Raw genomic sequence first — 60,948 nt, 5'->3', positions numbered from 1 at the left:
AGGGAACTATATTCAATATCTTGTAATAATGGAAAAGAATCTGAAAAAATATATACATATATATGTATAACTGAGTCACTTTCCTGTGTACCTGAGACTAACACAACACGGTAAATCAACTCTACTTCAATTCAAAAAAGAAGAAAAATCACTGACTCTCATGATTGTTTAATAGAACAGAATAAAAGAATAATTGTACCAGCGATAAATCTATCAGCCATTTATTGATGATGGAATCACACTGGGAAACAATCACAACAAGAACCACCCTGAACAGAATGGTTTTCCAAGTGAAACATTCCTTTGAAACATAACATGTAAGAGACTCAAATACGTCATCAGGGAAGCCCTTGGTTTATATGTAGACATCTCAGCTGCGACTGTCACAAAGTTCCACTCCACAGCACATTCAGGAATTGTGTGTGTGTGTGTGTGTAATACCTGTACCTCGGGATGAGGAACCATATTTTTGCCAGGCTTCTTGGAATAGACCTGCTCACGTTGAGATGCAGGAAAGAAAAGTTATTTTTGGTCGATGGGTGAGCACTTATCCTTAGCTATCAACGAAGGTGATTAACAGTTTAGCTTCTGAATACAGAATGGTCTGTTCAGTACCATGTCTTTTCGGTAAAGTTTCTTTCTGGTCCTTGGTGGTGCCTTAATTTCTTCCCTCTGATTTTCAGGAAAAGACAGAGGTGTAGGTGAAACTGGTGTAGGAGACTTTAGTGGCAGACATCTGGTTGAGACCATTTTAACCAGCACCCGAGCTGTCTCGGCAGGAGCAGGCTTGGCTGAGTTCTCGGCACGGGTTTAAAATGGAGACCTTGGGGTTCTTAAAGTCGTCGTAAGCTGCAATCACCTGTTTTGTGGTGGGTGAGGTTTTCAGAGCTGGTCTAGAATTCCACTTGTACTTCCCAGCACGGCTGCAATTCCACTTGGAAGCATTGTATTCAAGCTTGCAAGAACCAGAATTGGTTTTCCTTTCCTCGTGACTTTTCTCTACACAAGTTGTCTGAAGACCCACGGAGTCGGAAGGTTTGGGCTGTCTCATTCTAGGTATGGTTTTGGAGGAAGAGGGCTGTTCGGTGGCTAAGGGAGCACGGAAGGAGGTCTGCAGTCTCGGCCGTTCTCTTTGAATAGTCATGCGCTGCAATCTCTTTAAGTCCCGTAAACGAGCTGCCAAATGTTCCAGAGAGCTGTCTAGAGGCTCCGTTGTCATTTTCCAATTTTCAGATTTTGAGATGGCTAATTTGTGCAAGTCCAGGGTATTGAAAGGAGGGGGAAGAAAATCAGGATATGGAAATACTTCACTTGGTTCTTCTGTGAAAGAGTCTTCAACATTTTCTATTGTTTCTGGCTTTAGGTTCAGGTCCATCTTTTTAAAATAGCTGAGTAAAGTATCATTTGCTTTTTCATTTTCTGATAGATCACTTTCATCTGTTAAATTTTCTTCCACACTGCTGTTTCCATACTTCAGATTCCAATTTGGCGCAGTTAAAAGTTCGCCACTGTTGTTTCCTAGAGTTGAGCATAAATTAATATGAGGCTCATTTCTGTCCTTAAAAAAGTCTCCATCAGCATAAGGCCAGCAGTGACTTAATGGCGTCTGCAGGGCAGGGTAGGAGCCAACTGGCTTGTCCACTGAAGCACTTGTTAGTGAGTGGTTCACAGCGAAGAGCCTTATGTGATTACTGGTCACATTACAGCCAGTTTCCACTGAAGGTTTTTTGAAATCCCTTAAAAAATGATTTATTTAATGAATGGTTGGTTGCCTAGAATTAAAATGCTATTAAAATGATGATGAATAAGAAACCCTATCGAAGACTAGCTAATGTTTGGTTCCCAATGGCATATGTGTATCTATCTGTAACAGAAACATGTTAATTTTCAAACATGCTCTAATTATATACAGCTATATATATTTTTTAAAGTACAGATTAAAACAGTAATTGGGCATCCCTTTGTACATGCACAGATGACTAGATCATTATACCTACAAATGGCTAACTGGCTATGAATGGCCACTAGGCTGAAAGTGTCTAATTACAGCTATTTGCCTATGATATATTGTACGTTCAACTACGATGCCTGAAAAGGAGGCTATCCAACTCAAATTGAAATTATAGTGAAATGCTTATTTACCCAGAATTAGATAAAAGGAAACTCTCAAAGAATGTAGTTAGGTTACTTAAGAAGGGCTTCTACTTTAGCCACTGTGGTTTTTTAAAACGTATTCTAACAACAAAGGAAGCAAAACAATGTCTATCAAACAAAAATTATCCCAGATAGAGTCTATTGTAATGTTGGTGCTCTTTTATTTTAGGATCAAATGAAAACTGCAAGAAAGCCCGGCCACAGAATACTGAGTTTACAGTTAGTGCTTACTAGAAATACTGCCACGGAAAGATCTGATGCGTTAATTGACATATTTATAGCCCCATTATCTTCCTGCTGCTTTTAAAGCCAATTTACACTAAAGACAACAAAGCAGTCTTGAAGGATTTTGAAAAGTACGGAAAATAATACAAAAATTTTTACTTAGCTAATAAATACTCCAGCTTTACTGACTTGCCTCTGAAAAATCACAGGAAAATCACCTTAAATCTATAACTGATAACAGACACAATCCATGTAGTACAGTTAAAAACAAAAAAAAGCATGGCATCTGGATGCGGAAGACCTAAGCTTGAACCGCTTTGCCACCAAGGGGCAAAATGGAAATTAGAATACCCACCCTGGAGGTGGTCTATTATATGAATGTACTTTGCAAATTGTTAAACACTAAATGAAAGCTATGGTGACTTTTATTCTTTCCTTGTTGACAGCATATTGAGGAGAAACATCTCAGTAGTAAAGTGTCTCACTGACCGCAAGCTTCCAACTCTGCACCATCACCAGGCCTCCCCAGTATCAATCACGAACACCCACCAAACGCGTGATTCTGTTTCGTCCTCACGACAGCCCCATGAGGTCGGCAGCTTCATTCTCTACCTTTGACAGATGAGGGAACTGAGGCCCAGACTGGCTGAGGTCGCTCATCTCATAGGTGGTGGAGCTGGGATTAAACCCTGGCATTGGGTCCCACGTTCACGTCTCCAACCCCTGCGCTCTGCCGACTCATTTACGTCCTCTCACGTCACTTGACCTCTTCCTTTGAGTTCCTTCTCTTAAAGCAGGCTTCCTCGCCCCATCACCTCCCGCATCCCCAGGACATGAGTCACTACAATCCCCTTCGCGCCTCTTGGTTCTCCCCTCAATGTTAGCGCTAGGTGAGCTGTGTCCCGAGCCACACAGGGGAGAATCCTCAGCCGAAAAGCCAGCGGCTGTCAAGGGACCCAACCACACAGTTGTTAAAACTGTGTCGACAAAAGAGAGGAACGCAACTCAGCATCCCCTTTAAATAATACGCTATGTAAAAGCAACACCCGGCGGTGCTCGATACATGTTAATTTCGGCGGTGCTCGATACATGTTAATTTCCCAATTACAGTAACCTTCATTTTGAAGAAGGCTTCTAGCTGGTTCTCACGCACACCAAAGTTTAAGAAGCAAAAAGTAAGAATTCAAATCCCAGGAAGGGACTGAAGCAGGGAAGGGGGTGTGAGAGCATGAACCAAGCCTTCACATTCTGGTTCAACCATCTGGTACCTGTCACCTGCTTCCATGTCCTCACCCGTAAAACAGGGACAATGACAACAGCACCTCCCTTGCAGGACTGTCCTGAGGGTTAAATGAGTTAATACGCGTAAGGAACGAAAATCATTCCTGGCACGTGAATTATTACTTTCCTATTACGGTTCCTTTTCACTCGAACGGGAAGTCCAAACTCTCTCCATCTAGACCCTCCCGGTAAAGGCCCAGTCACCTCTTCACCACATACTGTGCTGTCTGCCAGCCACGTCCTATCTTAGGGAGCGTCGCTATAACTTCCGCTATAACTACTTGCACACAATACTTTTTTTCTTCTGTTTGTTTTTTGGCCTCGTACTTCAGCTGAGCAGTTAACTCATCTGTACTTAGATTTATTTCAGTAATTTAGGGGTTTACAAACATAAATATTCTCTCACCTGTTCTCCGTGGCACTTCCTTTGTTGAGAGGATAACTCCATAACTGGAATACCCCTTGTTTACTATTCTAAGAACAGGAAAACCATGGACAACATTTTAGTCAGTAACTGCATGTCTTTTTTTAAAAAAATAATACTTTCAGAGTGTGATGAATAAAACCCTACCTGTGTTCTTTTGGGAGCAGGCTCTGACAAAGTAAGTTCCAGCATGAGTTGCTCTACTGGAATTTCCAAATGGTTCTATAAAGCAGCAGAAGACTTTTAAACACATGACATCTCTGTTCCCGACTCTTGTTCTAAGAATGTACAGTTCTTGTTCTAACCAAGCAATATATAGTAAAGTCCTATAATACTCCCTCATATCCTATAAACGGTTTTTACTGACCTCAGTAGGAATTAGTATAATCTGTTTATAAACATCAACTAAACAGTGTTAACTAATAAGCCTTGACTATCATTAAGATTGTCTTTATTTTATTAAGTTAACTGTTTCATTTTTTATCAAAAAAAGTAAATGAAAGATTCATTTTTTTTCACTACTTCAAAACAAAATATAACCATTTCGGCTGCTTCAAGATACCTTAAGGGCTGAGACCACTTCCCTTTTGGCAGTGACTGGAAAGCATTATCTTCACTACAATGTTAATTTCCATTTTTAACACTGTTATGTTGAAGAAAAGTAATATAGTAAGATATTTAATGCCCAATTTGCAGCCTTGTAAAATAGTAAATAAGGGCTTTGACTTGTTTGAAGAACTCTATAGAAATAAAATTTTAAAGTTTAACTTTGAGGAAAGAAATTTTATTTAAGGAGCATACATGGTAATGTTAAAATAATGTTTTGTGAATTACTTAAAACCAAATACCTATCCTTACCTTGTTCATTTTGTCTGAAAGAATGTGTATGAAAAAAAAGACAATAGGTACATAAAACTGGTGATATTCAAAACGAGCCCCCATTTAATATGAGTGGTTGTTCATATTATAAATTAGAATATAAATTTTCATATATTTATAAGTATAAATATAAATAGACACATCGAGGATTTCTTACCACCCGTGGCACCATCCCTTCCAGGTGGGAGGTTTTTATTTTCAGGAATGGGTACTTCTGTATCCAAATTCCAGTGAGATAAGTTCTAAAACAATATTTGTTTTAGGATAAACTTAATGTAAGAAAAATTTAAAAGCTCAAATACATAATTTTACAAGTCCCTTGGTTAAAATATAACAAAAGGCACAAAGTTCCATGACCGGCCCCCTCCCTCCTGTAAAGGACACTCAGCATTTGTGAGGAGTGGGCAATGTTCTCATCAAACTATCGTCAGCTGGATAACACCTCTTAGGAAATGAAAGGCTTTTATAAGAATTTATGATTTCATTCACATTTTGTTAAAATGACGGCACACCAGTTTTCAAAACTTGTGATTTAAAAAATATGTTAAAATGTCCAGTCCACAATGGCACAGTCACCAGATTCTATACATCTGAGTACCAGATCTGAAAGAGTATAAAAATCTTTCCGTCAACCGAACAAGATTCTCACATACTCAACACTGACCAGCCCACCTCTCATTCTAGACTCCAGATGCTGAGAGACACTTAGGAAATATTTTTTAAGGCAAAAAATGAATAAGGATAGGTACAATATCTATTGAGGGTTTATGTTCCAGACACTGTGCTGAGTGGTATGCGGGAGAAGCGTGGGGTGTGTGCAGGAGAGGGATGTGATCATTTATCCTGGAAAGGGAAACTGAAGAGGTGAGCAGTTAATTTTAAAAAGTGATCTTTGAGGGATGAACTCTTTTTTTTTAAATCTCAAATGAGAAAATCCTTTGCAAACCAAACTCCAAGCAGGTAGTACTAGGTATTATCTCTGCACTAAGGAGAAACAGGGACAAATAAGCTTAAGTACAGGATGAGGATTTAATTGATCCACAGGGAAGTTATCTCTCGACAGGAAGGAGGGTTGAACATGGGAATGTGGGCTGCAGATTATCTTTCTCTGGAGGTTTTCATGAAAAATAAAATTAATAAAATTCTCTGCTCTCTGAGATAACATGCATTGGATCTAGTCTCTGCATGAGAATCACCAGGGGAGCTCTTTAAAAATAATAGTTGAAGAAAATGGCACAGATTCTGATTCAGTAAGATGAGGCCAGATATTTGTATTTTTAAAGCCTCCTGACAGATTCTCAAGCTTCTCTCAGCTCTGTAATCCTGGTTCCCTAAGGTACAAAATAACCTGTGAGAGAAATAGCCTTACCTTAACACGATAAAGGGGAGGTGATGAAAACCATGCTGGTGAGGTCAAAGAATAAAAGTAACCAAATTCGTCAGCCAGTAAGGAAGGCTGTCAGTAGTCCATGAAGTCAGCCAGACTGCAAACTGCCTACAGGGTGGGCATTGGTTCTACTATTTGATATCCACCTGCCTTACCAATATTTTTCACAAAACACGTGTGAGAAAATTTAAAAGGTGAGCACTGCCCGACGGTTCAAGGTGGCATGTTTCACCAAATCCAACTGCAATTAGAAATGCTTGGAGGACTTCCCTGGTGGCGCAGTGATTAAGAATCCACCTGCCAATGCAGGGGACACGGGTTCGAGCCCTGGGCCGGGAAGATCCCACATGCCGCGGAGCAACTAAGCCCATGTGCCACAACTACTGAACCCGTATGCCACAACTACTGAGCCCGTGTGCCACAACTACTGAAGCCTGAGCGCCTAGAGCTCGTGCTCCGCAACAAGAGAAGCCACCGCAATGAGAAGCCCGCACACCGCAACGAAGAGCAGCCCCTGCTCGCCATAACTAGAGAAAGCCCGCGCGCAGCAACGAAGACCCAACGCAGCCAAAAATAAATAAATCAATCAATAAATTAATTTTTTTAAAAAAGAGAAATGTTTGGAGATTTACAAAGAAGCTGGTTAGCTTTTCCTTTGTTAAAAGACATAAAAATTTTCAGGGAACTCTACTCAACACTCAGTAATAACATAAATGGGAAAAGAATTTGAAAAAGAATAGATGTTTATGTATAACTGAATCACTTTGCTGAAACTAACCTGAAACGAACACAACATTGTTAACCAACTATACTCCAATATAGGATAAATTTTTAAAATAAAAATAAAAGAAAAATTTCCATTCGGTATCCCCCGACGCTGCTTCCTGGGCAGCTGCCGTACCTCTCGGGAGACGGACGCGCGCAGCCTGGGGCCGCTGTCCTCACCATTTCTTCCCCCCGTCCCGCTTCTCTGTTTCCTCACAATCTTGCACAGGTGTGGGACAGGCACGCTGAGGGTACTGCACGAGGCTGATTTCAAAGAGCGCGTGAACTTGGGCTCCGCATCCAAAGGAGCTCAGGAGAAAGCCTGAAACGCGGGAGAGAGGGCGTGGGGTGAAGCGGGGTAGCAACAGGAAATTAACTGGAAGCCAGAGGCGATCAGACAAAAACGGGGGCACAGAAAAAGCAAGGCGGGAGCTCTAAATGACGGAAGAGGAGGAAGTGAAGTTCTGAAGTGAGAAGGGAGATACTTTCAGACAGGACGATAAAACACAAATTAGCAAAAGTATGGTGAATTATCTGGAATTAAAACACAGGGTCATTAACTCTGCTTTTAATGATTTAAGCCAGGTGCTCCGTTTGAAAGCAGGATTAACCTTACACACGGGCACAGCCGACACTCCCATATGCCTCAGAGGTACCAAAAGGCCCGCTCCTGTTTAAGGCATCAGTCTCCGAGAACCACAGGGTCATAAAACAAGTGAAGCAATCTTTAAGGCGTTGCTTAAACGGATTAAGGCATTGCTTAGGGCATGGGTGTCTGCAAAAAGCCACAAACTGAAGCCACCGCAGTACTCAGTGTCTTTCCAGTCGCTTACAACTGTTTGTCCCCTAGAGGAAGGGTGGGTCCTGAAGACGCAGAGAACGCAGCTCAGGGATGCTTGCTCTGCATCAGTAAGAACCGATCCACCTGCGCCACGCCCGGGCGTAAGGACCGGGAGGGAGGCGCGCGCGGGCGCTGGAGATCCGGCGCCGCGGGGTGTGCGGGGTGAGTGCGCGGCCCGGCCTCTGTGACGGGGACCCGGGGCGGGGCCGGGGGGTGGGCGTCCGGCAGGTGCGGGCGGGGCCGCCTCTTACCGCTCGGCGCCGCTGGCCACCGGCTCGTCCCCGGCGGCGTCTCCGCGGGCGCTGCCGCCCCGAGGCCCCGGCCGCTCCGCGTGCACAGCCTCCGACTCGGCCCGCCTGCAGAGAGGACTGAGGGCAGCACACGGCCGGAACGGGCCGGCGGGGCCGCGACCCCGCCCCCTGACCCCCGACCTCGACCCCACCCACGGCCACGCCCCTAGCCCGTCCCCTGACCACCCGCCCCTGGCCCCGCCCCCTCCCCCTCGCCGTACCCGGACCCTAGACTCCGGCCCTGTCCCCGACCTTGAGCCCAACCTCGCCCCCGACCCCGGCCCTGACTACGCCGGGCCACGACCCTGATCCCGATTCCGCCCCCGCGCCACCAGGCCGGGCTGTGTGTCCAGTGCTGTCCACGCTGCCAACATGCAGTGTCCCCATAACTGACGTGAGAGCAGGAAGGTGTCCCAGCTGAGTGCAAGCCCGCCTCTGGGCGGGTCCTCATGAGTCCAGATTCGATTATACGACAAAGCACTGACATTTGAGCCAGAAATGGGGGTGGTACTAATGCATTCTGTGCGTGTAACACCCAGCTCTGGACTCAACCCCCTAAAGCCTCATTAAGCAGCTAAATGCACTGGTTCTTAATATCTGGGGGGAGGGATCCTTGGAGAAAAATGCAGAGGCACCAGATGCTCACCACCATTTCAAGGGTTTCTCAGATCTCTGACTCCCGCCTCCACCCCCAGCCCCTAAGTGTGTCCCCCATTTCCATTTTCCTCTCAGAAAAGCCTTCCCTGACTCCACTTTAAAGAAGCCCTTAAGCAGTGCTCTTCAAATTTATAAATATTTGAAATAAAATTATGTGGGTAAAACACACACACAAAAATAAAGAAGCCCTTCCCATGCACTTTACTGCATTTCAGAACCCCCATCTTTCTTTCTTCCCTGGACTCCTCACCATCTTGTTTGCTTCTTTGTTGTCTGTCTCTTCCCAGCAGAATATGACTCCATGAGGGCAGGGGCCCTGCGCGTCTAGTTCACTGCTGTATCCCCGTCACTTTAAAACTGTGCTGGGCTCTTTTCCATCTTGCAAGATGGCGGGTGAAAAGGCTGAGAAGCCAGACACTAAGGAGGAAAAACCTGCGGCCAAGAAAGCTGATGCTGGTGGCAAGGTTAAAAAGATGAAGCAGGGGGCTTCTCTGGTGGCCCAGTGGTTGCGAGTCCGCCTGCCGATGCAGGGGACGTGGGTTCGTGCCCCGGTCCGGAAGATCCCACATGCCGCGGAGCGGCTGGGCCCGTGAGCCATGGCCGCTGAGCCTGCGCGTCCGGAGCCTGTGCTCCTCAACGGGAGAGGCCACGATAGTGAGAGGCCCGTGTACCGCAAAAAAAAAAAAAAAAGAAAGTTGACATTAAAATATCTGTAAAACACACTACAGAGTTTTAATAAGCTGCAGAATAAGGAACAATGATTCCATTTTTGCCAAAAGAAGACTATGTATTTGTAAATGCAAATATGTATATAAATGCATAGAAAAGAGTTCCAGAAGGAGACACAGCAAATTCAGGGTGGTGCCTACCTCTGAGGAAGGATAGAGATGGGAGGGAGGAAGATGTTCCCTTTGCTGTTGACTTGAACCAAAAGGACCGCCTGGTATTTCTCCAGCAAAGACGGGTTTATTCAGGATCAGAAGAGAACCGCAATTTGGGGTCTGCAACCTTGGGGAACCACCGGCAAGTCTCCACATGGCATGGGAAGGATAACATCTTATAGAGAGGGAAAGAAGTTAGGAGGGCAACAAAAATAGTAAACAAAGAGTCTGTGGTTGAGTCCTAGCAGGAAAGAAGGGAATCTTTCTTCTTTCTGGTTGGGCTCAGCTCTGAATGCAGGGGTGAGAGCTCCCCCTGCTGGTCTCTCGGCTCTATTTAACTGAGGCTTCTGTTCATTCATTTTTTACACTATGTATATACTTCTTTAAGTTGTTTGATTTTATTTATTCCAGTGGAAATCTTTTCATGTGTCTTTAATTTTTGTAACTAAAATGCAATTTTAAAATCGGAAATACAGTGAGCGTTTATGTCAGGTTGGAGAATTGGGTTTTGATTTCCCAGTGATATTCCAGTTAAATGTTGATTTAGTTTGTTCTCTTAGCCTCCCAGTGTAGACACGAATATTGATACATCTTTAGCAGCTGGTAGTGTTCGTGCCGTGTAGACTGCTGTCCATTTCATTAGACGTGAAGTTCTGACAACCAAAGCAAACCCTATGCTCTTCCTGTTGTTCGGGCAAGCCTGTGGGAGCTGCTGGGCGGCCCAGCTGTGTGGTCACTGAGCCTTCACCCACTGGGCAGGAGCTCCATATTCCAGGCCTGCTCTTGACTCACTTGGAGTCGTTTTACTGGCCTCTAAGGATCAATCTATTCATCAAGTCATTAAACCATTTAGTCCGAATGCCAACCTATGGTCCCTTGAGCCAATTCTTTGTCCCTTAGGTCTCTGTCAATTATCCTACCTAGGAGGGACCTTCAGGGATTCAGCCTGAGAAATAATGGGGGCCGGACAAGCACTGATCTAATTCCTAATCCAATGCAGGGTCCCCCTGAGTCTCTCTGAGGCTCAGCTTCTCTTCCTACGGTAGGTGTGTAACAGCTTATTTTCTATGCACCCAAATGGCTTGCAGAGATGCTCATAGCACAGCCTGCAAACTGGCTTCCGCTTCTCAAATCGTCACCAGTTGGCAAAGAGATAACAAGCTTACACTACAAGATAACTCAGCTATGTCACTAAACACCCTGCGTGGTTCAACCGACTCCCCTTCTCCTTCCCTCCTTCCCTCCCTCCTTCCCTTCCTATCTCCTTCTCTCTGTCTCCCTCTTTCTCCTTCCCTCCCTTCCTTCCTTCTTTTTGGAGAAGATGGTTTTAATGAAGGAAGGAAGTAGAGTACTGGATTACATTCTGGCACAAGCTCTTTGGGTCACTACGGATGGGCGATTTGGTTAGGGGCCAACTGAGGTCAGTGTGAAGCAGTGGCAGAGTGTGGTTAATATCGCTGAAGATAAAAAACGTAGTCCAGTTACTTACCATTCGTTTGAGAATCATGCAGAGATTACACCAGTGACCTTCAGTCCCTGTGGTGGTGCGAGCACACCTGAGCACACCTGCTTTGTTCGTTCATTCACTCATTTCTTGCTGTGCGTCTATTAGACGTCTAGAACCAGGCTACGGTCTAAATGTTGCTCGCTGATATTTTTGGAATGAAGAAACGGCAGAGACCTCAATAGCAGTTAAGTGGCACAAACAGTCTTTCTCAAATTAATGGCGTCTTACTCTTGCTGTGCAAAGCTGGAAAGGAACACTGAATTGTATTAATGATTGTTCTACTAGTAGGTGAGAATTCTGAATTCTCTGGCTTAGAAAGGATCTTAGAAAGACATCGATTTCCCAGAGAGATTCATCTGACCCCCAAACCAAGCAGTATGCCCCTGTGGAGAAGAAAAGTCAACAACAATGCAAATCAGGGGTGGAAGAGATGCCATTTGTGGAATAAAAACACAAAGGAGCCTCCAGTGTCAACCATAGCTGTCAGGTAGGTGCCTGACTTTTGTCCTATGCAGGCATATTTAGAGATGGATAGGGTGACCACAAACCCTCTTTATGCCTTAAAAAGCTAAAAAGTGGGCTTCCCTGGTGGCGCAGTGGTTGAGAATCTGCCTGCGAATGCAGGGGACACGGGTTCGAGCCCTGGTCTGGGAAGATCCCGCATGCCGCGGAGCAACTGGGCCCGTGAGCCACAATTACTGAGCCTGCGCGTCTGGAGCCTGTGCTCCACAGAGAAGAGAGGCAACGATAGTGAGAGGCCCACGCACGGCGATGAAGAGTGGACCCTGCTTGCCACAACTAGAGAAAGCCCTCACACAGAAACGAAGACCCAACACAGCCATAAATTAATTAATTAATTAAAAAAAAAAATTAAAAAACACATTAAAAAAAAAAAAAAAAGCTAAAAAGTGACTTAATGTTGTCTTTGGCATATACGGTGAGTGAGAAAACAAGCATTGCTCCGTATAAAAGCACGTGAGTCCCGTTTGCACACCTCCCCGTGTCTGCAGGAGCCCTCATTGGGAGAAAACTCATGGAGACTGGAGCAGGTGCGTGGGTTCCCCACGGGCCATCGCATTCCAGGTCAGTGAGCAGAGACCTAGCAGGGCTGGAGAGGGATTCTTAGGGACCCAACCACCGAGCTGTAGGGCTTTTATGCTGCATGAGTTGGGAAGCACCAGCCCACCCCAAGCATGACCAGGACCTAGGATGATATCATATGAGTGGCAGAACTTCGGCTTTACACCTAGTCTACAAGATTTCTTCTTTTAGACGTAAGCACGTACAGCTATAAAATTTCCGCTTAGCACTGATTTGACTTTATCCCACAAGTTTTGGTATGTTGTGTTTTTATTTCATTTGTTTCACGATATATTCTAATTTCCCCTTTGACTCATTGGTGGTTTAAAGGTGTGTTGTTTAATTGCCGTATATTTGTGGATTTTCCAATTTTCCTTCTGCTGTTGATTTCTAGTTTAATTCCATTGTAATTAGAAAAAGATATATGATTTTACTCTTTTTAAATTTAGGGCTTCCCTGGTGGTGCAGTGGTTGAGAGTCCGCCTGCCGATGCGGGGGACACGGGTTCGTGTCCCGGTCCGGGAAGATCCCACGTGCCGCGGAGCGGCTGGTCCCGTGAGCCATGGCCGCTGAGCCTGCGCGTCCGGAGCCTGTGCTCCACAGCGGGAGAGGCCACAGCAGTGAGAGGCCCGCGTACCGCAAAAAAAAAAAAAAAAAAAATTAACACTTGTTCTGTGGCCAAACATATGATCTTTCCTGGTTAATGTTCCATGTGCACTTGAGAAAAATGTGTATTCTGTTGTAGTTGGGTGGAGTGTTCTGTACACATTGGTTAGGTCCAAGGGATCTATGGTGTTGTCCAAGTTCTCTATTTCCTTATTGATCTTCTGTCTGGTTTTCTATCCACTATTGAAAGTGGGGTATTGAAGTCTCCTACTATTATTGTAGGCTGTTTCTCCCTTCAATTCTGTCAGTTTCCTTATATATATTGGAGTTCTAATATTAGTGCGTAAATGTTTATAACTGTTATATCTTCTTGCTGTCTTGACCCTTTTATCATGGTATTATCGGTATCTTATAACAGCTTTTGAGTCTATTTTGTCTAAAATAAGATCCATCCTCCTCTCTTTTGGTTACTATTTGTATGGAATATCTTTTTTTCATCCTTTCACTTTTAACTTATGCATGTCGCTAGATCTAAAGTGAGACTCTTATAGGCAGCACACAGTTGAACCCTGATTTTTTAATCCTTTCTGTCAATCTGTGTTTTTTGATTGGAGGGTTTAATACATTTAATTATCAATAGGGCAGCACTTACTTTTGCCATCTTGTTTCCCGTATGTCTTACATCAGTTTTTTGTCCCTCATTTCCTCCATTACTACTTTCCTTTGAGCTGATATTTTTGTGTTGACACATTTTGCTGCCCTCCTCACTTCTTTTCGGGTGTTTTCTTTGTGGTCACCATGCGGGTCACAGATAACATCCGAAAATCATGATGATCTGTCTTAAACTTTTACCAACTTAACTGCGTACAAAAACTACTGATTTACAGCTCTGCATCTCCATTTGTTTTATTTTTTATTTTTGCGGTACGCGGGCCTCTCACTGTTGTGGTCTCTCCCGCTGCGGAGCACAGGCTCCGGACGCGCAGGCTCAGCGGCCATGGCTCAGGGGCCCAGCCGCTCCGCGGCATGTGGGATCTTCCCGGACCGGGGAACGAACCCGCGTCCCCTGCATCGGCAGGCGGACTCCCAACCACTGCGCCACCAGGGGAGCCCTCTCCATTTGTTATTGATGTCACAGATTACATCTTTATATATTATATACCCATTAACATAGATTTATATCTTAAGCATTTGTCTTTTAAATCCTGTAGAAAATAAAAAGTGAGGTTACAAAGCAAAATTACAATAATAGTTTTTCATTTGTGTGCATGTGTTTACCTTTGCTGGAGAACTTTATATTTTCATGTGGCTTTGACTGACTATCTAGCATCCTTTCATTTCAACTTGGACTCCCTTCAGCATTTCTTGCAGGGCACATCTAGTGGTAACGAACTCCCCCAGATTTTGCATAGGAATGTCTTAAATTTCTCCCTCATTTTTGAAGAACACTATTTGCCAGATGTAGAGTTAGCAGGTGACAATTGTTCTTGTTCTTTCAGCACTTTCAATATATCATCCCATTGCTTTCTGGCTGCTGAGAAATCTGCTCATCTCATTGGGGATCCCTTGTGTATGAAGAGTTGCTTTTCTCTTTCTGCTTTCAAGATTCATGCTTTGTCTTTGACAGGTTTGATTATAATGTGTCTCAGTGTAGGTCTCCTTGTGTTTATCCTGCTTATAGTTCATTGAGCTTTTTGCATTGTATATCAGGTCTTTCCTCAAACTGTGTTAAGTTTTTAGCCATTATTTCTTCAAATATATTGCTCTGTCCCACTGTCTCTCCTCCTCCTGGAATTCCCATTGTGTGCACACTGGTCACTTGATGGTGTCCCACAAGTCCCTTAGTCTCTGCTCACTTTTGTTCTTTCTTCTTTTTGCTCCTCAAACTCAATAATTTCAAATGGCTTTAAGTTTGCTGAGGCTTTCTTCTTCCTGTTTGAGTCTGCTGGTGAACCCCTCTAGTGAATTTTTCAATTCAGTTATTGTAATTTTCATCTTCAGAATTAATTAAAAAAATAATTTCCATCTTTGTTAATATTATGTCACACAGTGTTCTCCTGATTTCCTTTAGCTCTTTGCCCATGTTTTCCTTTAGCTCTTTTGAACATATTTGACAGTTGTTTTAAAGTCTTTTTCTAGTAAGTCTCATGCCCGTGTTTCTTCATGGACTATTTGTGGAGATCTTGTTCCTTTGAATGGGTCACATTTCCCTGTTTCTTTCCATGCCTTATGACCTTTTCTTGAAAACTGTGCATTTGAAAGAACAGCCACCTCTCCCAGTGCTTGCACACCTCTGTGCAAGGCCTTGAAATGGCGGGCCCACGAGTCTTGAGGCCAGCCCAGGCCTTTTCAGGTTTAACTGGGCATGACTCCTGTCTGAGCCTGTGTATAGGTTTAATTTTTGGTTTTGTTTTTTTTAATCCTGCCCTCCCACCCCCCAACTGCTTTTAAATGTCTTCCCAAAGAGTCTCAGTCCAGCTTCTTCTCAGGGTCTTAAATGCTGTAGTCTTCCTCTGCTTGTAATCTTTCTCTGCATCCACGGGTGTGCAATCAATTTGTACTTTTCACGTGTTTCAGTGCCTTCTGTGGCTTCTAGCCCGGGACCCAAACTATGCCAATGTTTCCATCGGAACTTTGAGTCAGGCAAGACAGCAACCAATCCCTCAGGCAACCCAGACAGGCCAGCATGTTGCAAACAAGTTCCAGTCTGTTCCTTCCATCCCAAGAGGAGGAGGTGGGAAGTAGACTAATTCCTTCCAACCACATCATGCAGTGGAGTAGGTGGGGCAAGAGTAAAAATGTCACAAAATCTCCTATCATTTTTAATGTAACTTATTTCTTGATTGGACATTCACTTGTTTGCTGTAGATGTCTGACGGGTCTCTGTAGTAATTTGATGTTTCTGTTGGGCGATGAGGACCTGAAACTTCCAACATCTTGCTGATGTCACTCTGATTATTTTTCCTAGTATTTTTTTCTCTCTGTACTTCACACTGCTTAGTTTCTGTTGATTTATCTTCTAGGTTCTTTGACTCCTTTGTCATCTACATTCCGCTAGAGTCCCTCCAGAGATTTTTTTTTTTTTCCCACATCATGCAGCTTGTGGGATCGAACCCAGGCCACCACAGTGGAAGTGCTGAACCCTAACCACTGGAATACCGTGGGATTCCCTAGAGAATTAGTTTTAAATTTCAGATTTTCAGTTCTAAATATTTTATTTGGTTCTTTTTTTTTTTTGTAGCTTGTTTCTCTGATGAGAATTCATGTAGTTTTAATCATTTCAAGTGTGTTTTTCTTTACCTTGTGGAGCACAGTTATGAGAACTGCTTTAAAGTCTTTGTGGGACAATTCCAACATCTAGGTCATCTCGGGATTGACATGTGTTGTCTTTTTTCACCTTAGTGTTCACACTTTCGTGGTCTTTTGTATGTTGATAATTTTGGATTGTGTCATGGACACTGTGAATATTATGTTGCCTGGACCCTGAGTTTTGTTGAATTATCTGGAGAATGTTGATTGTTTTGTTTTAGCAAGTAATCAACCTGCTTAGGTTGAGACTACAAGCTGTCTTGATCTTGTGTTAGTGGTGCTTAAATTCCCAGTTTACTTCCCAAAGCCTTTACCATGTTGGTTTGAGCCTGTCCCACTTGTGAACCTAAGCTGTGTAGGTTTACACCTAGAATTAGGGGAGCATCTCACTCCTTCTCTGCTCTGGGATTCTCCTCTCCAGCCCCAGGGAATCCTTTTCCTGGTTAGAGAGATGTTCTTCTTGGCCTCAAATTTTCTTTTGCCAGTCACACCATGGCAACCACTGCACCGCTGCACAGTTGGGCCTGCCTTTGGGGCATATGTCCCGTGCTCAGGACAGAGATCCCAGCAATTGTTTCCTAATGTCCCACAATCTCAGAAACTCATGGGCAGGTGCTTCTCCACATTTTGATGCCTTACCATAATCCATCTGCTTTTGTTTAATGTCAGCATCCTCAAGCCACTGTTTTTCACCTTTTTTCCAGAGATGTTAGTTGAAGTCAGTGGGAGGGATGGGTGGCTCATGGGGACACAGTGGGGCTGGGACTCTCTGACCCTTACTGGGACTCTGACTCTGGAAAAGCTACTTACATCTCCATGCCTTGGACTCCTTACTTGTGAATGGGCAGCAGCAACAGTTTACCTCATTTTAAATTCTGGGCATTGTTTTTTGAGGACAACATGTGCTTACGGGCATTAAGCACTGGAAGCACATAGTAAGTGCTCAGTAAACATGAATGGGTTATTACTATTAATGTATTTCCTGTAAGAGTGAACACTCTGGATTAGGATTACTGGAATAAAAAAATTGAGAATTAAGAGGTCCGGTGGGTTGGCTAACTAGCTGCTGATGCTTGAAGGAGGTTAAAAAGGAAGGAGGACATTTAGAAGAGCAAAATCTTCCACGCCAATCCTACAGCCACTGGAATTAAACTCGTCAAGTGATTGATATGGCAGCCATCGAAACAGAGAGTCACAAGGACAGTTAAGGCAGCTTTCAGGTGTGCTTTTTATAAAGGACCACATTAAACGAGAATGAAGGCTATACGATAAACGAGGAAATAATCACTGATACAGAACATCACTTTCCAATGAAACAATCCAATCCCTTCATCCCTTTTTATCAAATTATAGGGGGGGAGATGAAACTAAGATTCTAATTCATCCTCTAGTAATATTGCTCCCTGTTTGTTCCCCCTGCCAGACGGCTGAAAAAGAACACGCGACCCACCGAAGATCTTGACTCGGTCATCCAGAGACTGTCGGTGTTTGGGCCAATCAAGTCAGTGAGCCTGCGTGGACGGCAAAGTGCAGTAGTGGTTTTTGAACACACGGTCTCAGCCTGCAGCACTGTGAATGCCTTTCGGAGCAGGACGCCGGGCACAATGTTTCAGTGTGCCTGGCAACAGCGATTCATCGCGAAAGACGTAAGACTCCCCACTACCAAAAACCTACGTAAATTCTCAAAGCTGGTTTCACATCGTTTGTTTTTCATCAGGGCTCTAGTGAAGTATAATTATCATAACTGGTATTTTAGCACTGAAAAAAGGCACAGCGAGGTCTACTTAGTTCAGGAATTGGAAAGCAGAAATAGCAGCACATCCCTTCCTTGGAAACGTTTAGCTTTGATGTGATGGCCATCACAGCTTTGCTTTTTTGGACAGGAAGCTCACGACGGCGTTCATGCACTCATCTGACAGCCACCTCTCCCGCAGGATGTTGCTTTCTTCAGCATTAACCGCGTGCAACTTTTCTTTCTCCGTATTTCTGATGACCTGTTTTGAAATTCTCATGGCCTGAAAAAACAAAACCAACAGTGAGGTTAAGAGGAGTGAGATTATTCTAGAATTCTGATGCTTGTTTCTCTGTCGTTCATTTGATCCTGTGACACCTTAAGAAATATGTGTAGATAAGACACTGTTCCTCAAACGTTCGTGTGTGCACACATCCTCCCAGCAGGTGTGGGGCAGGGCTTGTGATCACACATTTCTAAGAAGCTGTAGATAGAAACCAAAGCTTCTGGCTCCAGGACATTTTGAGCAGTGAGAACATGAGAAAATCAGTCACCAGCTATCACATATAAAAACGAAGGTGCTGTGTGGTCAGAATCTCCTCAAAGTTAACCTGTCTGGCTGCTCACCTGGATTCAAGGATGAAAGTGCTGGCAAAGGTTGCCTATCAACCTCCTCAAAGTGGTGCCCAGAGAGAACCGCCCCTCGGTCTCCACAGCAATGGAATGCCTATTTGATAAGTTTCGTAAAAATCACTATTTCTAACGTTATTATGCTTGCTTTTAATCTCAGATTCAGATGTGCTCAGAGCCAGCTGTCTTGTTATTAAAATTGCTTATTCTCTTAAGGCAAACAGATGATTTCCATGGTTCTTACAAGCAAAACAAAACAAACAAGAAAACGAATACTAACATTTGGGGGGAGCTTTGAATATGCTTTCAGCCTGACCCAAACTTCTTTCTGAAAAGTGCTGTCGGGAAAAACTTCAGTAACAAGTCCTTGGGTACATGCTTCCCGGGCTGTTAACTTCTTCCCAAAAACGAGCATCTCTGTTGCCTGCACGAAAAGCGGGATTGAGACGTTAACGCAGTGAAACAAGGCTCAGCTAACCTCAGAATGAACTGCTTTCAGTAGACACAGGGACATCTCCTTCTGGCCTCTGAGGCTGCCAGTATTTCTCATTAAGGGAGAAACTGATGGCGCCACAGGCAATGGTTTGCCAACTTTGTGCTGAGACCATTGGGCTTTCTGGACCGTTTGTAGAGGTTGCTGCTTCTGTGTTTGTCTACGATGCGGAGCAAAACGAGCCGGGAGCCTGGGGCAGAAAGGCTGTGAGGTAGGTGTTGATTCTACGACACACAGCAGCAACGAGCTCCTGTTTTATACACTATAAACAATTATAAAACAAAAAGAAAAATCACCATCATAGGAAATGCCAACCAACATTCAGGCACACCAACTGTCCAAATTCCCTCCCCCGGGGACCTCCCTGGTGGTCCAGTGGGTAAGACTCCACGCTCCCAATGCAGGGGGTCTGGGTTTGATCCCTGGTTGGGGAACTAGATCCCGCCCGCCTCAATTAAGAGTCTGCGTGCTGCAGCTGAGGCGCGGCGCAGCCCAAATAAATAAATAAATATTTTTTAAAAATTCCTTTCCCTGGAAATTCACACAGTGGTCTGGCTCTGACAGTTTTCTTTACCTGCCCAGGTACTCCAATGAGCTCCACTTAACTGAAGGAAAGTGAGGGAGACTGATGTTCAGTTTCTAACAATACTGGGGGCACCAAGTGGGTATCCTTTCCCATGTTTGCAATTTCTCTTCCAGAAAAGGAAAGACGGTTTCAGAGTCAAATGTTCTAAGCCTTAGGGTTGGGTCTGCCCAAATTTTCAAAGTTCAAAGCTGTATAAGAATTCAGGGCACGTGACTGAAGAAAGAGACTTAAAAAGGGAATTCCTTGGTGGCCTAATGGTTAGGATTTCAGGCTCTCACTGCCGTGGCCGGGGTCGTTCAATCCCCAGTCGGGGAACTGAGATCCTGCAAGCCGCATGGCATGTCCAGAAACAAAAGAAAGGAGATTTTAAAAATATACATCTTTTTCAGAAATGAAATTGAGCTATTTGTAATGAGATGGATAGACCTAGAGTCTGTCATACAGAGTGAAGTAAGTCAGAAAGAGAGAGACAAATACCGTATGCTAACACATATATATGGAATTTAAGGGGAAAAAATGTCATGAAGAACCTAGGGATAAGACAGGAATAGAGGCGCAGACCTACTGGAGAACGGACTTGAGGATATGGGGAGGGGGAAGGGTGAGTTTTGACAGGGCGAGAGAGAGTCATGGACATATACACACTAACAAACGTAGTAAGGTAGATAGCTAGGGGGAAGCAGCCGCAAGGCACAGGGATATTAGCTCGGTGCTTTGTGACCGCCTGGAGGGGTGGGATGGGGAGAGTGGGAGGGAGGGAGACGCAAGAGGGAAGACATATGGGAACATATGTATATGTATAGCTGATTCACTTTGTTATAAAGCAGAAACTAACACACCATTGTAAAGCAATTATACCCCAATAAAGATGTTTAAAAAAAAAAAATATATACATCTTTTTCAATGAAAACCTAATAGCAACGAACAGAGGCTCAATTCCCACTCCCCCCCCTTTCAGATCCCGAAGGATGTTTGCTAAGCCTCTCCCTACCCCCGGCTCTCGGTCTTGTCATGATCCCCTTGGGGTCCTGCCCACCAAGGGTGGGCACCTAGGTTTCCGTAACTGCAGGGACAGACCTGAGCAGCCACTGGGCCCCTTGGAGCCTTGCTGCCCTGTGGGACAGTCTGGAGGAAAGGCTGTGGGGGCCGGGAACGGCGCTGGGAGCACGGGGCACCCAGCTGAGAGTCACCCCCAGTTTGCGGACAGAGCGTCTAAATTTCCCTGCGGACCAGACGCTTCCCACAGCCTGGTTCCTCTATGTTTAAAACTCTTGGAGTTGGGGAGCAAATAATTCGCTTCCGTCTGCTGCCTCTACTATAGAGGGAAAGAACAGAGAGTGTGGGGTTACTTCTGGAATGGAGATGACATGACGTTTCATTTTAAGGTTTCCAAAAATTACCTTGCTTGGGCCCATCATCTTCGGAAAAGTGTAAGAGGAGCACCCTTCTGGACTCTGGCCTAGGTGACTGAATGGAGTATGAAATGTTGCCTTTTTGAAGAGAGAGAAAAAAAAAAAAGAAAATCATCTTTTCACATGTGATTTCAAAAAAATCACTGCTTGTTTCTACCCTCCTTACAATACTTAACTGCAGAACTTTAAAATGATGGTTACTGTACTATTAGACAGGCAGCCCTCCTTTGATCGTGCTTTGCTTTATTGTGCTTCGCAGATACCACATTTTAATTTTTTTTTTACAAATGGAAGGTTTGGGGCAACCCTAAGTCGAGCAAGCCTGCTGGTGCCATTTTCCCAACAGCGTTATTTTTAAATTAAAGCTGTTTTAAAATGTCTGATTGTTTTCTTAGACATAATGCTATTGCATGTTTAACAGACTACAGTATAATGTAAACATAACGTTTACATGTACTGGGAAACCAAAAAAGTCCCGTGACTCACTTTATTGTGATATCTGCTTTACTGCGGTGGTCTGGAACCAAACCCACAATCTCTCTGAGGTCTGCCTGTATACAAAATCCACTCTTAACGTATGCGGTTTGATGAGTTTTAAACAAATGTATACAGTTATGTAGCCACTACCATGACCAAGATATAGAATAGTTCTATCACCACCCCCCACGCCAAAGTTTCCTCACGCCGCTTCTGCAGTCAGTCTGTCTCTCACCCTCAAGCAACCACTGATGTTTTGTTCCTACAGTTTTGCCCTTTCTAGAATGCATATAAATGGAATCATACGTTCTGTAGCCTCTTCTCCTTTCGTGGGCTTCTGTCCTTAGCAGCAGGATCTTGAGTCACCACGCTGTTACTGCACATATTAAGGTCTGTTCCTGCTTATTTCTGAGAAGTATTCCATTGTACGGATGTGTCATAATTCGCTTATCCATTCACCAGTTGGAGCCACTGTGGTATTTCCGGTATTCCGGATATTATGAATAAGGTTATGATGAAGGTGTATGTTCAACTCTCTTGGGTAAATGCCCAGGCACGCAATTGCTGGGCTGTGTGGTTCACGTGTGGTGTAACTTTCTGAGACGTTGCCAGACTATTTTCCGAGGTGCAGCAGGGAGTTCCAACCACTCCCCGTTCTCCTTAAACCTGTCGTTATCCTTAGTCTTTTCAATTTTACCCACTCTAGTAGGTGTGTTGTGGTGTCTCGGTGTGGGTTTTTTTTTTTTTTTTTTTTTTTTTTTGGGGTACGTGGGCCTCTCACTGTTGTGGCCTCTCCCGTTGCAGAGCACAGGCTCCGGACGTGCAGGCTCAGCGGCCATGGCTCACGGGCCCAGCCGCTCCGCGGCATGTGGGATCTTCCGGGACCGGGGCACGAACCCGTGTCCCCCGCATCGGCAGGTGGACTCTCAACCACTGTGCCACCAGGGAAGCCCTTGGTGTGGTTTTAATCTGCTGTTCCCTAATGACTAATGATGTTGAGCATCTTTTCATGTGTTTATTAGCCATTTGCATACCTTCTTTGGTGAAGTAGCTTGCAATACTTTGCCCACTATTTTTAAGTTGGATTGGTTGTCTATTTTTTAAAAATTAATTAATTTATGGCTGCATTGGGTCTTCATTGCTGCACATGGGCTTTCTCTAGTTGCAGCGAGCGGAGGTTACTCTTCTTTGCAATGTGCGGGCTTCTCATTGCCGTGGCTTCCCTTGTTGTGGAGCATGGGCTCTAGGCACACGGGCTTCAGTAGTTGTGGCATGAGGGCTCAGTAGTTGTGGCTCGCGGGCTCTAGAGCGCAGGCTCAGTAGTTGTGGCGCACGGGCTTAGTTGCTTCTCGGCATGTGGGATCTTCCCAGACCACGGCTTGAACCCGTGTCCCCTGCATCGGCAGGCAGATTCTTAACCCCTGCACCACCAGGGAAGTCCCTACAAGTCCTTTTCTTTTTGTTTTTTTTTTTTTTTTTGGTGGTACACGGACCTCTCACTCTTGTGTCCTCTTCCGTTGTGGAGCACAGGCTCCGGACACGCAGGCTCAGCGGCCACGGCTCACGGGCCCAGCCGCTCCGCGGCACGTGGGATCCTCCCGGACCGGGGCACGAACCCGCGTCCCCTGCATTGGCAGGTGGACTCCCAACCACTGCGCCACCAGGGAAGCCCCAAGTCCTTTTCTTAATGGTGTCTTTCTCACGTGGTTTTTAAGAGCCATTTATACTTTCTTTTCTGTGAGCTATTTATTCCTCTCTGTCGTGTATTTTTATATTAATTTGTTGATCCATCACTTTATAGACACATTTTAAAAAATATATTAGAAAGGTTAGCCTCTATTGTGAGTTGAAAAATTACTTCTTCAATCTGCCATTTGTCTTGATTTTGCCCCAGAGGTTTTTTGATTGGTTTTAAATACCAGAAACTACTTTAATATTGGTTATTTAGACTACAGAGTCATTTGTAGTTTTTTTCTAGATGTCAGAAATAGTTTTGTGTGTTTCTTGATGAATGAAAAGTTCTTATGAAAGGAAATTAACTTATACTCAACAATTCCGTAAACAGCATATTTAGACTTCATTTCCCATAATCAGGTATGGCGGGGGTTTTTTTTTAATGAATATTGCTAGAAGATATAAACATATAACGTACAAAGCATACAAATCAAAATAATAAAAGTAATAAAGTAAACAGTTATTAATGTCACCTGGCTTCTCTTTTCCCCCCTAAAAGAAAGCGTATTGGAGAAAATGTGCTGAGAAGTCACAGCCTAAGGAACATGACCAGAAAACTGAAAGAAGCAGCCGACCTTGGTAAGAGCCACAAACAGGTGCGTGGAAAGCTGATAATAAGCAGCATTTAATTCACTTATAAACATTATTATAAGCAATGGAGCAGCAGATGTAGTTAAGGGTTAGATGCTGGCGTCAGGCTGCCTGGTGACCCTGGAGCTTCTTAACTTCTCTGTGCCACGGTTTTCTCATCTGTAAAATGGGATGAGAGCACCTGCCTCGCAGGGCAGTTAACATGGGCATTTACTGAACACATAAAACGTGCATCAGCAGAGTGCCTCCTAGATACTGAGCGCTCAAAGATCTATTACTGTTATGGTTTCTGCCTTTTTATTAACTCGAAGAGGAAATGTACTGTTTGCTGACAGAGAAGCTAATAGGCAGAGGCACTACTTATTGCCCATAATAAAGAATAACTTGGTTATATGGGTTAAATGTTAACCCACATTTAATATGGTATCTATTCATGAAGCCAGGAATGAGAAACCCTGTAAAACGAATTCCTCTCCACAGCTTCTTTCTTCTGTGTCTTTGCCTGATTTTAAATTGAACCTTGGTTTAATTCAGTTGGGTGAACTCTTAGCAGTGGTCACTATTTGTCAAATATTTTACTTTGGGCCCAATCTTTTAGCACACATAATATATACGCATTTCCCTCTGATTTCAATTTTAATTCAAATTGTATCGTAAGATGGGAGTCCTAGAAATCTTTAAAAAGATGATGCACATGACAATCATTTGGAATCCAGTGGGAGAATCGGGACAAGATTCAAATATGATGATACTGGCCTCCAAGTACTGAAGGATGAGACCCCCAAGTTCAGGTCAGGAACTCCTGATCCCACCCTGCTCAAAGCAGGTCAATTAATTGGTCATTTAACACACAGAATGTGACCGAAGACTGTTAATTTCTGCCTTTGAGCAGAGACTTCCACCTACAAAGGTTAGGTAGCCTAGCGTCTAGACTTCCATTTGCTATTTTTATGGGAAAATTATTAGTAAAAATTAGATCCGACAATATGCCCAACCTCATTGAAAGGAATCCAGTAAAAGGTGAGCCACAGAGTTAAGGACCCTCATATACGGCCCCATCAGTGGAGAAAACACCTCCAAACAAAGCCAGGAATCTCTTCAGCGGTAAAAACCAAGTGTTCCCGGCAAGGCTGTCTGTATATTAGCAAATTGTACTGCCACAAAAGCAAAAGTCACTCCAAGAATCTGATAACCCTAAGAGGTGGTTATTAGTTCTACAGTAAACGTTCTAAGACAAACATTCATCACATTTTTGTTTATAAGGATAAAAACTGGAAATATTCTAGGGTTCCAGTGTCAGGGACTGGTTAAATTAGATAAGTTAAATAACCCAAATGTTAGCACTGCTTATCTGAGTGGTGAGATAAGGAGTGACTTTTAAATTAACTCTTTTCTTTGTACTTCTCCATATTTTCCAAAATTTTATTTTCTACTATGACATATATTATGACCGTAGTAGGAAGAAAAATTAAAATCTATATAATTCAATGGTGAACACGACTTCTCTGAGCTTTGGTTTTCTTATCTGCAAAGGAGGGAGTGAAAGTAGAATAACGCCTGAAAGTTCTTCCTTATTCTGGATTTATAAATTCCAGGATTCATTTACTTGGGAAAACTGATCAAATAACTCACCTGCATAACCTCCAAAGCAGCTATTTTTTGCCCCCTGCTAACAAGCTTTGAAGGTTCCTGACTATTTTAGAGTAAAAATGAACAAGTGTTGTGTAACGGGATTAGAGCACAGAGCCAAAAGAGCTGGGGCAAAAATGCTCACAACAATATTCGTGTTTAGGAAAACCCAAGTTAATAGTAAAGGAAAAAAAAAAGCGTCATATTAGACTAATTCTTTGGGAAAAATTTAAATTCGGTCCATTCTACCATAAACCATATGTAATCTGTTTACTACTAGCAACAATAAAGGAGGATTCAGAGGATCTCTTTTTAACTTGTATAACTTCATACATTTCTGGGAGCTGACTTACCCTGTCGGTCGCATACACGATATCAAATAGCCCGAGAATGGTGACGGAGATTCCTACAGCTGGTCCATTTACCACTGCAACCAGAGGCTTCGGAAAATCTATAAAACAGTCGACAAAATCCCTACAGACGTGGAAATATAAAAGCATGTTTAAATATGCCAAAGTAGCATCACTGAAGTATGCAGGCGAGACAGGGTGAGTCTGGAACGTGCTTTTCTGGCCAGGCTGGTGAATTTCCCATCGCCCAGCAGTGCCTCCCTGCCCTGCCACCTCCCCGGCCTCTCGCACCAGGTTCCTCCCATCTGAACGGCACTTGAGGGAAACTCGCAGAGTCCCACAGGTCAGCCTTGGTTCAAATCTTGTGTTCTAGGCATTCGGTCAGGGACGGAAGCCAGCTGTAGACTCAGAGGCGAGGGTGGCTGCCAGCACGTGCTGCAGTATCACAGCTCAGTGGGCACCAGAGACGCAGCAGGGACTAACGAGGCGGGAGGAGACGCCTTCACGCCCTCTGTGTCTTCCCAGACCATTTCAAGTCTCCTATGAGCAGCGATCATGGCAGTCACGCCTTCCTCTGGCCAGAGGAGAAGTTGCTAAACTCCTCTGCCTCAATATGGGAGAACTTAATTGGTAGCGGTAGTTGACTTGTATGCTTTCCAATCAAATGTGGTGTAGGGAGGCCAGGAGAACGGGTAACAGAAGTTACAGTGATGGAGCAAATGCCCCCTGCTGATAGAAGCTTGGAGAAATATGCTTGCCTAAAGTCACAGCCGATTACACGGAACCTAAGAAGTATTTATTTTACTTTGGCGCAGCTGAAGACCCCACACCGATAAGGATAAGCCCCCCGGGATGAGACAGACGTGCTCTCACCTCAGTAAAACGGCCCCGCTTCTGGCTTTCTCCTCCACTCCACCAGGGGGAATATCCGTGAAGTTGGTCAGATCATTCCCACTACAATAATGGTCCCCATTGCCTGTCAACAAAATCCATGGATCCAGCACTCACTCACTCTGCAGTAGTCACTGGGCATCTTGTATGTGCCAGGCTCTGTACCAAGCTCTGGAAATACACTGGTGGACCAGCTGGGGTCCTGCCCTAATTGACAGACCAGGGAGTCAGCTGGACCTTGATTTAAAGACACATGAATAACTAGGCAATGCAACTATGATGATGCAAACGGACACGAGGACAGGAGAGCAGGCAATGGGGCTCTGCTCTCACCTGGGGGTTCAGGGAGGGACTTTGCTAAGGCGGGAATGACTGGACTGAGATCTGAAGGACACGGGCAGGGGTAGATGGAAAGAGGGTGGGGGGAATACTCTCCAGCGGTGACAACATGTGCAAAGGCTCTGGGGGGGGGGAACCCAGCGTAGCGTGGGCTGAGAGAAACAGATGCCTTTAATTTTCTTTTTTCAGTTCAGACAGATAAATTAGAAAACAGAATTTAGGAAATCTATATAACATGAATTAGAGAGGCAAGTCTAATTGATATAATTGTAACTCTATACCTTAAAAATCAAGAATGAACTTTTAATTAAAAAAAATTTTTTTTATTTAAAATATTTTTTCATTACTATTATTTTTTTGGCTGCACCGTGTGGCATGTGGGATCTTAGTTCCCCGACCAGGGATCGAACCGGTGCCCCCTGCACTGGGGACACGGAATCTTAGCCACTGGACCACCAGGGAAGTCCCTGAACTTACTTTTTAAGTGTTCCTGGATGATATAAAATATTGGCCATTTTTGATTCTTAATCTTCAAGGCAGAGATTTCAATACATAGCTAATATACACGAAATTTTAATAGATTCTAAAAAAAGTAAAACCAATCATTTCTGATTATAATACAATAAACTAGGAATTGATAACAGAAATGGAAAACCCCCAAAAAAAAAAATCCTTTCTGGAAATGAAAGGACCTACTATTACAACGTTTAGATCAAACAGGAACTAGAAAACGAACGTGAAGGATATACAGAAAATCACTACAGGAAAAGTGCTATTTATCAAAACCTAACCTTTCGGTTTCCTCCCCTGTAAGATACGAGTGATAATAGGGCCTAATCTCACGGGGTTGTTGCAAGAAAGCTTAGAAAAGTGAAGAATCAAAATGCTATCAGATGAATTAAAACGCTTAGATCCGTGTCAGCAAACAGGAAGTACGATAAAAACGTTAGCCGTTATTACCATCATTAAGAAACCCAGCAACTTCACTTCTAAGAATATAGCCTTTGGATTTTGCACATTCACTGCAAGACGTATGTCCAAGGATACCCTTGCAGCATGATTTTAATAGCAAAAGACTAAGTACGGTCTACCCATTCGTCAATACAGGAATGATGAAATAAATGATGGAATCCCAAAACTTTCGGACTTTGTAGTCCTGCAGAGAAGAACTTAGATGTATACGTGCTGACAGAGAACCATTTTTCGGGATATGCTGTTAGGAGAAGGTGGGTACAGTATGTATGTACTATATGCTTCCTTTTCTGTTTACAAGAGGCGGAGTACACACACGTAGGCAGTTTCTGGAAGTCTCAAGAAAAGCTGAGTTTTTCTAGGAAGCAAGACTGGGGTTCCAAGGAGAGTGAGATTCAGTTTTGTTATATGCCATTTCACAATCTTTGGATTTTCTAAAAAACCATGTGCCTGTATTATACTTTTAGTTAAAAATTTTTTTATGTATATGTATAGCTGATTGACTTCGTTATAGAACAGAAACGAACACACCATTGTAAAGCAATTATACTCCAATAAAGATGTTAAAAAATTTTTTTTAATTAAAAAACCAGAAAACATTCTTCTCCTGTATCAAGCCAACGCCACCTCTAGACTGATTTTGTTGCCTCCGTTCTCCGAGGTGTATTTGTGAAATACAAGGGCCATGCTCAACTCTTCCCTTTCCTTCACCCCCCCTCATCAGCTGTTAGGTATCTCTCTTTCTCCTCATCTCCCTTTTTTTTACTGAAAGATCTCTGATATCTCTATATAATATTATATATTTTACAAATTTTAATGAAAATTAAAAGAAAATAAAATCACTCTGGGAATTCCCTGGTGGTCTAGTGGTTAGGACTCCGCACTTTCACTGCCAAGGGTGCAGGTTCAATCCCTAGTTGGGGAACTAAGATCCCGCAAGCTGCATGGCGTGGCCAAAAAAGAAAATAAATAAAATAAAATAAAATCAGTCCTGCTTCCACTGCGTCAACAAACGGTAACAGCTCCCGTCTCCCAAGTACCTGCTGTGAGCCTTGCCCTGCACTGTCTCGTGCCACCACCTCGACCATTCTGTGGGGTTAGGAAGATACTGTCTTCTCCATTCAGGAAGCAGAGGTCACCCACAGGTAGTGAGGAATGAAGCCCGGATTTAAACACCAGTTGATCCGAGTCCTGACCCTCAGCTTGTACCACTACACGCAGTGCCCCTTCCAGGTTCCGTGACTTCCATTCTCTGAGTTCTCATCAGCCCAGGCCCAGAAGCATCCATCATATTTTCCACTTATTATCACAGTGTTGATATAATTGCTAATGCTTTTTATTATATCTTAAACATTTGCTATACTGTCGGTTTCTAGAGTTGTAATTTTTAATACTTGTACAGTATATAGTCTACTGGATGTTCTATAATGTGCTTTATTATTCTGTCACGCAGAATATTTACAATGTTTTAACATCTTCACAATTATAAGTAATGCTGCAAAGATTATCTTTCTTGCGTGAGACCTTTCCTTTTTCTTGGATAATTTCCCTAAAATAAATTCCCATAAGTGGGATCCCTGTATCAAAGTATATGAACATTTTACATACTGTCAAATGCCCTTTCCTTAGCTACTTACACTTTTTATAGCCATCACGCTGCTGTCGGCAAGGGAGTAGAGGCATTTATTCTACCATAACCTTGTCAAAATTGGGTATAACATGAAATTTTGCTAATTCAGGTAAGTATAAAGTGGTATCTCATCATTTTGATTTCTGTTTATTAACCTGGTTGCATTTTCCTTGTTTCTTTTATGCCTGTACTTTCTCACATAAACTATCTGTTCATTTTACTCACCTGTTTATCTAATAGGTCTTAGCACTTTTCTTACCAATTTGTATCTGCTTTTTATGTGATAAAGATATCAATCCTGTGTCTATCGTATTTTTTATGTATTTAAGAATTAGAGTATCTTAGCACTAGGAAATATATTAGAGCCTATTTACTCAATTTCCTACTTAGATGAAAATCCCCCCAAATAGAAATTTAACTAGAAATCTCAGAAAATGTCTCACCTGTTAAAACAGTTATGGCTGAATCATCCTTGCCTGCGGCCTCAAGTGCAAGCATGATGTCGTGATACATCTGTGTGCAAGGGGGAAGACGAGGAAAAGAAAAAACTCTGAAAATGGTAACCATCCCCCAGGGGCTTCACTAAACATCAGTCTGCAAAGCCCACCCTCTGCAAAGTGCCAAACACTTACGCTGGCTGTATTTATAGAGCCAGAACGAAAGACTGAAAAGGACTTCCATTCCTTCTACGATTACGTGGTGCGTATTCTGTACCAAGTGCTATGTAGAAGATGCTGGGGAACATATCCACGTTTTTCCCCCAAAATGAACAAGTAAGACACAGTCCTTGAGCTTTTGGAATTAATAGACGGGGAGGGACAGCTCTAAAATGGGTGGAAAGTACAAAGCAGCAGAAAGCTCAGAGGAGCTGCCGGTTCTTTTCTAGGGTGGGTAGGACGGGGCGGAGAGCAGAGAAAGATTTCCAGGAAGCAGTTTTTTATTTGGGACGTCAAGACAGCATGAGTGTGGCAGGCAGCCTGGGAGTGTTATGGAGGGTGAAAGGCTGGACTCCGTCAAGAACAGTGGGCCCAATATTTCAAATCAGCAATGTCTCTGAATCTTGGACGTGTAGCTGTCATAGCTTTCAAGGCATTTAAAACAGGTGCAGTTTCTACCTTAGATGAGGGAGAGAATGGTGAAGAGCGCTGACGTTTACAGATACACATCCTTTACTGAAAAAACAGACGCGTGGACTTTACATAATGTATGAATGGAGGTGAAATCATTTCTACTGAGGGAGGGAATGAGGAAGTAGTTCCATTATGACTACCGGGATGATGATGAAGCATGACAGGGTATCTGGGAAGAGCCAGGCTTAAGGGATGGATAGATCATGGCTTCAACTTAGATCTTCCTGGTTATTAGTCATGTGAGTTGGAGCAAATAAGTACTTAACCTAATTATTTTATTGTTAGGTAGCAATAGTGGTCGGCTCCTTGTGGGAATTAAACCTCTGTGTGGAAAGTACTGATACACACGCGCCACTCTGTAAAGAGTAGTTATTACTATTACTATCATGGATATATAAAAATGAGTCAGTGGGCTTCCGTGGTGGCGCAGTGGTTGAGAGTCCACCTGCCGATGCAGGGGACACGGGTTCGTGCCCCGGTCCGGGAAGATCCCACATGCCGCGGAGCGGCTGGGCCCGTGATCCATGGCCGCTGAGCCTGCGCGTCCGGAGCCTGTGCTCCGCAACGGGAGAGGCCACAACAGTGAGAGGCCCGCGTACCGCAAAAAAAAAAAAAAAAAAAGGAGTCAGGAGAAAAGGAAAATGTTTTGAGACTCGAATGCTTTGTTAACTGCATAGTGCATATCCAACTTCATGGAATCCTTATTTAAGGCTATTTTAAGGTAGTGTGCTTTTCCTACTACAATAGAGGTGATATGTCCAATGAAAAGGGGTTACAGCCCTTTTGAATTTTACTCCCAGTTCAGCACCAAGTATCCAATTAATTCTCTACTTTTTTTGTCAAGGGGAAAGGGCTGAAGTGGCTATTTTTTCCTTAAACTTCGGTTTATTTTTTTTTTAAATGATACATATGTTTGTTTCGGGTGTATAACATAATGATTTAATATTTGTATACATTGTAAAATGACTGCAATCAGCCAATGTCCATCACCACACATTGTTACAATGTTTTTTCCTTGTGATAAGAAATTTTAAGATTTATTGTCTTAGCAACTTTTAGACATGGAAAACAGTATTATAGTCACTGTGCTGTACAGTATATCCCTGTGACATTTTCATTTTATAACTGGAAGTTTGTACATTTTGACCCCCTTCACCCCACACCTCTGACAACCACGAATCTGCTGTTCTCTGTATTTGTAAGTGAGATCATACGGTATTTGCCTTTCTCTAAGCTATTTCGCTTAGCATAATGCCCTCAAGGCCATCCACGTTGTCACAAATGGCAAGATTTCACAATTTTTTATGGCTGAACAGTATTCCACCGTGTATATGTACCATGTTTTCTTTGTCCATCATCCACTGATGGATGCTTAGGTTGCGGAAGGGGTTATTTCTATTATTCTAGTTCAAAGACCGATTCAAAGACTAACAGTGCCCTCGTGAAGCAGCTCATTTCAAGCAGAGCTGGGTTATGATCTATTTAAGTTCTTCTCTCCTTTTTCCCTCTACTTGTACAAAATAAAGCTCCATGCAAGTAGATTAGTACTCACTCTCAAGTCTAAGTGACATGAAGATATGTCCAGGGAGCGTCTATGCCAACCTTAGAGAAGCCCTCTGCATCTTCTCTTACTGTGACGTGTTTCATTTATATTCACATCATTTATCTGTGTTTCCATCATCAGAAAAGTTGCAGTGCCTTCTGGGCATGCATAATCTACCCGAAGCTCACAAATTCTAAATAACGAATGTCCCACTCTGCTGTATGAAGTAGCCACAATCATTAATCTTCTGTACAAATCAAACACGAGCTCTCACAGAAACAGAAAGGATGCTGACACACTATAGTTTTTGAGTGAAACAGACAGAGGAAGGAAAGAAAAGCAGGACGGACTCTTAGGGCAGGTCGTGTTACCTGAGTGGTGAGTGCATTTTTTTTGTCGGGCCGGTTCAATGTGATGGTTGTGATGCCATCTTGGGAGGTCACCACCAGGGCGTCACTCCCTGGTTGCTTCCTGTCTGCTGCAGGTGTCACCTGGATGGAGGACTCAGACGAAGCACTCAAACTGGCCACCAAGTCCACGTAGTTATGCCTGGCGGTTTCCTGAAGAGAGATGACAATTTCAGCCCACGGTCAGGGAACAAGCATTCTGAGAAACTTCCTGGCAATGAAGAAAGAACAGAGATTCTGGTTCGGTAGAGGGGTCTCAAGATCTAGAAGGCTCATCCGTAATGGCTTAATGATCAGAAGCAACCCCTTCCTTTAGGAGCACAGCAAATGGAATAAAAGCAGAATGATAAGTAAATGTACCTTGGGCAGACTGCCAAGAGCATTCCAAGCATCCCACTTGGCCTTATTGATAAAGTCAAGCACACCTGGTTTGGGCACATTACAAGGTCCTTCAGTGGCCTGTGAAAAGGAGAGGGGCAATTAGTGGTCAAACGCCCATGCAAACTGGAGCCTTAAATAGTTAAGACCCGTAAGATGCATGCCAGCGTGAACGCACCTTCCCCTCCCAAGGTACATACATTTACGTGAATTTTCTTCTCCCTTTGATGCTGTTGCTAAAAATGCACAGCAAGAGAAAAAAGACTGGAGGGACAAAATATGCCATTGGCTATCAGTCCCTAAAATAAGTTATAACTGCCTGCGCATGAAATTAACGCAAGATTAGGGTTTTGGGAAAGTATTGAATACTTTTAAGAAAATCATCTTCGTTCATTAGTTTGAGCGATGGTCACATGCTTCACACATGATCAAAATCTTCAAGCAAACAATCTTCAAAGGTAACTCGCCCACAAACATTTTGAACACACAGTGTATTCTGAACGCCCATTCAAAAGAAACACCCTCCCCAACCCAGTTCCAGGGCAGGTATCTGATAACTGAGCAACACAGCTGCAGCTGCGTACGAGGGGGCAGGGGTGGGGCCATCAGAGCCGCTGGCCCTTAGGACACTTAACTGAAGGACACGCAGCAGAAACCAAAAAGCAACTAAAGTTTACTTGTTTGAGGGGAGGCGCACTGAGTGTTTTGAGATGAAAAAAATACGCGCTCAGTTCTTTTCAGAGATGGCGATTTAAAACTCCATTTAATAACCATGCGTTTCAACTTCGTAATGTAACTAGCTGAAAGAGGAAAGAAGACAGAGGCTTTGAAAAACAAGGGCAGCAAAGGAGGCTAAGACTCTCCAAAGAAAGAGAGATAAGACTCACCTCGCAAGAGTTAGCCATCTGAAAAATTAGAGGCAACGCAGGCCGTAAGACTGCCCCCCTCCACTTCTGACACCAAGTGCGAGATTGGGGGGCTCCCGAAACCACGCTCGGGTTCAATAATCTGCTAGAATGACTCACAGAATGTACTGAAAGCTGCTGTACTCTTGGTTACCGGCTATTAGGGGGAAAGGATACGGATTAAGGTCAGCAAGGGAGGATGCAGAGGGTGGAATCTGGGGAAGGTGTGTGTGTGACACCCCAGGCCGCCGCCAACCGGCCACTGCGGAGTCAGGACAGCGTACTCCTCCAGTCCCAGACTAATGAGTGACAACACACAGAGTACTGCCCACGAGCGAAGCTCATTCAAGCCTCAGTGTTCAGAGTTTTCACTGGGGCTCCACCACCTCCGCATGGTTAAAGTGTAATCGCAGCCCCTACTCTAAATACCACTGTTAGACTCTACAGGCAAACAACGACACTTCTATCACGCTTGGCATTTCAAGGGCTTAGAAATTACCTCCCAGAAGCCAAGGGCGAAGGTCAGACCTCTTTGGGGGCAAAGTTAAGTTCTTTACTATACACACCAGTATGAAAGTAAGAGAGGCTCATATGCGTCACAGGAAGAGAAAAATAGAAAACACACAGGAACCCAGAGGGGCTGACTTCCCAGGACATTTTTCAGACATCGTAACTTAAAAACTTGAGTTTTAAAATTTTGTAATAAAAAATTTCAAACATATACAAAAGTAGAATACTGTCATGAACTCCCAACCTTCGTCACCCAAACTCAGTAATGCTCATTTTTGCCATACTTGCTTCATCCACCCTTTTCTTTCCTTTTTTGCTTCATTATTTGAGAGAATGCCAAACACCATACTATTTTACCCCTAGGTACTCAGTATGCATTCCTAAAAAAAAACAAAACAAAAACAAAACATTTTCTTATACAACCATGATGCCATTAAGAATAATTCCTAGGTAACACCTAATACTCAGCTCCTAATCAAATTTCCCCAATTGTCTCAAGACCACTTTTTCAGCTGATTTATTTTAATTAGTGGCCAAATAAGATCTACACCTTTGGTTGTTATACCTTTTAAGTCTCTTTTACTCTGGAGTGGTCCTGAGGAGTTACTTTTTGCCTTAATAATATTTTGAAGTCTAATATAATAAACTCCCACATATACACTCTTGGTAGGAAAGGCAACACAATCCCTAGAAGCATTAAGGCTGCATTTTAGTACAACACACAGCACGTCTGTCTGAGGACCTATCTGCTCAAAATGCCTTTACATCGCACCTTAGGTATTTACCTGCTTATACAATGCATACAGTTTTAGCTTCACTTCATTTCCTGGATCCTTCTTCAAGAGTTTCACCTGATTCGTGGCGTTTTCAAAGTCCTTCTGGCTGGCTCTCATTGCTGGGCCACACAAGTGCAGCTGAAGTGCCGGGAAACGAGTGACCTGCAGAGGACTGCAAACAGGCAGGCTGACTGCTAATCGTTCCCAGCCCTTACACGCCAAAATGCTACGTTTCTCCAGAAATAGTTTCCCTATACTTCCCCAGCCACCTGGCTGTGAATGGTTAGTGGTTTCCAAAACTGTCCCGAGATAAGAAATCAGTACAGAAGCTAATGGCAGTCACGTAGCCTTCAAATCAAACAGAGAGAAAGCAGCCAGAAGCCGGGGAGCCGTGGAATTGTGCCACGGGCAGGAAGTCAGTAGAGGCCTGTGGGATGCAGGAGACCCGGAGTGCCGCGCGGGGTGTGAAGATGGCAGAGCCCCTTGCGTACAACTGAAGTGAAAGCAAAGACCCAAAAAGTTGTTTTTAGAAGTGAAGGGGTTTTGATATAAGAATGATGTGAGCTGTGTCAGGTTGACATCTCATCTTCCTGGCTGGTAGCCGCTCGGAGCTCAGCGTCTGAGGGGTCCTGCAGGGGATGTACTGATAAGAGCAGATGAAGTGACTATATGCAGAGGGGTCACTGAGACTATAAATCCCCAGAGTTTGTGAGGACCGCCCGAGAGTGTCAGTCTGGGCAAGGCTCCCCTCTGCTGATCCAAACAGCTCTCCAAGACCTTGGGGCACTAGCTCCTGCCACGGTAAAGGGGACTCTTCGATCAGCAGTGGTGAAAGCCATGTAGCGGCCACCGAAGACTCAGCCTGCCTGGCCACACCAGCAACCTGCTCCAGCATCAAGGGACTTTTACTTGGGGGCTGGCAGCTGGACATCAGCTCTTGGATGGCAAAGTCAAAACTCTTTACTGCCTTATGAAGAGGCATTATCCTGTATGCTACTGGCTTGTGAAATTATTACTATTCCCGCAGTGAACCTGGGTTAAATAAAACAGTGGCAAAGACAATCTCAGTCTCTGAGTTTAATATGCCTGCCCCACCCCCAGACAAAATAAAGATACTGAGACCAAGGGGGTAAAGTACAAAGAATTCAGTCATTTGGGCCCCAAGGTCCAGAAACAGCCTCTGCAGTTGAAACTGAGCCCCCCTAAAACCGAGTTTCCTTACCGAGTTTGTGAGTCATCCCTCTGTCCAAAACTTTATTCCCTTTCTTGTCTCCTCTGACCTCAATCCTGGGCTAACTGAGCACTAATCAACCAGAGTCAGATGACTAAAACTGCTGCTGTCAATAACATCGTTTTTGTACTAAAACTGCTATTACAGACATCATTGTTAACGTGTAGACTCAGGTTGTTTCTGCAGAGCCGGACGAGCTCACAGACCCCTGTGCCATGGACCACCTGGGCAGAGAGTTATAAACCAGAGACAGGCAATGATTAATAAATGTCACAAGAGGATAATTAATTTCAGCGTCTTTGTTCTTCCCCTCAAAAAAAGCCTGTAACACAAAGATCAATTTGGAGTGGACCTGAGGCTTGTCCTCCCACTGCCTTGCTTAGTGCCCTGCAATAAATCCTTACTTTGCTGCAAACTCCTGCTGTCAGAATTTGGTTCTGCCAAAGCCCCCTCAGGCACATAAGCCCTTTGCTCAGTCACATAGTCACTGATCAACAATGTATAAACTTTCATCAGGTCAATTCCTTACTCTGCTCAGCAAACATGTGTGTCCCAGCACACACACAGGAGAAAGGAGGGGAAAATGAAGATGTAATAAATGTTCAGAGGAGGGCTTCCCTGGTGGCGCAGTGGTTGAGAGTCCGCCTGCCGATGCAGGGGACACGGGTTCGTGCCCCGGTCCAGGAAGATCCCACATGCCGCGGAGCGGCTGGGCCCGTGAGCCGTGGCTGCTGAGCCTGCGCGTCCGGAGCCTGTGCTCCGCAACGGGAGAGGCCACAGCAGTGAGAGGCCCGCGTACCGCAAAAAAAAAAAAAAAGAAATGTTCTGAGCAGTTGCTGGCATTCCAGATAGAGAGCACTTCTTTCTTAGGGAGGTGAAAGACCTACCTGGGGGAAATCTACCTGCCTTGGATGCTAGGCTGTGAAGCCTGCTGAGAGACATACTCACCCCTAACCCAGAGATGTCTAATGAGCCAGGTGCAGAGCAGAGACAGCAAGTGCTACCAGGTAACTAGCTTTTTAAGCACACACAGTAAGCAGAGGGGAGGGGAAAGCATCAATGCACAGCAGTGAGGTCACAAACAAACAACACTGTTGTTTCACAACAAATGACCCTGAGTAATAAAGTTAAAGGCATCAAAGATGATTAAAATAATAGTTACAAATAAAGCCCAAACCTAACAAATGTTATCACCTCCTCTGCAATAATGTAACTTTCAAAGAGTAGGTTCAAACCTTGAATTAGCCTCATTCAGTAAAATTAGCCTTCTATGAGTTTTACATTAAATAATTGAATCCGTTTTTTTTTTTTTTTTCCAAATAGGGAAAAAATTGCATCTTACATGAATTTGGCACCTGGCAAGTTACAAGCAGAAAATGAAAGGAAAACTTAAAATGTACATAAAGGGCGAAATGTGCAAGTTCTCACAAAATATGGTGCAAACTTATTTATTTTAAAATAGAGTTTTTAAAAAATTACAAAACACGACCGCTTAGTATATAAAATCGGGAAAATCATAACTCCACCCCCGAAGGCAACCGGCACGTTCCAGGGTTTTCCCCTTGCCGGTGCACGGCCCGGTTCTGGTTTCCACGTGGCCCGGCTGTGCATCCCGCCACCATCACTAGGCAGGACGTTCTCCACTAAGCAGACGGGTCACCCCCACCCGATCTCGCGGCGCGCTCCCACGGCGGGCACGAGCCCGCACGGCCGCTCACGCGACCCCCCCAACTCAGCAAAGCATCTCGGAGCCCGGCGGCGGGGGCGGGCGGGGACGCGCGCGACGAGACCCAGCTCGGCCGTCCTGACCCTCCGGCCCAGAGGAGGGCGAGCGGGAGAGGGACACCTGACGTCACGCTCTGCTGGAAGCCCGCAAACCCTGCTGCTACCGAGACGCGATAACAGACAGCGCGCCCCCCGCAAGCACGGCGGCGTCCGAGGGCGACCTTGGGCCCGGGCTCGGCACTTACCTGCTGAGAGCGCCCGAGCACCACAGCCGCCCCAGCCTTCCGGCCACTCCAGCCATGGCTGCTCCAGGGCGTGGGCGGGACTGAGGGCGGGGTGTGGGGGTGGGGACTGACTCCCGGACGGGGCCGGGACACCATAGGTCTGAGCGGGGCCGGGGCGGGGCGGGGCCTGAACGCAGTAGGTTGGAGCCGGAGCCCGGGGAGGGCGGGCTGGGGCGGGGCCTGAAGGCGACAGGTGGAGGCGGGGCCGGGGGCGGGGCCCGAGCGGGGGGAGGGGCCGGGAGTGATAGGTTGGGTGGGGTCAGCGGCCGGGGCGGGGCCGGGGGCGGGAGGCGCGTGGCTCCGCCCTAGGGCCCTGCGGGGTTGGCGGGAGCACCGGCTGACCCGGCTTTAGAGGCCGGAGGCGGGGAGGCAGCCGAGGGCGTGTGAGAGGCACGTGTTCGCTCCGCAGGGTGAGCTCTCGAAGACCCGGTAGAGTGGGGGCGTCAGACGTTCTCTGTCGAACAGTTTAAATCCAGCATTTCACGTCAGTCACCGTCTCAGGGTGTTTTTGAGTTCTGCCAAAGCATTTAACAAACTGTTTTTATGGGGAAGAAACCCTGAGAGTTGGAAGGGCCTTTGTCGCCTCGTCCAGGTCCCGGAGGAAAAAATTCCGATTTTTAGATGAACGGAGTTGACACCTGCGGACCAGCTAGAGTGAGCCAGGCTCGTTGTTATCCTCTGAGCAGCCCTGCAGGGAATATGCTGTCGCCCTGTTTTGCTGATGTGTAACGTGAGGGCCGCGAAGATTAATTAGCTGACTTCCCCGAGGACCTGAGACTTGCAAGTGGTCAAAGTCCCAAGTAATTTTATTATTTGCGCTTCATCATAGGTGGTGGGCAAGACTGAAGGCCGTGTAGAACAGTTTGGACTTATTCTGAACCCTTTCTCCAGATGTTACAAGGTGATGGTTGGTAGGCTGAGCTGAGCCTCTCAAAGACCTGAGACCCTCTCTCAGGCTGACTTAAGTAACCCTCGGAGGTAATGGAAATGCCTGAGAAGAGACTGAGATACTGGAAGACTCACTGGGCTCCGGAAGGTGAAACACCGCTCACAGAAATATTAGTTAAAAAAAAATTCCTTACTGGTAAGCATATTTGGATGGTGGGACTTTTCGTAAGACAAGTGAAGTCTTCTCAGGCTTATGCCTACTATATTTTACACAGAAAAGTGGGGTATGGGAAATTTGCTGTTTTTGTCAAAGTATCATTTAAAAAATATAGGAGCACGTGTCAAAGATTAACCTAACCCATTAATTAGGGAACCAGCAGGATGATAAAAAAGAATTTGAAATACTGGTTTATAGAGTCAGCGTAAAAACGTGAGCCATGGCCGCAGAGCCTGTGCGTCCGGAGCCTGTGCTCTGCAACGGGAGAGGCCACAACAGTGAGAGGCCCGCGTACCGCAAAAAAAAAACGAGAAAAAGAAAAAAAAAGAGAAACGCGGAAGCCCAGCCAAGACCTCACCTAAAGCTGTAATCATCCTGTAATAGGAGCAGGTTCCCCCAGTGCTTATGAAGGCTTTGGGAGGGGGACGTCCCATCTGGTTAGATCTTAAGAGTATTGATTGCAGGGGAGGCGTCTGCCTAGGAGGGGAGTTGATCCTGTTCTGCGTGCAGAGAATCCCAGATACCCCCTCGTGGCCGCAGGTGCCCGGGAGGAGCTGTCCGCTGCTGTAATGAGTCTTAGGGGCACAGTGTTTTGCTCAGTGTTGGAGCTAAATGTTTACTTTTTAACATTACAGAGTAGAACCTACCATGTTTGACACTCCCGCAGTCGTAGTATTATTTTAATTTCCGATCTTTAAACCATCAGGTGCTGTTATAATGATGCGTGAAAAGCCTGTCGTGCTCAGTCACGAGGGACATTCTGACATCGTTGTTTAGTTAACCATGCAGACCGGGAGCCGGAAGCACCCGGGCTCCCTCTGTCTCACTGACACGTCACTTCTGTTGATTGCTATGTCCTGGTGATCCTGCCTCCTAAGTATTTTTTCATTTCCCCCCCTTTTCCCCTACCACTGTCTTACCTCAGGCACTTATCATGTTTGGGTTACTGTTGCTTAGATTACTGCGTTCCTATAACAGCCACTGACCGGTTTTGCTGATCTCAGCCCTGCATCTACAATCCACTCTCTTCCTGCTTCCTGACCGATCTCCCTACCTTGTAAACCCGACACCATACTCATAATTCTCCCCTAATCATCCCCCGCTTGGCTGAAAATCTCACAGTGGGACCCCTTCGCCTCCGAACAAATCCAAACTTCTTAGCCTGACGTATATACGGTCCTCAAGACTTGGCCCTAGCCTACGGCCCAGTTTATCTCTCACCAGCCCCACACTTGAACCTTTTCGTTTCCGGTGAACTTGGGATGCTCAGTTTCTCTCTCTGTATTTGCATGTTCTCTCATTCCAGGCACTATCTTATCTAGGAAGTCTCCTCTGACCCTCCACTGGGTGTGTCCCCTCCTTCTGTGATTTCACAGGAGATCTCCGGTGATCTTCTCAGGCTTCTCTTTCTCAAAGTAGCTGTCACTATGTTATGTGTGTGGTGAGTCATTTGTCTTATTACTCACCCAAGGAACACCCGGGGAAGTCTCCTACCCTTACGGTAAACCCCACTGCCCTTCTCCTGACACACTCCGTGACACAAAATACCCTGTGAATGTGTGTTAAAAGTTCTTATCTCCGCCATATTTTTCCATGTTTGATAATATGTTGTGAGTAAATTGCTACCTTTTTATTAAGTTGTCAGAAGGAATTAACATCAGTGTTTTTGTGCTTTGAAATATTTCTTTTTCAGTGAGTGGTAGCTCACGGAGAAAGAATTTGACTATTGCTAGGTTCCTGTAGTAAAACAAACTAGAAAAAGTGGTACCAAGGAAACTATGGTATTATTAACTCTATAAATTTCTGGGGGGAAAATATGTTATGTCTTCCGTTAGTCGTTAAAGATCGCTAGTCACGTTCTGTGTTCTGTATAGCAACTGTTTCCTGCAATGACATTGCTTGAGATCAGTTAAACCTATGCTGCTATGATGCTTTCTTTTCCAAATTAACGCTCTTTTTTTTCCCTAGTTAGGCTTTGTGTCATCTTCCTACACAGCCTTGTATGTTCATGTCAGAGATATTAATGGTAGTCTTCTGGAATCTTATATGCATTTGAGTGTTCCTTCCTAGTCCTAATAGTTGTGATTTAGAGAAGAAAGACATTTCAGAAGTCAACATTTGACCCACTGTTCTACCCCTGCTGTAGTTCTCATCACCTGTGAGATGTGTTCATTCACCCAAGGCTGGTTTTATCCACTTTTTGGGGGGTGTTTGTGCAAACATTAAACCAGCCTTGGGCTCTAGGATTACTTTTCAACTGGCAAAGAAATCTCCCTCAGGCATCCCCGTCTGAGAATGATTGGAACTGATAGATATTATTGTGTAAGAAATGGCAGTTTTTTTTCCAGGGTCCCCCCAGTTCTTCATGTTTACACCAAAGCTTAACTTATAACCTGTCCAATGCATAGAAAAGAACAAGAACAATGGCCACCATAAAAAGTCAGCTGAAAAGAGCCACAAAAAAACCATAAGCTCTGTGTTCAGCACAGTGTTATATAGTATACGTTGGTTCCAGGGTTTTGAAAGAGAGCATCCCTGTTTGGTGGAACGGAGGGCATCCTTGCTGACCAGCAAAGGTGACCCAGACTCTCCTTTCTGTATAAGAAAGTTTAAAGTTCTATTCATAAATCACCACTTTAAGACTTTAAAAAAAGATTGAAAAGACACAGTCCATCCTCACTATTCTCAGATTCTGTATTTGAGAATTCACCTAACTTGTGAAAATTTATTCGTAACCTCAAAACCAGTACCCCCGGGGCTTCCTCTGTTATTTGCAGACACGTACAGACTTGAGTCTCCCTGCACGCGTGTTCCCAGCTGAGACTGATCAAGGAGACCTCTACCTTCTTGTTCTATCCCACACTGTAAATACATGTCCTTTTTGCGGTCTATTTAGTATAATGTTTTCCACATTTTTGTTTTTTGTTGTTGGTAGTGGTGGTGCTGGGGGGTGATCCTGCTGTTTAAATGGTCCCCAAGTCTAGTGCGAAGTGCTGTCCAGTGTCCCTAAGAGCAAGAAGGCTGTGACGTGCCTTACGGGGAAAGTACATCATTCAGGCATGAGCTACACTGCTGCTGGCATGAGTTTGATCCTAAATGAATCAACAACTTATATTAAATAAGATGTCTTTAAACAAAAATGCATATCAAACAAGGTTCTGTGTTGACCAGTTGATGAAAATGTTTTGACCAGAGGCTCACAGGAACCTGGCCCTGTGTTTTTCCTAGGAGCCATGGGTCGGTATCCACTAATTCAGTATTCACTAACTACATTGACTTTGGAGAATCTAACTTCCATGAATAACAAGAATTAACTGTCTATGCAGTAGTCAGAGCTTGGCTTCTCCTAGAAGCAGACCCCAAGAAAGGAGCTTGTTTGGGAAATGATCCCAGGAAACATTGGTGTGAGGTAGGAGAGTAAGACAGGAGAGCAGAGGCAGCCAATAAAGGGTGAATTATCAAGCAAATTACTTCCATAGGCAACTGATGGTAACGCAGGCAGCTCTGGGAGCCAGTGAAGCACATGTCCCTTGGAGTTTAATTCCCTTATGGTCCAAGAACAGAGTTTGTATGAATTCAGTTCCTTTAGATTTGCTCAAGTTTGTTTAGCAAACCATACGTTGAGAGCATATGGTCTATCTTGGTGACGTTTCCACGTACCTTAGAAAAGAATGGGTATTCTATCACGGTCCGATGGGTATTCTCTAAATGTCACCTACTGATTTTCTGTCCGCTTGTCTTGTAGATTTCTGAGAGAGGGATGTTGATGTTTCCAAGTGCAATTGTGAATTTACCTATTTCTGCATTCAGTTCTATCAGTTTCGGCTTCATGATCTGTTGTTAGGTGCGTACAAATTGATGATTGTATGTCTTCTTGATGAATTGACTGTTCTATCATTATGTATTGTCCCTTTTAATCTCTGATAAATAATTTTCCTTGATACGAAGCGTAATTTATTTGATATTAATATAGACAATACAGCTTTCTTTTCTTTGGGATTTATGTGGTTTATCTGTTTCTAAACTTTTAATGTATGTGTTGGACTGGCCAAAAAGTTTGTTCGGGTTTTTCTGTAACAGCTTATGGGAAAACCCGGACGAACTTTTTGGTCAACCCAATGTATCATCATATTTAAAGCCGGTTTCTTGTAGACAGTATATAGGTTTCTTTGGTTTAAATCCAATCTCACCATCTTTGTTTTTGAAATGGTGTGATGTAATGTGTTTATCCATATAGTTGAATTAGTCCCACCATTTTGTGAGTTTCTGTTTGTTTCCTCCGCTTTTCCTTCTTCTGTTCCCCCTTTCTGCCTTCCTTTGAGTATTTTTTTAGTATTCTATTTTAATATATCCGTTAGTTTTTTGGCTGTATCCCTTTGTGCTTTTTTTAGTGGTTGCTCTAGGGATTATACTACACAGGTCTAAGTTTTTACAGTCTAGCTAGAGTTAATTTTTTTTTTTTTTTGCAGCTTCAGGAAAAACCTAGAAGGCTAGCAACCACATAGGTCTCTTTACCCTCCCCCTTCATCTTACGGTGTCACATGTATCGTACTTACATACACTGACAGCTCCCCAGACAATGTTAAATTGTTGCCTTCAGCCCTCATACATATTTTAGAGAACTTAAAAAGAGAAAAATATCACTTAACCAGACATTTATCATTTTTGTTGTGCTTCCTTCATCCCTGAAGTTCCAAGTTTCCCTCTGGGAACATCTTCCTCCAGCGGAAACTTCCTTTAGCAATTTCTCTTAGAGCAAACATACCCGCAGTGAATTCTTTTGTTTTCCTTCACCTGAGAATACCCTTATTTTACCCTCACCCCTGAAGGATGTTTTCACTGCATATAGAATTCTGCGTTGGTATTTCTTTCAGCCCTTTAAAGATTTCACTCCACCGCTTTTATGAATTCTGACAAGGAATCCTTTGTATTCTCTAGCATCTGTGGTATTTGATTATTATCCCCCTACACATAATGTATCATTTTGCTATGGCTGCTTTCAAGACCTTATCTTTGGTTTTTAGCAGTTTGATTTTGATGTGTATATGCATGGGTTTATTTATTTTTTTGAGTTTACCTTGTTTGGGGCTCACTGAACTTCTTGAATCTCAAAATTTATGTCTTTCACTAAATTTGAGGAGTTTTTAGTCATTATTTCTTCAAATATTTTGACTGTCCCATCTTTCTCCTCTTCTTAGGGACTCCAGTGATATGGGTGTTGTCCCACAGGTCCCTGTGACTGTTTATGTTTCAGCCCTTTTTCTGTCTGTTCTTCAGATTGGATCATTCCTATGGATCCATCTTCAAGTTCAGGGAACTTTTTCTGTCATCTCCATTCTGCTCTTGTGCCTCCCAAGTGCCTTGTTTCTTTCAGACATTCTGTTTTTCACTTTCTTATAGTTTCCCTTTTTCTGCTGACAGTTTATCTTTATTTTCGTTTTAGAAGTGCTCACACTTGCCTCGCGGAGGAAGGTTATAATGGCTGCTTCCTGTTGGTTTTATTTTACATTGCGTCATTCTGTTTGCTCTCTTGCATTTGGCCCCTTGGATTTTCTGTTTCTGATGCGCCTGCTTTGGGCTGCCCATCCCTCACTGCCCAGTACTGCATTGGGCGGTGCTGCCCTTGGTGATGCCATATCTTGGGTTCTCAGCTAGGCTATTAGATCTCTGCTGATTAGAGTAGGACCATTGATTCTCCTTCTTCAACAGTGTCTTTGATCCCGCTGAACAATTTGAAGTAAGTGGATTCATTGTAGAAAATTCACAAGGCCAACCCAGCCACTGTAATACTTTATTACAATATGGTTATTATCTTGAATAACGCTTTTCGTTCTAAGCATCTGTGGGATTTCATGGGAAAGAAATATGGTGCACATTCCCTACCACCCAGCATTTTCAGCCCAATTAAAATTGCAGGCAGCCTTCATGAATATCATGGTGTGCTTTCCAGAGACTCCACAGGTACCCAGCCCAGATGGAATTAACCCATTAGTGTTGCTGTCAATCACAGGAAGTTGAGACAAAGTGTTTATTAACATTATTGACCTAAAAGGAAGGATCTGCCGTTCATCTGCCACGGTCACCTGCTTCATTAACTTATTGGCAGCATTTAGCAAGGCTGGAAAATCGACTGGTTGGTTTCATTCATTCATTCCCTCCTTCAGCAGACATTTTTGTTTTTTTTCTTTTTGCCATGCTGTGCAGCATGCAGGATCTTAGTTCCCTGACCAGGGATGGAACCTGCGCCCCCTGAAGTGGAAGCGCGTAGTCTTAACCACTAGACTGCTGGGGAAGTCCCAGCAGACATCTTTTTTTTTTCTTTGCGGTACGCGGGCCTCTCGCTGTCGTGGCCTCTCCCGTTGCGGAGCACAGGCTCCGGACGCGCAGGCTCAGCGGCCATGGCTCACGGGCCCAGCCGCTCCGCGGCATGTGGGGTCTTCCCGGACCGGGGCACGAACCCGCGTCCCCTGCATCGGCAGGCGGACTCTCAACCACTGCGCCACCAGGGAAGCCTGCAGCAGACATCTTTCGATCGTTCATTATGTGTCAGGCGGCAGACAGCAGAGGATTCTGCTGGAGTGCAGCTGAGCCCTGGGTGCCCACGGAGTGATGAGTTTGTTGGGGAGAAGCTGTGGAACGGCAGGTCTCCACTCTTTCTGCTGAGGCAGAGAAGGGAGAGTGAGGCTCCAGTAGAACCGGTCCAGGAAGCCACAGGGGAGGGAGGGTCTTAGGACCCATATTTGCTATAACAACATCAATAGGAGTTCAGTAACTCTTAAGTTCAATAAGTTGAGCGATATCGGAAAGCCGCAACGTGCCACGCGTATCATCCAACGTTACCATAGCGGTCGGTACAGCTATGTTTGTTATTTTACAGATCAAGAAAGTGAAGCACAGAGAGCCTAAATAGCTTGCCCAGCGTCTCCCAGTTACTAAGTGGATGATCTGCTCTGGAAGCTCAGACGCTGAACCACAGTGTTTTCTCTGTGTGATCAGAGAACCAAGGACATGGATTATGGTGAACACATACATACAGAGCTTCCGGTAAGCAATACTTTTTTTAAAGTCAGAAAATACAAATATTGTGTCAAAAAAATCAAACACCTTATTATTTTAATCCAAGTGAGTCTACTCTGTGTTAAATTGAATTCAGATGAATGAATTTGATATAAATGGAAAAGGATTACAGATTAGAGAGGTTTGATGGAAAACTCCCAGGAAGATATGTTTATGGGTTTAAGACCATCTGACATTAATATGTGGAGATTTTTATTAAAGGAAAAGGATGAAATTAATGAATTGTAATTATTGCTGATTGTTTTTTTAAATTGTGCCAAAACACACATAACATAAAAGTTACCTTCTTAAAGCCTCTTAAGTATACAATCCAGCTGCTTCAAGTACAGTGACGACAGTGTGCATCCAGTTGCCAAAAGTTTTCATGTAGCCAAAATGAAACTCCGTACCCATTAAACAACAACTCCCTATTCTTTCCTCTCCCAACCACCTCTCTACTTTGTCTGCGAATTTGACTCCTCTAGGGACCTCATATGAGTAAAATCATACAAAATTTGTCTTTTGCAATCAGAATATTTCACTTATCATGACGTCTTCAAGGTTCATCCACATTGTAGCCTGAGGTGTCAGAATTTCCTTCCTTTTAAAGGCTGAACAATATTCCACTGTATCTGTAGATGACATTTTGTTTATCCATCCGTTGACGGACACTGCTTCCACCTTTCGGCTGTTGTGAATAATGTTGTGTGAACTTAGCTGTATACTACTTTTAGTTCTTCTGGATATACGCCCAGTTGTTGATTATTTTTAACCAAAGTTCTCCAAATAGTTCTGAGTCTCTTTCCCAACAGATAAGCTATCTGTTATGATAAATAGGGAGAATAGGTAATTTCTGCATATTTTCTGGGGGGGATTCCTCTCTTGGTTTACAAATTGTATGACTTAGCTTTCCATTTTCTTTTATTTTTTTCACTTTTTTTCTTATTGAAGTATAGTTGGTATATGATATGAGCTTTCCGTTTTCTACTAGAAAAGTAAGACTAGAAAATAATTGTCCTTCATTGAACCAATTGAGTTAAGAGAGCTGTGATTAACTATTAACTCGGGCCCATAATTTCTGCCCCAGAGCAAGTTGAAAGGCTCTGAGAACCTCCTCGCTTTGGAGGATGTCCCACAGAGTGAAGACATTCAGATGGAAAAGACTGCTGCCTTGGTCGTCACCTGTCAATTAAATACAGAGCGCCATCCAGACCCCATTCAGGCAGAGGGCTGGAAGCAGTGCGGGCATTAGCTGCCTTGGTGTGGGAATGAAGGGACCATGAAAACCCTTTGGGCCAGTCTCTGACCTCTGATATCCTTCAGTTTCCATTCCTCTTCAGTGAAAAGAATCAGATTGGTCTGAGAGGAGAGACCACCTTCTTGTTTTGCAGGTCTTAGGAGAGTTGAGGAATCTTTTTTTTTTTTCCCAGCCTTAATCCACGTGGCACATGTGTATTTGGATGAGAAAGGGTGCCTCAGCCGGGCATATGCAGCCCCATGAGAACCTGGCTTGGCGAACTCAGCTGGCTTGACTTCAGCCCTGCCCTTTGTCCCTTCGTCCAGGTGCCCTGAGATAACACGCACCTGTGCACACCTGTGCTTGTTTCACGGCCCTCTGGTGGCCCTGATGTCAGGTACGTTATGAGACAGTAAATGTCTTGTTCATTATGCAGAGTGCCTGGTTGTTTGGCCCAGTGAAGAGTACGGAACTCTTCCGACAGGCAGACTCGGGAGAGCTGGAGATGGGAGCTGCCACTGTGGTCCGGGGTGGGCAGGGGAGGCCTTGGGGCTGTGGAGAGATGTGGGTGTGTGGCAAGTGGGGAAAGATGCTCTATCTTCAGAAGATATTTTATCCGATTCCTGTTGTGAGCCAAAGCCCATACTACCCAGTACAGAGCAGGCCTTTAGATCAGCAGTAGGCACTGTTGTAGGGTAGACACTATAGTATGCTTTTTTGATCTTCTTTGGGAATGCCATAGAAGGTAGAGAGCTCTAAAATTATGTGTCTTTCAGAGGATTCTACTCTTTAATATATTCAAGGGAATAAGGACTCAGTGGAAGTGTATATTTTCAAAGAGAAATAGTAGATAAAACTTGAGATGACCCATGGGCTGTTTCACCTTTTCTGTCACTAATGCTGGGTATTTAAAGGCAATAAATTCCTTCCTAACTCAAATAAAGTAATGGCAGGTACACCAAAGGCCATAAATCTTTTTAATGTAGCTGGGGTTAATTTGCTTAATTGTATATTCCCAAGCAACAATTTCTTAAAACTTTGTACTCAATTGATTTTCAGAAGCTAGGATCAACTCTGTCGCTGCTCTACCTTTTTGAATGCATATTGAGTACTAATTGCAGATCTCAAGCTCATCAAGAAATGATTACATTGAATCTGGATAACTATATTCCTTTCCATTGAAATTTTCCACAGGAAAATGTTTACTTTTTCTGGTAAATTACACATATTGGAAATTGCAGTTCATTCCTCAGCGTCTTTGGGAGGTGCTTATGAGTGGTTGCCGTGAGCCAGGTGTGTCCTAAACACGAGGAAGATGGTGGTGAACCAGAGCCTTGCTTCCAGGGAGCTCACGTTCTGCTGCAAGGAGGTGAAAAATAATAGACAAATAAAATAATTTCAATATTAAATATCGTGTAGAAAATACACCAGGGTCCTGATTTTAAAAGGTGCTGGCTGGGGCTTTGTCAAGAAAGACTTCTCAGAGGAGGTCGGGTTTGAGTTGAAAGCCAGATGATGGCAAGAAGCTACACATACGAATGTCTGAGGGGAGAAGGTGCCCAGCAGAGGGAACCAGTGCCAAAGCCCTGCACCAGGAAGAAGCTTGGGAGTTCAAGGAACAGAGGAGAGACTGCTGAGGCTTTAATCTAGCAAGAGATGGGGAGGAAGGACAAAGCCAAGGAGGAAGAGTAGGAAATGACCGTATCATTTAGGACCTTGTAGGTTATGTTCAAAGGTTGGATTTTATCCTGAGATTAAAGAGAAATTATTGGAAAAGTTTAAGTAGGAAGATGTCTTGAAAAGGCCAGTCTGGAGGCAGAGTTGGAAATGGATGGAGGAGCGAAACAGCAGTCAGGGGTCAATTTAATTCAGATAAGAGATGAATTTGAACCAAGGTGGAGCAGTGAAGATGGAGAGAAGGAAGTCGACTTGGCATGTGTTTTGGACAGAGAGCCTTCAGGACCTTAGGACGAATGGATGGCTGTGGGGTATGAAAGAAGGATATGCGTTAAGGACAACTTCTAGGCATTGGCTTGAAGGTATATGGTGGTGCTATTTAGACAAAATTGAAGACTAGGAGAAGGACAGTGGAATGAAGTGGGAGTGAAGGATTCATCTTGACGTGTTACCATAAGATGCATACCAGAGCAATGTTAGGGTATAATTAGAATAGAATATGATGCAGCTGTTATAAAAAATGCACTTTTGACTTCCAAATGGAGGAGTTAAGTTGCAGTTAAGATACTTAAGTTCAGCCATAGTTCTTGTGCTTGATACTGAGAGGGACCAAAGTGAAGCAGACAGCACCTCTGCCCTCAGTAGCTTTTCGTGTACTGTGGGATTCAGATGACTAGGTAAGTTAACAGGAAACTTTAACTTGTAGGAATTTTAACTGCTAGAAGCAGCCCTGAGAGCCCCATGGCCTGTAGAAATGTGCCGGAGAGGTAGGCACCTCCTGAGGGCGGCTGGGAAGATGGCCGGCTGGCCTCAGGCTGAGCCGCACAGCCGGGCTGCAGCAGTCACTCACACTGGCCTCGCCAGGCTGCCTCGGATCTTATCTGCATCTCAGCAGTGTCTCTGGTTTTAAGGTTTCCAGTGAGCTCAGAGCCACGAGGAGGTGAGGTCTGAGCAGGGCCCAGGGGGATGGGAAAGTCCTATTAGGATCTCCACTGCTACATCTGCAGCCTACAGATTTTGATATGTTGTATTTTCATTTCCATTGTGTTAAAAATACTTTCTAACTTTCCTTCTGATTTATTTTTTATTATTTTTTAATTGAAGTATAGTTGAGTTACAGTTTTGTATTAATTTCTGCCGGACAGCAAAGTCACTCAGTTATACACACACACACACACACACACACACACACATATATATATATATATATATATATATATATATATATATATATATACATTCTTTTTAATATTCTTTTCTGTTACGATATATCCCAGGACATTGAATCTAGTTCCCTGTGCTGTACAGTAGGACCTTGTTGTCCAACCATCCTATACGTAATAGTTTGCACCTTTTGATTTATTTTTGACCCATGGATTATTTAGAAGTATACTATTTCGTTTCCAAATATTTGAGGATTTTTTTTTTCAGAGATCTTTCTACTATTGATTATTAACTGTGGTCAGAGAATGTATTTTATATGACTTGCATCCTTTAAAATATGTTGAGGCTTGTTTTACGGCCCAGAATATGGTCTGTCTGGTAAATGTTCTGTGTGCACTTAAAAACGTGTATTTTACGGTTGCTGCCTGAAGTATTCTATAAACGAATTCAATTCGGTTGATTTGGCTGATGGTATTGTTCAGGTCTTTTATAGCCTGTTGGTTTTCTGTTTATTTTTTCTACCGCTTGTTGGGAGAGGGCTATTGAAGTCTCTCACTATTACTGTGACTTCTTCTGTTAATCTTTGTAGTTCTATCAGCCTTTTCTTCTATATTTTAAAGCTTCCTTATTACGTGTGTAAACATTTAGGATTGTTATATTCTCTTAATCATTATCTTGACACCTTTATCATTATAAAATAATCCTTTTTATCTCTGATAATATTTGTTGCTCTGAAACCTACTTTGTCTGATGTTAACATAGGTGCTTCGGCTTTCTTTTGATTACAGTGAGCATGATATATCTTTATCCACCCTTTTACTTTTAACTTATTTATGTCTCTTCACTTACAGTGAGTTTCTTGAAGGCAGCGTGTAGTTGAGCAGTTTTTATCTTTTAATGCAGTACAGCAGTCTCTGCCTTTTAATTGGGGTGTTAGACCACATACACTTAATGTGATTATTGATATGGTTGGGTATAAATCCACCATCTTGCTGTTTGTTTCCTATTTTTTCCATCTGTTTTTGTTTGTTTGTTCCTCTCTTTTCTGCCTTTTTTGGCAGAAAAGATTGATTTTATTTTATCTCATTTTTATTATATATTATCCCTTTTGTTGGCTCATTAGCTATTACTAGCTGTAAGCTTTTGTTATCTCAGTGGTTGCTTTAGGGTTGACAGTATGCATCTCGAACTTTTATCACGGTGTATCTTCACGTGATACTGCACCGCTTCACATATAGTATCAGAACCTGAAACTGTACACTTCCATGTATCTTCCCCCTTTGACTTTTGTGCTATTGTCACATCTTTCACATCTATGTATGTTATAAATGCCACAATACACGTTTATTGTTAATTATCTTTTAAAGAGATATCAATAATAGGAAAAGAGTCTTTGTATTTACCATGTAGTCGCCGTTTCTGGTTCTTGGGTTTTTTATGTAGATGGAGATTTCCATCTGGCGGCATTTTCCTTCTGCCTGAAGGATTGCTTTGAATACTTCTTGAAGTGCAGATCTGCTGGCAATGCATCCTTTCAGCCTTTGTATGTCTAAAAAAAAAAAACAAACCTTTATTTTGGTTTAATTTTTTAAAATTTTAGAATAATTTTAGATTTACAGAAAAGTTATAAAAAATAATAGAGAGAGCACCCATATGCCCCTCACATGGTTTCCCCTGATGTTGATAACTTACGTTGCCACTGTACGGTATATGTGTCAAGAAACCAATATTGATACATTACTATTAACTAAACTCTAGACTTTATCCAGATGTCACTTGTTTTCCCACTAATATCCCTTTCCTTTTCCAGGATCCCATCCAAGGCACCACGTGGCATTTGGTCATCACAGGTCCTGAGTCTCTGGTTGGCGACAGTTTCTCAGCCTTCCTTTGTTTTTCATGACCTTTGCGGCATTGGGGAGTACCAGTCAGGTATTTCACAGAATGTTCCTCAATTTGGAGTTGTCTGATGTTTTGTTTATGACTGGACTGGAGCCATAGGTCTCTGGGGAGGAGCTCACAGAGGTGAAGTGGCCTTCTTCTCGCATCGTGTCGGGGTGCTTTCTGCCAACACAGCTTCTCACTGTGATAGTAACCCCGATCACTTGGTGAGGGCAGCGTTTGCAAAGTTTCTGCGGTACAATTACTACTTCCCCCTTTTCATACTCTGTTCTTTGGAGGCAAGAACTGAGTCCAGCCCGTGCTTGAGGATGTAGGAGGTGAAGCTTCATGTTGTGGACAGGGAGTATTTGCTTAAGTGATTTGGAATATTCTGCAAGGAATATTGGCCTCTTCCCTCCCATTTTAAAATTTGAGCCATCATTTATTTATATCACCAGGGTAGGCGGAATATTAGCCCCTCCAAAGATGGCCACAGCCTAATCCCTGGAGCCTGTAAGTTTGTTACCTTACACAGCAAAAGGGATTTTACAGGTGGGACTGAGTTAGGGATCTTGAAATAGGAAGTTATCCTGGTTTATCTGGTGGGTCCAGGGGAATCATAGGTATCCTTTTAAGAGGCAGGTAGGAATTTCTGCACCTGTCTCGTTCGGCTCTGCTCTCTGATGCTCAGTCCTGTGAATTTTATCTGCCTTGGCCTCCTTGGACTCCCAGTTCTAATGTCTCCTCAGCTCAGCGAGACCCTGGGCTCTGACTGGGTCTCCCTTTCTGTACCAGGGTCTGGAAAATTTCTCAAGGCAGGAAGCTGGAGGTCATTATAGACATCCTTTTATTTGTTTCCCTTCTCTCTGGGGTGACTGTCCTGTGCTCCCTGTTATCCAGTGTCTGAAAACCTCTGCTTCATGTATTTTGGCCATTTTTCCAGTCATCTCTGGTGAGAGGGTAAATCTGGTCTCCCTTGGCCCATCTTGCCTGGAAGTAGAAGTCTTCTTATTCTTCCCGCAAATAATTTTTAATGAATGGCTGAACTATAATTTATTTGAGTGTCTGTTGTTTATGACTGCTGAATGATTTTCACTGTATTGATGTGGAATCAGTTATTTAACGGGCAACCTATGGTTTGACATTTGGGTCAAGTTTTAGTTTTCCTTTTTATAAACACATCTACGAGACCATCTTGCAGCCACACACTGTGACCTGCATGCTTATTTCCTTATGATATATTTCTAGATACGGAAGACTGGCTCGTGGGGTGTGCAGCACCTAAAACCAGCCTTGTGTTGTCCAGTCGTGCTCCAGAGAGATGGAGCCAACTTACATGTTGCCCACGTGTAACTTCCTCAAAGTCACCTTTTCTCTTGGCTTTTTCACGTCATCTTCTTTGGTACAAACCTCCTCATATTGGTGGGGCCCTCTGTCATAATAATTCTGAGTTCCAGACTTATAACATCTGACACTTTGGAAAGATGAATATTTAGACCATCCCATTAGTCTTGATTAACCCTATAGTAATAACATTTCATATTTCTGTGAAAATGTGTAATCTGAGCCATGAAGGAATTTAAAAAAAAACCATGTCAATAGCTCCTAACCTCTCGGTTGGGCTATAGCTGAATGTGACGGTGTTAGGTGGTGGGGCCTGTGGGAGATGATTAGGTCATGAGGGTGGGGCCTTCATGAATGGAATCTGTGCCCTTAGAAGGGGATTCCAAGGAGCTCTGTCTCCGCCTTCTGCTCTGTGGGGACACAGCGAGAAGATGGTCATCTGTGAACCAAGAAGCAGGCCCTCAGCAGACGCTGAATCTGCCAGACCTTGACTGGACTTCCCAGCCACCAGAACTGGGAGAAAAAGGCTAGCTGTGTGACAACATAGCCCCCAGTCGATGGTATTTTGGCTACAGCAGACTGAGCAGACTAAGACAGTAGGCCCTCAAATTAGAAACACGTAGAAACGTGGGCCAATAGAACAACAGCAAAGAGTGGATGCATTCCACCAGTCTGATCAAACTGCAGCCGGCGGTGAGAGACAAAGCCAGGCTCTCTGGTTGGTGCGGGGAGAGCGGGGATGGGAGAATGTGGGGAAAACCAGCAGCCCAGGACCACACTGCAGTGCTGACAGGCAAACTGTGCCCTGTCCCTTTTCACTGTGTGTGTTTCTTAAGAAGGGTTTATATGTATTTTTTTAATTCCTGTTTTTTTAATTGAAGTGAAATTCACAAAACACAGCATAAACCGTTTTGAAGTGTATAGTTCTGTGGCATTTAGTGCACTCACAATGTCAGGCCACCATCACCACCAGCTGGTTCCAGGACGTTTTCATCACCCTGAAAGAAAACCCCATTAAGCAACCACCAGTCTGCATGTGGTCTCTATGGATTTACTTATTCTGGAAATTTCATACAAGTGGAAGCATACAGTATGCTTCTTACGACTGGCTTCTTTCACCAAGAATAATGTTTTCAAGGTTCATCCATGTTGTGACACGCATCAGAACTTCATTCCTTTTTATGGCTGAATAATATTCCATTATATGGATAGACCACAATTTGCTTGTCCATTCACCTGCTGATGGACATCTGAGTTATTTCCACCTTTTGGCCATCGTGAATAGTGCCGCTGTGTACATTAACATACAAGTATTTGTTTGAGTATTGGTCCCTATTTTTAACCCACGTGGGGAAATTATATTTGCCTCGATATTTCCCACATTGCAGCTTTGGCTCAACTGTCTTGCTCAGGGGTTCTCACATCACCCAGGGAACTTTTAACAAATGTATGCTGGGACCCCACCCCCAAACAATGAAATCAAATCTTTGAAAGCTCCCCAGGTGACTGTACCTTGTGGCCAGGGTGGAACAGCATGGGCCCCTTGCCCAGCGTTCTGAGTTTACCATGCAGCAGACTCACTGGGAGGCCTTGTGAAAACACAGATTCTTGAGATTCTGTCTCGGTAAGTCAGGGGTGGCACACACATGTTTGTATTTCCAGTAAGTTACCAGGTGATGCCGATGCAGGGGCCACGCTTTGGAAATCACTGGCCTCTTGCCCATCAGAACGAGGTGCGGGCATCAGGGTCACTGGGAAGGTCTGGCAAGTCCTTCCCGTCTTTCATGCTTTGCTCTGGTTGGCAAAGGCAGAATCTGTATTTTAGAAACTTCCCAGCTCACTTTGCTCACCCCCTCTCCTCCCACTTGCAGTTGAGAACCATCCTTCGAGCTTCCATGTATTTCTGGATACGGCTTCTCCATCCATCCTGTTTCCTACCCCTACCAGCCATGTAAGCCCTCACCCTTGTATTCACGTTGTTCTTCCATCTAAAACGCCTTCCTCCTTCTGTTGTTATGCTTTAGTGGGTGTCTTTCACCCACTAAAGCATCACCCTGATATCTTCTCTGACGTGCTCCCCAGTCCCTGAATTCTCATTGTATCTACAAGGCTGCGAGGTGCTAGGGTGTAGGACACAGTGTACTGTTTTCAGTTATTCACAGATTGTTTCATCTGGGCAATGAGTTGCTTTGTGTTTCTTTCATATTCTCCTTGGTGCCTTTTCTTGTGCTATGTACTTATTAGGACCTCAGTATAAAGGAGGAAAAGATGTTAGAGTACTTCTCTAGGAGAGCATTTGCCCAGTCATCCTATTATACAAAGATTGCTGAGTGAGTGACCTTGAATTCTACCCAAGGGGCCTGGTTACCGAAATGCCTTGTCGAAAGGCAACTTGCCTACCAAAGGCTCCACAGCACAGATACCAAAGGCAGGGTTTTTGCAGTGGTCAGCAGTGATACTAGGTCTACTTTTTCTACATACAAACAGTGCACATTACTAATTAAATAATATACAATTTAGAATTGTTATTTTCCTTGGAAACCACGCAGTATCTCCCACAGGGCAATTAGGAGAAAAATCCCTGTTTTTCTCAGAAGCAAATTGGATAGAACATAAAATGAGGTGTCAGGTGTGGTGAGACCTAAAGCCTTGAACTTGTTCTGACTTTTGTCTGTCCACTCACTGGGCCTGTAATTCTCACCTAGAATTTTACGTGCTGCCCAACTAATGACATGGAGAAGGGCACTGTGGATGAAGCTCTGTCAGGGGTCAGCAGACTGCGGGGCCTGGGTCACATCTGGCTCCCACCCCTTTTTTATTTTATTTTATTTATATTTTTGGCTGCATGGGGTCTTAGTTGTGGCACGCGGGCTTCTCTCTAGTTGTGTCGCGTGGGCTCCAGAGCACGTGGGCTCTGTACTTTGCGGCGCACGGCTCTCTCGTTGAGATGCCTGGGCTCAGCAGTTGAGGCGCGCGGGTTTAGTTGCCCCAAGGCATGTGAGATCTTAGTTCCCCGGCCAGGGATTGAACCCGCATCCCCTGCATCATTGGAAGGTGGAATCTTTACCACTGGACCGCGAGGGAAGTCCCTCCCACCCCCTTTTGTAGATAAAGTTTTACTGGAGCGGTCCCATCCATTTGTTTACCTAGTGTCTGTGGTGGTTTTCTCTGTACAAAGGTAGAGGAGCAGTTGCAACAGAGACCGTACATCAGTCTGCTGGGGCTGCCATAACAAGCAACATAGGCTGGGGGGCTTAGCAATAGAGTTATCTTCTTACAGGTCTGAAGCCTGAAGTCTGCAGTCCAGGTGGCAGCAGGGCTGGTTTCTTCTGAGGCCTCTCTCCTTGGCTTGTAGACGGCCGTCTTCTTCGTGTCCTCACACGATTGCCCCTTAGTCTGTGTGTGCCTCTCTTCTTGTGAGGGCATCAGCTGTATTGGATTAGGCCCCTGCCTGATGGCCTCATTTTACCTTAATTACTTCTATAAAGACTCCCATCTCCAAATAGTCACACTCTAAGGTATAGGGTTGAGGCTTCCACACATGAATTTGGTTGGGGGCACGATTCAGCCCATTATAGACCGAATGGCCACAAAGCCTAAAATACCTGCCATCTGGTCCTTCACAGGAGAAGCTATTGACCTCTGTGATACACTTTGATTTCTCCTATAGAATACAGTGAAATACAACTCCAGATGAAACCACTGGAGTTCTTCTTCTCCTCCCTTTTCTCTTCTCTCCATGAGCAGCATTGTCACTGTGACAGTGTCCTGGGCCACGCTGCCACATCTCTGAGAAGAACTTTAGTGGATCCATTCCCATCAGAGACCCCAGAGCCACAGCCATGCTGTAATGAGCTAAAACCTCCACCTTCTGGAAGAACCGTTATTTCCTTACGCCTACTGAGGCAGGAGATAGATGGGCTCCAGGCCAACTGGCCTCCTGTTCACACCTCCTGGGGGGAGGAAGAAGGTGGGCTCCAGGTCAGACATTCGTTACCAGCCCCCCGTTTACATTTCCTGAGGCAAGAGACAAACGGGCTCCAGGGTTTATGACTGGACTCCTGTCTATATTTCGAAATCTGCACTTTGATATGAAAAACAGCAACAGGAATTGGGTAGATAACCAGATATTGGGCACTTTTACAGCAGGGACAGAGAGGCTAAACCCTGTTGAAAGATCAAGAGGTTGTACATTTCCCATCCTTGGGGCGAGGGAGACATTGCACACGTGCAGAAAGGTTCCTTGGGGGTCAAAAAGGAGGGGATGCCAGACCATAGTAAGTCTGCTGTCTCCCCCCGCCAGAGGCCTTTGCAATGAAATCCATCTTGATTGAGGGGTGCGTGCACACCCAGGGGAGGGTCCAGAGACAAATTAGCCTTGGCGTCAAAACAATATGACTGGCCAAGGAGAAGACAAAGACCTGGAAGACTGCCCCCTTAAAAAGGATTTAAACCCCCCAGAGGCACGCCTCTCGCCATGCTCTCACTGAGCTTGTCCATGCGTCTCTCTGCAAGTATTTGCTTTTCTAATAAACACTTTACTTTCTTCTATACCTTCCGTCACCTTGTCAGATTCCTCCTTTCAAGATAGGCAAAGGACTGGGGACTTAGATTCTGACTGCTGGCCCCGTGCTCTAGAGGTTGAGATCCTGGTTCCCACCCAGGTGACCTGGGTTCGATTCCTGGTCAGGGAGCTAAGATTTTGCTTCCAGCTACTGCTCGCTGCTGCTTGCTGCGTCTGAAATCACTGTGTCCCTTTTTTTTCAACTTCCACCACCAGCATGAGCATTAGACGTTTGGGGGAGCCGTTTCCATCGGAGAAGTGAACTTTTCATCCCTCATGATGGTTGGCTGAGTGTGCCAATGAGAGAGAGAAGAGCAAAGTGGTTCCTCCGTAGCTTCTGCTACCCAGATGGGGCCCCAGAAAAAATCACCTGTTGTTCACAGGACGTAGAGAACTGTTGGAGAGCACTCAACACTGTGTTGTGAACTAAGAAACTGACAAGCTTCCTCCATTACTATCATTCGAGAAGTAATTCACCTGGGCCCTGGTCAGTGTAGGTCCATGAGAGACTCAGCCGTGGCATTCTAAGGCGAAGTTTAAGAATCTAGGTGAACACTCCTATTATTTTCTGTTTCCTTTGGAGACTGAGATACGTTAGGTCTCCAGCTGGGATGGGGCTGCTCTCAGGGCCCGTGTCCCTGGCATTATGACCAGTCTTCAGGACCAGTAGAGACTCTATGCGTCCAAACCTCCTCTTTCTGCTGAAGAGGAAACCAAAGCCAACAAGTGAAGGAAGAACTGAGGGAAGGTCACGTCAGATTGGACCTGACCCTGGGCTGGCGCCTCCCCTCTGCGCTGTCCGGTGTCCCTGGAACGTGCCCTCTGGCCTGCTGCCCTCCGAGGCCACAAAGGGTCGCCTGGGCAAAGTCACTCGTTGCAGGAATTTGGAAGCTGGCAGAGTGACAGTGTTGTGGTGGAGTTAGGTCAGAGATGGAGAGGACTGTGTGTCTGTTGCGACATGAAGGGCCTTCTGAACGCGGGTGGCAGCCCGGGGGCACTGCAGTCAAAATGCAATGGAACAGGTCCAAGGGAGCTGGTTTTTGCAGGTCAGAAGCGTGAATTTGCTGGAAGGACATTTGCAGAAAGAGCAGGTGCTGTGGTGCTCCAGCGCTCCCAAGCTCTCCTGTAAGGGCCGAGAAGAGCCGCAGACAGTGGGGCCAGCTCAGGGCACCAAGAACCAGGCAGCAGGACACTCTGGCCTGCACAGCACACAGCTTCACCGTGGAAGAGAGATGGGGCCGAGATGGACATTCACAGGGCCGTTCATTCAGCTGTTGAGCTCCTATTATGCAAAGTCCTGGAGTTGCCCTGCTCAGCGCAGCCCTTTGCAGCTTCCGGAAACGTTGATGAAATCAGCTCAGGTGGTGATCAAGGCCCTGGAGGAAGGGTGGCTGCAGGGTGGAGACTAGAGAAAGGGACCCCCCTGAGACAGTGAGGATACCGAGAGAGCGGTACAAGCCGTAGCTGCCTCCTGGACTGAGCCTCCCCTAAGGGGTCTGTTCCCAAGGAGTGCTGACGGTGAGGCGTGTGGAAAATGGTTTGTTGTCATTGCCGAGCGTTTGTATGAGAAATGGGATCCCAGACCCAGAAGGGGCTTCAGTGTCTTCTGATCCACTATCCATCCAGCTCCAAGCGACAGTCATCTCTACAGCATCCCTAACGGGGGTTACCCCGTCACCTCCGGGCACGGGGAACAGAACACTGTGTCACTGTTCTCTTTAGGCTTCTTGGGACACAGGTCAGGAAGTTGGGGACAAATACTTGGCTGGGACAAAGCAGTCCGAGAAGAGAGAAGTGAATGCTCTGAGCTGGAATCCAGGCCTGGGGTACCCGGGACAGTGGAGCCATGAAAATGCACATTCAGAAAACAAACCGCTCTAAAACTGGCGTATCACTGCCTTTTGGGAATGCCAAGGAAACGCCACGAGTGGACCAGAGTACATTTGGGATCTAACGAATTCCCCTCTCCTCCCGCCACTGAGATTCCTATCCTAGTGTTTAATTGAGAATGATGTATTCAAATCAGTTCCACGCTGTGTTGTGCTTATTATTTTATTATTATTACATATTCCTGTTTTTATTCCTATCGTAAATATTTCTAGAAGTGGGTTAGAAGTTATGCACACTTCAATTTTAATAAATTATACAAGTGGTGTACTTATTTTTTATTTTTTTTGCGGTACGCGGGCCTCTCACTGCTGTGGCCTCTCCCGTTGCGGCACACAGGCTCCGGACGCGCAGGCTCAGCGGCCACGGCTCACGGGCCCAGCCGCTGCGCG

The 60,948-nt window shown here is 44.4% G+C and overlaps 2 protein-coding genes across 7 annotated transcripts; both read right to left on the bottom strand.

Annotated features, from left to right (window-relative positions):
* Positions 1–419: 419 nt before the first annotated feature.
* FAM217A (family with sequence similarity 217 member A) lies at positions 420–8,353 on the bottom strand. Of its 5 annotated transcripts, none has more exons than XM_032650553.1 (6): positions 8,208–8,344; positions 7,252–7,437; positions 5,121–5,205; positions 4,232–4,306; positions 4,067–4,134; positions 420–1,736 (listed from the first exon to the last, which is right to left on the bottom strand). In XM_032650553.1, exons 2-6 carry the CDS (start codon positions 7,296–7,298, stop codon positions 752–754), a joined length of 1,260 nt encoding a protein of 419 aa, XP_032506444.1. In that variant the 5' UTR covers positions 7,299–7,437; positions 8,208–8,344; the 3' UTR covers positions 420–751. The 5 variants fall into 5 exon arrangements, 3 of the variants coding, with proteins under 3 accessions (XP_032506444.1, XP_032506446.1, XP_032506445.1); XM_032650555.1 differs by having other exon boundaries at positions 420–1,518; positions 4,067–4,129; positions 7,296–7,437; XR_004352367.1 differs by having other exon boundaries at positions 420–1,518; positions 5,121–7,437.
* Positions 8,354–17,495: 9,142 nt separating this feature from the next.
* ECI2 (enoyl-CoA delta isomerase 2) lies at positions 17,496–38,708 on the bottom strand. 2 transcript variants are annotated; one of them, XM_032649954.1, is made up of 10 exons: positions 38,603–38,708; positions 35,411–35,573; positions 33,193–33,291; positions 32,797–32,985; positions 30,196–30,265; positions 26,794–26,896; positions 25,924–26,044; positions 21,128–21,217; positions 18,929–19,072; positions 17,496–18,301 (listed from the first exon to the last, which is right to left on the bottom strand). In XM_032649954.1, the coding sequence occupies exons 1-10, from the start codon at positions 38,656–38,658 to the stop codon at positions 18,146–18,148; spliced, it is 1,191 nt and encodes a 396-aa protein (XP_032505845.1). In that variant the 5' UTR covers positions 38,659–38,708; the 3' UTR covers positions 17,496–18,145. The 2 variants fall into 2 exon arrangements, with proteins under 2 accessions (XP_032505845.1, XP_032505846.1); XM_032649955.1 differs by lacking the exon at positions 26,794–26,896 and having other exon boundaries at positions 25,924–26,021.
* Between the last annotated feature and the right edge of the window lie 22,240 nt (positions 38,709–60,948).

The sequence above is a fragment of the Phocoena sinus genome, chromosome 11 (assembly GCF_008692025.1).
Source record: "Phocoena sinus isolate mPhoSin1 chromosome 11, mPhoSin1.pri, whole genome shotgun sequence".
Classification (NCBI taxonomy): Eukaryota; Metazoa; Chordata; class Mammalia; order Artiodactyla; family Phocoenidae; genus Phocoena; species Phocoena sinus.
The sequence above is the reverse complement of the archived record's forward strand: the minus strand, read 5'-3'. Positions and strand labels throughout refer to the sequence as shown.

Excerpts from the sequence above, each read along its gene's own strand:
- FAM217A (XM_032650553.1), bottom strand. The coding sequence starts at position 7,298 with ATGGTGAGGACAGCGGCCCCAGGCTGCGCGCGTCCGTCTCCCGAGAG. Across the intron at positions 4,307-5,120 it reads AAGGGATGGTGCCACGGGTG|AACCATTTGGAAATTCCAGT; the intron begins GTAAGAAATCCT and ends GCTGCTTTATAG. Across the intron at positions 4,135-4,231 it reads CTGCTCCCAAAAGAACACAG|AATAGTAAACAAGGGGTATT; the intron begins GTAGGGTTTTAT and ends TCCTGTTCTTAG.
- ECI2 (XM_032649954.1), bottom strand. The coding sequence starts at position 38,658 with ATGGCTGGAGTGGCCGGAAGGCTGGGGCGGCTGTGGTGCTCGGGCGCT. Across the intron at positions 30,266-32,796 it reads AAAATGCACTCACCACTCAG|ATGTATCACGACATCATGCT; the intron begins GTAACACGACCT and ends CCTTGCACACAG. Across the intron at positions 21,218-25,923 it reads TCGTGTATGCGACCGACAGG|GCAACATTTCATACTCCATT; the intron begins GTAAGTCAGCTC and ends CTCTTCAAAAAG.